Raw genomic sequence first — 72,089 nt, forward strand, 5'->3', positions numbered from 1 at the left:
GTGCTATCTCAATACTCCATGATGATGCATTAATGCCAGCTTTGTTGACCATGAAAACAGGGAAGACAAAGATCGACATCAGAGAAAATTCCATAGGAGAACTAGAGTAAATGTAAGCATGCTGCCAGTGTGCAGTTAACTCACTTGACTGGTATGTACATGGGTGGAGTTTGTCTTGCAGGAGAAAACTGAGGAGGAAACGTTGGGTTAGGATAGACAAAGAGAAGGAAACTGGGGTAAAAGAGCTAAGGAAGCAGTGATATGAGATAGGAACAGATTGGAGAGGTCAGAAAAAAGGCAGAGATTCACAGGAAGCAGGCAAAAGAAATTTCTACAGTGCCCACCACTTCGTGGGCCTCCCATGGAATCGAAGATTCCTCACACGTTACCACTCCTCTGCTTCACGCTTACGTGGCAAAAGTGTCTCCTGCTCACCTGCAGCAGAAAAAGAGCTTACTACTGCCATCAGTTACTGTGTTAACACACACAGCAGAGGCCTGTGTGAGGGATATAAATGTGACAAGTAGATTGCAGATTGACCGTAGGTGAAATAGGCTTAAAGAACTTTGATTTTCTTAGGATGCCTTTAGAAAATAGAAGTAGAAAAAACAGAGATGACATGACATATCTATCAGGAAGACACAACACACAGAAAGAGGAGCTGGTGAAATGTTTCTGGCTTACAAAACAAAGCTTTCTGAGGTTGTAAAGCACTAGGATGAAGACTGCCCATGCAGAACCCATTAATTCCTCTATGCATGTGCATTTGATTTTTTTTTTTTTAACTATATGATCTATATTTCTCTTCCTTAAAAACATTTTTTTTGACAGAATTCTTGTTCACTAGACTAGCTATAGAAGTTACAACTTAATTTCTTGCTGAAGTGGAAACAATATTGAAAACAAGCTATTGGAAAACATTAAGTGAATAATGATTGATTCATGAATCTGAATTTGCTTTGGAAAACTGGATTCTATTCCCAACCACCATGTTCCTTAACAAATAAAATCAGACTTTGCCAAGACCCTTTCTCATCGCACATTCTTCATTTACAAATTCACCATCTGAGACGTCAAAATCTTATTTGTTGAAATCTTCATTTGTGCCCCAAATCAACGGGAGTTGTGTCTGAATACAAACATGATATTTAATGCTAAATAGGATAAAAAATAAGGCCCTTGCATTTTGAATTGTTCATGCAAACTTAAAGATTACTTTTTAACACTCTGTACCTCAACTGGTAATCTCTATAATGGGAATAATCCTATTCATTCACTTCATAAAGGTAAAAGCAGTTTCATTAATGTTTGAAAAGCTGAATAGCCCCCAGGGTGAATTAGTCGTTTGCTCTCCAAAGCAAAGTTTTAAAAGCACGTACTAAATAAATGTGTCATATCTGAATAAGGAAAATAAGCTACTAAAATGTAGGCACTATATATTTTGGGCCAGGATCTTGTGGAAAAATAAATACTATCATAACACTGTCACAAAAATAAAGCTAGTACTAGCTACCATAAAGGCAAGGAAAGTCAGCATTCGGGGTTCGACTTAGCAAACTTGATCATGGGTATTAATGTTGCTTTCTGTAAGCAGATCCAAACAAATCAAAAACCCACACCTTGCTAATCACACCGTTCTACCAACTCTCCTTCTGTATTCTCAGAAGTAGCTTAGAAAAAAGAATAATGGCTTACGAAACAGGAAGAGATCATCTGGTGTGACAAAACCCTTTCTTCCCTGTCTATTTAGTTTAGTCAGCATCCTTTAAACCCCTCCTCTGTGTGTGCGTCCATAAAACGCTCTGGTATCTCAGTTTCATTTAAAACAGTTCCTTATCTGATTTTGGTTCTTTACTCCTCGCTAGCATTTATTACTCTTTGCATTATACAGTTCTTAGTGAATCCTCTGCATACATTTCATGTCTGCTTTTCTAGTACCCGTAACCTTGAGCATCTAGGCAGCAGGAGCACTACCTTCCTCATACTCCATGACTGACAGCTCTAGCCAAAGCCCTACCACTTATCCAAAGGTTACTGAAAAACCTAATCTACAACAAAGGAAAAGAACAGATGACATGATACAGTCAGCAAAACCCTTAGTGGGTACAAAGTTTTGCTTAGGTTTCTCTCTGATACAAAAGAGACATAAATCAGGAAAAAGATAAAATTAGTGAGAGACTAACTCCATTTATTACCTTTTCAAGCTCATTAAATGGGTGAGAGAAAGCTCCCTTGTTTTCTGTCTTCGCTTCCACCTGTCATACCAACAGGCACCCACAATGGCAACAGTCAGGGTACACAGGCTGTCAACGCAGCTCATATTCCATCTCCAGCTGTTCCCTGTAAACAACCAACTTCGCTCCCAAGAACAGTTTCCCCTGCTATTGCCAGCAGGCTGAAATGGGTATCATTGATACAAAATGAGATAGGAACTGGCTAACATGGCATGTAAGAGGTAACAACGACTTCCAAGGTATTTATTTATATGACTACCCCACACGAACTCCCAAGCATGCTAATAAATAGAGTTCTGCAATTCCACTTCATCTCTCTGCAATCTACAGGCAGGACAGAGCGACCCTGGTGCTAGTGGTAAACAACGAGACTGGGAAGGGAATAGCACAACTGCAGCAGGGCTCACTGCTGTCAGACATCTCCCCATTTACGTCTATGAAGATAGGAAGAATGAACTGGATCTAGTGACTGAGTCAACGATGACCTAATGGGTACCAGAAAAATACTAAATTCAGCAACTAATGTTGAGATAAACATCAAAGGTCTTGTTGAAATTGACCACAAATCCTCCTGCAGTTTTCAGCAAGCTTTGGCTAAGGCCTTATTAGAGCAACTCCCAAGCTCTGACCCTGGTGACCAGTTCCAAGGCTCCTGCCTTCATCATTTTATCGCTTGAGTTTTTCTCAGGCTCATGACCTTACCAGCAAAAGCCAAGGTCCCCACCTGAGAAGCTCTGCCTTTGCAGAAACACAAGATGTGACTAATTTAGTACAATATGCAAAATACAAGCCTGAAGTTATAACAGTAGCACTTACTACTGTGTAAGCCGTTTGATTTAAAAATGAGCATAAAACTAAGTGCAGACAAGAATAACTTTTGTATCAGAAGACAAATATTACTGGTATAATAATAATGTAAAATTAAAATATTAGAATCAGCTAAACTTAGAAGATAGATAGCAAAATGAATAATATATGCAAGTACAATCCAGAGTTCTGTTTTATGCATACAAGGGGAATAATTAACTGATCTGGAAACATGTAAATGAGGGCTTAAAAGCATTTTCAAAACAGCACATCCAATTTCAGTTACACACACAGAAGTTGCTACATTATAATAATTACATTTTTTTCACAAAAGATTTATTTATTTTGAATAGGAGTATTAAATATTATACTAATTACTAGTTATTTTACTTTGTACCCAGGGAAAAGGAATGAATATTCATTAATTCCTCAAGCTACCAAACCCCAGCAGACCAGACAGATTCCAGCATAGCTACTGCTAAGTATGGGAAAATGTTTGGTACAAAATCATGCTTCTTGAACAAGTTATAGCTCTTTTTCACATGTTAAATGAAGGACAAGAAGCAACAGAACAACAAATAAAGCCAGAATATATCAGCTTTCTTCCTTTCATATTTTTAAATGTGTTTTTGTATAATGCCTTCAAGAAAGGTTTCTATTAGTGTTATTTTGGGTATATTATATCAATTTTGCTGTAGCAGCAAAGGTAAAACTCAACATATTCTGGAGATAAATAATAATGAAAATATCTTTCACTTATTCTCCAGTTCATTATCTTTTATAACAGAAAAAGCTCTGCTGTCTTCCTAACTTCATCACAGCAACTGCAGGAAAGACACTTGTCTTCTCAGCAGTGTTCAGGTTGACTGTTTACTCTAAAGATGAGAAACCCATTCAGATTGCATGCTCTTTTCTTTTTTTTTTTTTCCAAAAGATTGGACACTTGGTGATTTCTGAAACAAGACCATCTCAGGGATTTCCAAACGGCTGTCCAAGTCAAGCTCAGGAAGTTATTTGAAAAGTAACGGGTTGCCAGCTTGTGAAATGGCTGAGTAAGACAAAGGGAATTTAGCATTCACCAGAACCAGACTAAACATCACCCAAGTTGCTGCAGAGCTTGCCATGTGCTGTCAGCCAGTGCTTGGACTCTCTCCACATATCCATGGATCCAATTCCAGGCTCCTCTGAAGACCAGCCATGCCTGCCTAAAAATCTTTAGGATGGTCAAAGATGGAGACCCCATCTCCAAACCAAAGTTACACACCTTTGCACTTGGCAATTTCAAATTTTGATGCTCTTGAGACATATTAAAATCTCTCATTTGGACACACAGATTGATAAAAATTGCCATTAAAAAAACCTCTCTTGTATATACACACAGGATCTACATTATCTGATCAAGTGATGTAGACACAACATTTACGGCATTTTGAGGAGTTTTTGATAATGTACCTTTTCTGAGCAACACATATCTCCTATTGAACCTCCCATTTTATAATCACCCAAACTCTCTTAAACTCTCTTCTCTCTTAAAGATACCTCAGACTGTTTCCTCTCTTGTAATCACAGTGCAGAACAGCTTTTCACTATTGACTGCTACCACAGTACATTCCTTGTACCTGCATAAAACATAATCCCTCCCAAGTTTAAAGAATTAACTCCATATGATCTGTTGAGGATCATTTTATAGGTTTCACTGAAAAAGTGCATCGAAAAAAAATAATGATCATATTAGAACAAGAATGTATGCATGTATTGCAGCTACAATTACATCTACTCCCTTCAGAACCACTGGCTTTCTGGGAACTGAATATGCCTATTTTGAGCCCAGAACTGGACCAACTCTTACCACCATTAGAAGAATGTGTGTTTTACTAGTGTCTAGAAATAAACTACATTAAATCCCAGGCATTAATCTCACATTTTATGTGCAGTTACCAATATATTTGAACCAATCCTAGTTCAGAGCAAAGCATGAAAGACTACAATATAGTGTCTAAAAACGTACCAGTACCCGCTACCATGTGCATTACAAATAAACTGATGTCAAAATCTTCACAACTTGGCATTATGTCCTCAAAGGCTAACGCTCTAATTCAGGCCATAAGTTCTACTCCTAAACATTTAAATGCATGCTTGAGTTCTTTCCTGAATCAGAAAATACATGAAGAATTGTATCATAGAGTTAACCAACTATTTCAATTATGTTGTAATATTTTTTTTCTTTTTGAACTTTCTTAGTTCTTTCATACTTATAAGGTCGATTTATGGCATGCCATTATGGGTAGGAAACAATACTGTGAAATAAAATGCATCATTAATATTTAAAAAACCTGTGCGATATATCTGTATGGATAAATAACATAAAAGAAACCAATTAAGCCAAAGTCACTGAAGTATAAATAATATAAAAACTTATCATTCAGAAAGCTACTGAAATAAACTAATAATTAAGGTCTTTACTATCAGTCTAAAACAATGCAGTCAGGACTGGGTTAAGTGAGCCATGTGCATATGGTGCATGGGACAGAATTATCCTATACTAATTTGAGATAGTACTATAAAACATGCACCGACATATTTCAAAGAAAATGTTATTATATTAAATGTTACCTTTTTCTGCTACTCAATTAATTATTTAAACTCTTACGAGAAAGAGAGTCTAGATTCACATACTTGCAATGACTAGGAGGATATTTAAAATTCATTACAGTACATTAAACTTGCACTGAATAGTTAATATCACTGCAAAATAAATAAATAGCCAATTTGCTTTGATCAGCAGAAATTCTGATAAAATCAGCAAAACACCAATTAAAATGTGAAAAATGTCACCTACTGTCATTATTCTAATGGAAACAAGACATATAGGAGAAACTGATTCAATGTTTATTTTCATATCAGCTGTGTCTTCAAACTGTAAATCATTACAGCTTTTACTTGTATACCTCTCTCACAACCCCAGAATTAATTCTGTGGATGGATTTACTATGGACTGCATAGTACTAGAATACAATCTCCTATCATGAACAGGATAATAAGGTCTTGCTGCACTTCTATGAACTCCCATGGGGAGGGGCAGTGGGGGGTAGTAATTCAGTCAGAAATATGTGAAGAGAGATGAAACATGACACATGGCATTTTTGCCTGAAACTTTGTTCTTTGGAAACAGGTGGGATAGAAGGAAATGGTTATGTAAAGGTGCTGTATTTACAGTTATTTGCATTTCTTATTTGTCGAGTTCCTCAGCTTTGTGGCCCTGATCCTGCAAGTAACCCCATGCTTACCTGTAAATTGACAAGAATATGTCAAAGACATAGAAGGCAAAATCTTTGTAACTGGCCTGAAATTTTTAGCAACCCTTATTTTTTAACCCTTAATTGTCATACAAATGAAAAATTCTTATACCCACGTAAACTCCTGACAATGCCAGTGCTTTTATTTTACATTTATAATCTTCAGCTGGAGTCATAGGCCAAAGCTTTTAAAGGCCAAAGCTCATCTGGAGCTCAACCTGGCTACTGCCGTTAAAGACAACAAAAAATCCTTTTACAAATATATCAATGCGAAACGGAGGACTAAGGAGAATCTCCATCCTTTACTGGATGCGAGGGGAAACCTAGTTACTAAGGATGAGGAAAAGGCTGAGGTGCTTAATGCCGCCTTTGCCTCAGTCTTTAGCGGCAATACCGGTTGTTCTCTGGATACCCAGTGCCCTGAGCTGGCGGAAGGGGATGGGGAGCAGGATGTGGCCTTTGCTATTCATGAGGAAATGGTTGGCGACCTGCTAAGAAGCTTGGATGTGCGCAAGTCGATGGGGCCGGATGGGATGCACCCGAGGGTACTGAAAGAACTGGCGGAGGAGCTGGCCGAGCCGCTTTCCATCATTTATCGGCAGTCCTGGCTATCGGGGGAGGTCCCAGTTGACTGGCGGCTAGCCAATGTGACGCCCATCTATAAGAAGGGCCGGAGGGCAGACCCGGGGAACTATAGGCCTGTCAGTTTGACCTCAGTGCCAGGAAAGCTCATGGAGCAGATTATCTTGAGGGTCATCACGCGGCACTTGCAGGGCGAGCAGGCGATCAGGCCCAGTCAGCATGGGTTTATGAAAGGCAGGTCCTGCTTGACGAACCTGATCTCCTTCTATGACAAAGTGACGCGCTTGGTGGATGAGGGAAGGGCTGTGGATGTGGTTTACCTTGACCTCAGTAAGGCTTTTGACACCGTTCCCCACAACATTCTCCTCAAGAAACTGGCTGCTCGGGGCTTGGACTGGCGTACGCTTCGCTGGGTTAGAAACTGGCTGGATAGCCGGGCCCAGAGAGTTGTGGTGAATGGAGTCAAATCTGGTTGGAGGCTGGTCACAAGTGGTGTCCCCCAGGGCTCGGTACTGGGGCCGGTCCTCTTTAATATCTTTATCGATGATCTGGATGAGGGCGTCCAGTGCACCCTCAGTAAGTTTGCAGATGACACCAAGCTAAGTGCGTGTGTCGATCTGCTCGAGGGCAGGAAGGCTCTGCAGGAGGATCTGGATAGGCTGGAGCGATGGGCTGAGGTCAACTGTATGAAGTTCAACAAGGCCAAGTGCCGGGTCCTGCACCTGGGGCGCAACAACCCCAAGCAGAGCTACAGGCTGGGAGATGAGTGGTTGGAAAGCTGCCTGGCCGAGAAGGACCTGGGAGTATTGGTTGATAGTCGGCTGAATATGAGCCAGCAGTGTGCTCAGGTGGCCAAGAAGGCCAACAGCATCCTGGCCTGTATAAGAAGCAGTGTGGCCAGCAGGTCTAGGGAGGTGATTGTCCCCCTGTACTCGGCTCTGGTGAGGCCGCACCTCGAGTACTGTGTTCAGTTTTGGGCCCCTCGCTACAGGAAGGACATGGACGTGCTCGAGCGAGTCCAGAGAAGGGCGACCAAGCTGGTGAGGGGTCTGGAGAACAAGTCTTACGAGGAGCGGCTGAGGGAGCTGGGCTTGTTCAGCCTGGAGAAGAGGAGGCTCAGGGGCGACCTTATCGCTCTCTACAGTTACCTTAAAGGAAGCTGTAGTGAGGTGGGGGTTGGTCTGTTCTCCCACGTGCCTGGTGACAGGACGAGGGGGAATGGGCGAAAGTTGCGCCAGGGGAGTTTTAGGTTGGATGTTAGGAAGAACTTCTTTACCGAAAGGGTTATTAAGCATTGGAACGGGCTGCCCAGGGAGGTGGTGGAGTCGCCATCCCTGGAGGTCTTTAAAAGACGTTTAGATGTAGAGCTTAGTGATATGGTTTAGTGGAGTACTTAGTGTTAGGTCGGAGGTTGGACTCGATGATCTTGAGGTCTCTTCCAACCTAGAAATCTGTGTCTGTGTCTGTGTCTGTCATTGCTACGTATCCAGTTAAGACAACCTGGGTAAATCATTTGGGATCCTGACTGTTTCAACTGAACACAAGCTGAACGTTCTGAGCATGACTATGTGCCACTTTGAACCGTTGCATACTTCCTATGAACTTGAAAGTCTTGATGTCTCTCAGAAAGGAGAGCCACACAAAGTATCCTTCTTACCAGTTGCCAGTAAATGGAGCATGGGGAACACAAAATGAAAAACTGAGGCCTACAAGAGATAAAAGGTGATTGGTGAGTACTCTCTCTCTTTGAGAGGTTACTTTGGTAAGATATTCTCTGGGTGAGCCAGTCCCTACTGTGAAGTGCTTCTTATGTACATGTGCCAGTTCCTTAGTGCTTTATTTGCCTTTTAAAATTTTTAATTAGGAATTTTCATAATACATGGAATGGAAACTGAGCAAAGATCTTAGAACTTGATTCACTGTCATCCCTCAGCCCCTTATTGACTATTGTCAGCAAAAGATAGCACTTGTATAGAGGTGAATCATAGAGTTTCAACCTGAGGACAACATAGATGTGAAATAAAATACCAGATAACTGGGAATTAGAGAAAGCTCCATCACAAACAGACACTCTTCTCAGAATACAGTTCTTCTGAGCGATTAGCTCTGAGTATCCATGCAAAAGAGGATTCCTATACTGGAGAGCCTTCAGTGATTTGGTACACAGGATAAAAAAAAAAAATCACAGATATAAATAAGTCAGCACAAAGATGATAAGAGTTGGTGTGGCAGCTTAAGAGACATGAAGAGAGAGAAGTCAGAGTATGTTTACAAATGCAAAAGAAGGCAGAGTGCACAGCACCTTGAAGAAAAAGATGAGAAAACTAACCTTGGAGTCAGTGAAGGAATTCAACAGTGAAGAGCTGTCAGTTATATGGTACAGGCTCTTGAAACTATCTCAAAAGGTAATTTCTCTTTCCCCAACCCTTCCCAAGCTGACCAAATTCACTCAGATGGCACAGAAAGAATTAAAAACACCACATTGCCTCCTCAGGTGAAAGCACAAAGACGTTGGCCCAGAGCTTGCTTACTTTCTCTCACTAACTGCAACTGTGGCAAGCAAAAAATGTGAGCTAACTGAATATGGATACTTACTGCCCTGCCCCAGTCAGTATCAGTTTGTCCTGAACCCGCTAAGTTCATTAATTTTGGTCTTATGAAAGAGAACAGATAGCCCATAATCTTGTTGCAAACTCCGCTACTGACCAGAAACAGTAAGAATCACCTAGGGATTTTATATATATATTTTTTAAAGCAGCAAGGGAAGTTTTGGTTCCTGGCACAAATGCTAATTATCCAAAACACTGTGGTATTTGAACTAATTCTTCATGATGGACCAGGTCTATTTGGGCATAAATACGTGCACATGAATACCAAAAAAAGGAAACTTGATATATTTGTCCTTTTTTTTTTTTTTTTTTTCTTTCTAGTTGTCAATCTTCACACCCAGTTTCAGGTCATCAAAAGGCAGGGAAAGTCCTATCACGGGATACAGATCCTGCACTCTAAAAAACACCACCAGAACAAAATACAGCTTTGGGACATATGCAGCTATTTATTAGTAGGTTAGGGGTACTGCCAGGAAAAGGTGAGAAAGATTACGTTTTCTGCTACATGCTGTTTCTGTGTCCAGCATCTGTAAGACCTATGATTTAAACAGGCATTTGATGTCTGCCACCAGTCCACGCTAATATAAAACTTTGTTAGTGGCTATGTTGAAAACAAGGAAGGAACTCTGTGTTTAGTCTTAGCAATCTGAAAAGAAAAACCCCACAACATTCCATGAGAAGACAATTTCACTTCAGATCCACAAAGCAGGTAACAACAATTCACAGAATGTGAGTACCTTGCCATATAGTTCTTGCTGTGCCTGCATATATGCCGCACAAGGAAGACACTAAAGCCAATGGTTGTGGGTGATGAAGAAATCCCCACAGCCCGTGGACCGCTGCCACTCAGAGAAAGTGCCATTTTAATGCAGTAGAAGGATGCAAGACTCAGCACAGATTCTCAGTTACAATACTTAATGTCTTGGGATTCAGGTAGGCTCTTCCACACAGGACTTGTAATTTCATAATGTGTGTTCTATGGTAACATGGTTTATGAAACCTGCATCTTCCAAAACATTTTTATTGACCATTTCAGTGTTTTCTAACACACAGGAAAAATAGATACTCAGAATGAAATATTACTCTGAAGTTCAGTAATTTGAATGTAAAGTTACAGATTCGCTGGTAATCGTAAATGGTCTGAGATTTGAATGATTTTTCCACTCCAGTTAAATATATTGAGAAGTATATTCAAATAATTAAAAAGTGCTGGAAATAAGCAGTATTTAGAATTAATGGAAGGCATATATTCACCCTGTTGCATTCATTATTTTTAAATTATAGTTCTCACAGATTAAGAAATGCAGCGAAGTTAAAATGAAGCAATTTTGTTGCTAAATATTGTCATTTAGATTAAAATGTATATGTCTGTTGAATCCAAAAGCCAAACACTACTACTGCTGCTGCTTTTATTATTTGTAAAATCTAAAATAAACTGCCAGGAACCAATGAGCAACAACCAGGAAAACATTAAATATGAGAGAGTAAAGCCACAATTTCCCTGTCTCCCAGGGGAACTGTTTTCTTACACGATATAGGTTATCAGACATACGATGAACACATCAAGAAAGTCACGTTATATTAATTGTACATTTCTAAATAGTTCAATAAGGGGTCTATACATTACAGATGCTGCGATAAATGGTTTCAAGTCCGACAGGCTAAAAGGTTTCTTATAACCCTCTTATTCATCAGTTATAGGCTAACATCCCTGATTTCAAATGCACAATCCTTTAACATATTGGTAACATGGTTAATAATTTAAAACCTTTTATAAGCTCCTTTTAAGGGAAAGAAGATGGGTTTCACGGGAGCTGGATCATGCAAATGCACAGCTCTACAGAAACATTGTTCCTTTAGATCCCCAAATCAGTACTGATTTCTGATCACTGAGCATCTCAAATCGGGAAAAGTTTATTTGAAGTGAACTGCTGGGCAATTTTCCATACATCTTTTAAAGGATATTTGGCAACACACTGAATGCTAGCAACCTTTGTTCACTGACTAAGGAATAAAGGGTCTTCAGTACCAGAGTGGAAAATTTCTTCATTTTTAAATACAGAATCAATACCAATCAACATACAAATGAATACTCAAGGCTAAATTTTTAATTACACTTGAAGAAACACTAGTTTCCTTTGAGGCTTACATACAGTTTCCTCCCAACAACTCAAGACAGGTGGTAAAGTTTAATTGTGGCTGATTTTCCATTTCAAAAATTTCAGTGCGTTTTAAAAGCAAACATTTAAAATGCATTTAAAATTTATTTTCCTTCACACATGCATTACTTATACAAATGTCAGCAACTCACCACATTTCTATGGTTCCATATAGACTTTATCAATACTTTTTTAAAAAATTATTATTTTATTGTTCCATTCAATGACAGTTAACATTGTATATCAAAATTAAATCATCCAAGGAAAACACTTGTATTTGTGAGGAGGGAGGAACCCTAAATAACGTCACCAAGTCACTATTATTAGCATTTTCCTATATTCTTTTCATGCTGCCCTACACTGATTAATGATGATCAGCAGCAGAAGGAACGTAACACTTTAGAATAAAACCTCTTCTCCAATGTTCTCGTGCTTGCTTTCTGCATCAAATTACACAAACTCCTTGAGAATGCCTGCCCCAAGGAGCTCACCAATGGCACAACATGAAATGACATCTAAAGAGTTCAACTATGGAGAAATTGAAGCGCTTACCTGGATCAAGACTTCTCAATTGTAACTGCAGCATTTTCCTTTAATTGACATTAGTCATTCTCCTCACAAGAGCTCCGAAACAAATATGATGTTAGCTAAAAAAAAAAAATAAAAATAAAATAAATTTAGAAGAAAGAGAGAAAAAAAAGAAGAATCACCTACATGTTTTACAAGTGCTAAGAATTTGCTAAAGCATTTATTGAGGTCATTTTCAGTAAGTACATACTCAGAATACTATGAAATCTTTAAAGGGTATATAACTAACAAGTCAAGGAAACGAGTTTTCTTTTGATACTTGGTTATCCTGTTTATGTTCTAATAGTCCTACATCCATAAAAGGCCAAAGGACTCTGACCTTGGCAAACTAACTAAGCAAGAAAAGGCAATCATGTGTACAAGGTTGTCACCTACACCACAAATTATGATAAAATATATCTCAGTATTGGAAAAAATAGCTGTATGTCTTCAGTGACATCCACTGTAGTACATTTAAGGATTTGAATAGGACAGCAATTTATTTTGCACTAAAATGTTTTATGGTTATCATAAAGCATTATGTCTTCCGAGACTGAAAGGTGATGTTTTTATGGACTGTTGCTTCTTGTTGCATTATCTTCACAGCTCAGAAATTATCCTGCCTTTTTTTTTTTTTTTTTTAAGTGCCCCCCTATTGCCCAACTAATAAAAGATGTCACACAATGGTTCAGTCTGATCAAAAGGAAGCTGTGTTAAGCAAAGTGTACAAGGAACATATTTCTAACACTGAAGAGTTTCACAATGAATGATTATCCAGCTAATTAGTGAAATAAATAATAATAATTGCCTGTCCCTCCTCATTAGAGTCTTAGAAAATGGAGCCCCAAAGCAGAGTTCTTGCCTTTGATTTAAAAAATTGGACATAGTTAATTTTATTATCACTTTGCCAAAAAGCCAGCTCTCCTGTACAGTGATAGGGTGAAGGAAGGACAGGCAGACAGACCAAATGATGTCTAAGATGTCCCATTTTTAGCTTAAGAATAGTTTTGAAGTACTAAATGGAGTAATCTAATGTGGTTAGTTTGCTCTTGACCTATCCCTTCAGGAGAGTCTGAACAACCAGTTAGGCTTAGGTGGAATAAACGTACAGCACGTTCCTTTGACATGTTAATCTGATGGCTTTCAGGATTATCTATGACTATGTAAATTGCAGATAGTGTAAGAATTGATTATGATGGAATATTATAAATATATCAAAGCTCCTTTCCCTTTATCACATGTTCTTCAAGCCTTTGACCAATACCATGCTTCCACATGGCTGACATTGGTCCATGCTTATGTCACCTTTGGATTGTTTTCTTGTAGGTCACTGTTCGCCAGGCAAGCCTTAAAATGCTACATTTTGCACAGACTTAAGAGAGCCTGCCAAAGCCAGCACACCTAAACACATTACTTGATGCTGAAGAAATTTCACTGGCTTCTAATGAGGCAGTGAATTAGCCTTAAGGGGTCTAGTCTCAGTTTGACACGTGCATTAAATGGAGTTTTGCATGTCACACAACTAATCAGTTCATCTAGGCATTAATAGAGCTCTCACCACTGTGGATTCCAAGCACTCCAAAACAAGCCAGCAGAGGCCTTCAGAGGATCATCAGAGAGACCAGAACCATAAGAACCTTTTATTTGCTGATACTAGATTATGTAGATACTAGGTTATATAGTTGCCCTTCCATCCCCCAAGTACTACCAATATCTTCTTCAAGGTTCTTGAACTTTGTTGTATTACCGGTAAGACAGAGAAATTGAAATACCTTACACAGCTCAAAAGAGATGATACTAAAATATGGATAGGTTTTTAAAAACAAAGAATTTGTTTGCTTCTTTTAACACACTCCTTGCCACAATCCCAGAGTAATCTATACAGAATTTACTATACCTGTCCAAAGTTGCATTCACAGAAGTAAAAATAGAATCTTCTCATTTTCCACTGAGCTGCACTTACATGGAGTCTCAAGCCCCAGAGATTTCATCTATATAGTCCTCAGCCCACGTCTACAGCTCTGCCCTCCTGTCTGCTTCTCTTCTTTCTTCCTCTGGTGCTCATTACTGGCTCTAACTCCTCCCACCACATTCTCCACCCTCAAAAGCCAGAGACAGAGCTTCTCTTTGCCTCCATAAGTATTGCATCAGCCTGGACAAACTTGGAGGGGCTTAATTTGTCACAAACTGCCTTGAAAAGCCACTTTATAGTCTTGTATTAATTACAACTGTTCCCCTTCAACAAATCCTTTACACGAGGATTTGTTAACTGTTTGACATAAATTTTAGAGGAATTTAATTTAAAGGGGTGAGAACATCTGGGTGGATTCATAACAGTAGCTTAATCCAGCTCAGCACACACCCACTCTTCACCTGCAGCAGTGCAGCTGAAATACACCCAGTAATGTGCTTTATAGAAAACTCTGCTCCCAGCCCTTTGCACTAGTTGAGTTACAGAACGTACTTTTAACACAGAGGAACAATCAGGCAATTTCTACACCACATATGTGAAATCAAAGCCATGATTGTGGCTTTCTCTTTACAGAAAAAATAATATGTTGACATTATAATGACTTTGTAATTAATTTCAGATAGGGAAGGCTGTAACAGAAAAATTATAGTTTCATTTTACTTTTACCTACTGCCATAAAATCTGGGGCAAGTGACAAATTAATACAACAGCCTGAATGTTAACACACTTACTTACCAGAAATAAACTAAAGGTCAGTTTAGGAAAGAGACCCTTTGCCATAAACACTGGCATCAGAGTTTTACGGAGTCTGTCCCTTCAGGCAACAGTACGGTGGTGGCACTGCAGCACTTCCCAAACAACGCAATGTTATTTCTTTGTATGGCTTTATTATTTTAGTCTTGTTCAGATACTAAGCTTCAATCTCAAATGTAAAAAGCAAAAACCCCAAAACCAAAAACCCCTAGATTGTCTTCTAAGGTTTCCATCCTTCACTTATTTTTACTTGAAAATACAAGACAATGCTGCCAGCTTTCGGATGCACTAGATAAGGAAACTTACTCCCTGTCTCTTTAGGTGTTGCTAAGTCCTTCCTTTCCTAAGCAGGAAAGCTTGATTCTCACCACATAAATTCCCTAACTTCTGCCTCACTTAGTCACATTAATAAATGCTTTTTCAAGTTCAGCTTTTGTTTAATTCAGGACTAACAAACACCACAGGTAACATGCTACTTGGAACTGAGCAACAGCTTGGGTGAAGGTCCTGTAAACACACCTTCAAGAAACACCAAACTCTCTGGAATTTTTTCTTGAAGAGTGTACAATAAATGGCAGAAAAGAGGCCTGCTCCAACCCGCTGACAGACCTTACTGCCTTACACTCATAGGAGGCAGGGTGCAGCCGTTCAGGCATGGCACGCTGCCCATATCAAAGAGACTTTCTCCAGGGCCCCTCCTCAGGCTGATGCTCCCCAGCTAAAGGCAGGGCAAGCCCTGAGTGAGGGGCTGCTGCTGGAACATGGCCCTGCCAGGACAGAGGGGAGACACCCACACAGCCCCAGCTGGCTATGCTGTAGCTGATGAGTCTGGACAAACATGTAAGGTGTAAGGTGTTCAGAAAAAATTGTAAGGTGTTCAGAAAAACACCCATGTTCTTCCTCCCCAGATGCTGAACCTGGGCTCATTTCTTATCCAAGCTTGTGAGATCAAACTGAACTAATACATCCCTGTTTGCTATTTTAGTAGTCATACTACTTTCATCTTCCTGTTCCAAGATAATTTAGTGCCAGCAGGATCAACCATATCACGACACCATCGTACCACAGAAAGTTAATATATGCTAATCCAATTTTTAGAAATTATGATTTCTTTTCATACAGAGCACAAAATACGGTCTACCATAGGTTATTTATCTGAAGTGAACTGCTTTCGCAAATTATGATGTCTGAGAGCTATTCAGTTTTTGCAGTCCTTCTTTTCCTTGATGTCATGTCATATTCATTCAAAAGCTGATCCTTTGAAATATTCTTATATCCTGACCAAAAGCATATCTAGAGGGTCTTGGTGAATGCGTAAGTATTTAATATGCTTTTATGTTTAATGAAGTTCTGCATATTTCAAAGATCCCATCCCAATTCACCTAGTATATGCTTAAAGTCAGGAAAGTTTTCTCCAATTTATTAACAGTTTCTCACTGATCTAGAAGGTTTAGAAACACTTAGGGGAAAAAAAAAAAACACCCCTCCATACTTACAAAAAAAAAAAAAGAAGAAGAAAAGAAAACAACCCAACCACCAAGAAAAAACAATATAGATGACAAACTGCTGTTTTACATCCTACCATGGAGACATTTCAAGCTGAAATCCTCAATAAATTTAGATGATCGCAAAAAGACAAGAGCAACTGCCAAGCTGCATGTGAGCCACCCCACATATCCTTCACTTGCAGGAAGAGTAGGAGGAAGTATCAGTACGTTACTTTATTCCTACCATCCTGAAATGCCCACCTAAGTCCTCATTAATGTCACCAGCTATTATCATGGCCTTGTGATGAATGAAAAGAAGAGTAAGCTCACAAACAGAGTGCAAAGGAAATGCTGGAACAAGCTGGAATTATAAAACAAAAATAAACAACTCCGTGCTTCTAACTTGGCCCAAATCAAGACACACTTCCATAGTTTAAACGGTTCAGAAATGAGAGCATGTAGCAGCTTCCCATTAGCAAGAAGCGCTTGGTTACCAAGGCAAGCCAGCTCAGTTGCTGAAGTCCTCAGCTCACACTCAGAGTTACGAATGTGAAGAACTGTCCCACATTCCTCAGCTGTCTGACAATCACTACATTCAGATCAGGCAGAGATGGATCTCCATTGCACTGTGAGACCACACTAACTCTTTCTCTGTTGCCATTCAAATACTGTTATTACACAACATAACATGAGGTTGTCACCACTCATCTCTACAAAGACAAGATTGCAAAAAAGGAAAAGGTTTTGCAATGCTGTTTTATTACAGGGCAAGCCAAAGCTCATTTAAATCAGAAGTCTTTCTTTCTCACTGCAACTAGGAAGAGACAATTCCTCTCTAGATGATCTATGAAAAACATACCATGAAAAAGCCATCAATCACAAGTAGAAAACACTGCATCAATGCAACCAACCTATACAAAACCAGACCCAGACAAGCTAGGCTCATTTTTGAGCATAGTTTTGAATGAAAATCCTATTGTGCACAAGCATTTATTTGTTGTATCAGCTGTAGTCACACATCTAAAATAAACAAAACAGTTTTTCAGTCTGTTAAGTTTGGGAGAAAGGGGTCTGCATTTGAAATGGAAGTGAAGCAGCCCCCCGCCAAAACATTAACCATTTCAAAAGATCTCATTAAAGGTTTCTTTGTTTTCACTGACTATTATGTAGCATCGACAAGAACACCTATAAATCTGTTCGAATTAGGTTTTCAGGCCTTTATTCCAGATAATTTCTTTTCCCTATGTGGACTTTCTCAGGAAATGAGGTTTAATGACTCATAGTCCTTACTGATAATCACAAGAGAGCTCATTAGCTTTCTGTCAGATTTGTACCCACTATCTGCCCTCTATGTGCTTATGACTTACTTGAGCTAAATATGACACTACAGAGAAAGCAGACATACTCAGATGGAGCAATACAGTGGATTTCAAATACTGTAGCAATAAATATTTCTCCATAATTTATTTTGAGGACTTAAAGGAGAAAAACCAACACACCTTCTTTCTTAACCTTCTTTCCCTATTATTCTTCTATGGCATCATTAAGAGCAAGACACCCAGTGTCTGAGAAAATTGATCATGATATTTCTTGAAGAGCCCTTACAGACACAGTAGCAGAAAACCAGTCTAAACAGTGCATAATGAAAGGCTCCGGCAACTGGAATACATCTCTGTTCTAGCATACAAAATTGTGGTTTATCACAATCCTGTAAAACCTTCAGGCTACTCATAACTGATTATTGCATGAAGCAGCATAGGTGAACCTGCTTGTAGACCTGCCCCTTCCACAATCAAGGCTCAACATCTCCATTTCAAGTATTTCTAACTGGGTTTTTACCTCTGAGCTCATCACCTCCATAGCCACGTGCCCCCTGGCCCTGCCTGAATGTCATTTCTCTGATCTGTTGTGCAGAGGAACTGTGGGGCCCTATGGCTGTAGCACTAGAAAAGATGCTTCAGCTCTCTACACAACACAAAGTGGAACAGAATCGTTCATCTGATAGACTGCAATATCAATGGCCTTAGCTTTTTTCCTTCTATAGCTCATGTCTCCATAAAGGAAAGGGAAAAATGAATTGTGTTATTCACCTGGACACAATGCTCTTTCTTACTGAGGGCCCACTGCAAGGTGCTGGTCCAAACTTACTCCTCACAACTCATCACTTTCTTCTGTAGCGTTTGCTTTTTCTCTCCCTGCAGCCTTCTTGTAACACTCATTTCTATTTAAAAAAGAAAACCACTTCTACTTCCTAAAAATTGAGGATCACCCCCCATGCTCACAATTTGCTTTCACAAAACATCCCCTTTCCAAAAACATGTTAAGGATGATCCAATAAGCAGGCACCAAACCCAGGAAGGTATTTTACCAGACTGCACTATGATAACTATTCACTTTTTCCAGGAAGTCATCCATACCAGAAAAAAAAAAAGAAAAAAAGAAAAAAAGAAAGACTTTCTCAAGCAATTCACGGTAGTGCCAGTCCCCAGAGTGATAAGAGCTTTGCTCTGCTTAATGGGCAATAATACTTGATTTTAACCCTTTCCCCATCCTTAACACAGCTGCTCTTCAGTCTGTTGTCTCCCTTATCTTGCTCCTTATATTTTTTGTAGATATGAGCGGCTGCAAGGGGTAGGAGCAGGCTGGCAGGAGGAGGAGGTTATGTTGGGGTGACATACAAAAGTTGTCAGAACAAAGGGAGTTTTATATTTCCTGTTTCCATGGCTCAGCAGAACTGCCCCAAGTGCCACTCTAGAATTGTGCCAATCTCTGCATATTACAGCGTTAAAGTTTATACAAATCACAGGAAGATTCTAAAGATGTGTTGTTTTAAAGGTATTGGTAAGTCTGTTGAAGTAAATAACTGATGTCAGCAAAGTAACATCAGTAGCAAATATGACTACCACTAAGAGCATTTATTTTAGCACCATCATTAAAACTCCACATAAAGCCAAATCATATTCCATCAGACTGGATGAAAATGAACCACAGTGGGTCGCAGTATTTTTGGACACTTATTTCCCAATCTATTTTAATGACCTGTTTATAAAGAGGGTTAAAAAGCAGAAACAAACTGTTTCAGTGAATAACTTCTTAAAGAAATATCAGAGGCTAGTTAGAAGATGAAGAAATATGATCAAGTATTTGATCTCACTCTTTTGTTTATTTTATTTATTTCTTTACAACTAGCTGTCCAGACCCATGCTTTAATTTCTCATTTGCACGCTTCAGCACATATTTGCTTTGAACCCACAGCGTTCTCAGGAACACGTTACCTTCATTTTCCATTTGGAAAATAGGTGGGTAAGTGATATTCCTGCTGCACCAGAAAGCAGTGAAATATATAGTATTGATTGCTGGGCCTTACATACATTAGGCTTCCATGGGGCCTCCATCCCAGTAATACCTGAGCACTTCCATTACCATAGTACTTGGTAGCTGACCTCACAACCTTCCCAAAAGGTAGGGAAAATGTTTTTTTTTTCTTGCAGATGAAGAAGCAAGACAGAGCAATCTTCCTATGTTCACCAAGGCGGTTTGTAAAGGAGAAGAAAAGGAGACCTGAGTCTTGTGTCCCATGCTGGCTTGCTTTATCATGGACCAACCCTTCAAAGCAATCAGGTCATTTGAATCTAAATGCAACCAGCCACTTCTCCAACCAGCAACATGAGGAAAAACAAAAACCTGAAATAGTCTAGATCTCTCTGTGCCTTAGACTTCATGGCTCTCTGCACTAAATCTCATCTCTCTCCAGCTTGACAGAACTTTTTATAAAATTTAAATAAAAAAGATATACACCAATTTTTGGCTTTTCAAAGGAAACTACCTTGGACCCCACGTAGACTGATGGGGGAGTTAAAAATCCTGTCACTGCATCGCGTCACAGCTCTGAATTAAGTCAATTCACCTGTTTCATACTTCCCCTTACTAGAAATGCAGGGGGGAATAACTTGTAAGAAACTGAGATCATCCAGTGCAAACTTACCTTTAAAAAAAGCTATGACAGCTCTGCGTTTTGGAGGGCTAACTGAGCTATTTATTATTACCAGTTCAGAAGGTTTCACGTACAAGCACTGGTTTTGCAAGTCCATTCTTTTCTAGACTGGGGACTCCCACCTCCTCAGTGGCTCTACATTGTGCAAGCCTTTCTTCTCATTAAGAGCTTTTCCTGTGGGGCCAGTGGGGGTGATGAATGTGCAAGTCCCCAGGCACGACACTTCCAAGGGACCAGGGAGCAGAGGGCCAGCTGCACAGAGCCACAGGTTCCATAGACGTCAGATTTTCAAGGAAGACCCTCAACTATTTGTCTGATCAGACCACTTGCACATTTTTTATATTGTTTTAACCCATGTTTTCACAGCAACAGATATGAGAGCTTTTTGTGCCACTGTATAATTTCTTTTTTTTCCCCAGGAGGATAATAGTTTTAGTTTGAGACAACGCAAATATGGATTATAGGTGAAATTCCAGCTCCGTATGACTTCAGGGTTCCAATATCAGTCATTAATCACCTGAGTTGTACTTTCTGGGTTTATGTTTTTGACAAAATCCCTTCATTTGAATTATGGCCTTGTATTCAGCACTAGGCCATGTATTATTCTACGTATAATTTTTAACTACAAAGAGAAACAGCATGGAAAAATTAGAATCTATGACTTAAGAGTGTAGTTCTCTTATGGCATAGGCAAACAGAATGCTCTTGACTTTAACCTATGGGTTCCACTTCATATGTAGTGTATTTTTCATACATCATGGATTTTTATAAATTTGCTGTATAAAGCACCAGAGCTACTTTGCCAGCAAAATATAAGGAAAACAAATATGTCAGGGTAATGATGCCAGGACAATTCCTTATTGAAAAAAGCAGTTTATTAATACCTTATTGCTACAAGCTAGATCTTATTATCATCTTGGGTCATTTAGAATCTTATTAGGTATTCTGATGGTGGATGAATAATCCTGTGATAAATTCTTTGCCATGTCCTTCACAGTTGTCATAGCAGGATCATAAACAGCATTTATAACAATCTAGCCTGGAGGAAAAGGCTTACAATGGTCTGTTTAACATGCAGAAAATATTCAGATCGGCTGCGTCTGGTTAGATTTGAGACCCACAGGAGAGATACCCAAGTTAAATGTAGCATGGGTTTCTCTCAAGATTAGCTTTAAAAAAGGCTTTGGGTCAGGGACATGGGGGCTAATGCCAATGATATGTCCACAAGCAGTCTTCTTTCAAAAAAGCCAGCTTGGACAAAAATGGTAGCTGCATGTTACTGTCTTACCAAAAAAACATGTAAGGTCACTTGATCTACTACTTAAGAAGCATGGCTGAAATTATTTGCAATTGACTGGCTTGAAGCTCAGACAACTACTTCAGCGATCACTATATGAAAAAAAAGTGCATACACTCACATAGTGAAATATATGCAGGTCTTTGCAGAGCCATAACTTGCCTACACTATGCAACTTTGTGATCTTTTGCAGGCTCGGAACCTAATTGTTTAGAACTACTACAAAAGTAATATGGGTAAATTACAGAAAAAAAATTACATTGTTTTGAGTGGGTATTAAAGAAAATATAGTCTATATATACAAACAGAAATGGCTCCCTGTCACTGAACACAATGAATTACTTGCACCTGTTGCCATTCAGTGTCCCATTCCAGGGCAGAGTAACAGATTCCCAAGTCTAAGCATAGCAAGTACATCTCAAATCACCAGAACCTTTCAGAACAGAAGCTACTGTTAAATGCTAACAGCAGTATAAAGTAAAGCTTGGACAAAACATTGTGCAGGACTGTCAGACTCATTTTCGGGATGGTGATAATAGAAATGGGTGGCTTACTGGAAGGGATTGTGGTGACAGATGTGAGAACAGCCATGTATATACAACAAACACTTTCTCTACAGTATGTGTTGTTACTTTCTTAATACAAGCAACTGAGATTATGAAAGATGCACAGCAAAATTTGCTTTTCTTTGAAAAAGATAAATCGTGTCTTCTACTTGAATTTTAAATACACAAAATGAATGAGTTCTGCAGCTCTAGTCCCTAAAACAGAGCTTAACTGTTGGAAAGCTAGCATAAACGTTCACAGCTGAAAAATGTAAAAATTCCTTTCCAGGACATTCTCTGCTGCAGTCATTTGGACACCTCCAATTAGGAAAACACCATCATATCCCAGGACTTGCTTGGCAACCGCAACCACCACCCCTGAGAACTGATTTTGCAGACATCTATGCCCAGGTCTGGCTACCAACATAAGCCATGCTGCTTCCAAGGACAGCATGTATGGCAGTGCGGTTAAATGGGTGCAAACTGTGTGGAAATACAGTCACCCTGCAGAGAGCAAACACGCTGTCACAAATGCTCAGAATTTGTCCCTGCAACTTTAAACACAAATTGTCAATCATTCTAAGGGTGAAACACAACTCAAAAAAGAAATCCTAACCAAATCAAGTGTACACTGAAAGAAGAGTGCTAAACTCTTCTAAAGAGAGGTGCTAAACTCACCAAAGAACTTGTTACCTAGAGTAAATAGTTCTTGCTTACATTGTTTTATCCCCTTGTATTCTCTCTTCTCTAAGTTTTTACTTGCTGACTGCAGAGTCTTTGAGAGATTATGTATCTTTAGTAGTTTTTAGCACTTTGGGGATTTACCAGCAGAATTAATACTTAGCATTGTAATTATCGAGATGAAACAAAAGAAAAGAAATAGGAGCTTTGAATTAAGCAGTTAAATGAACAGACAGAAGCCTGCAAGAAAACGTTACATATAAAAGCTGTAGGACTTCGGTTACTATATAATTTTAGCCAAAGATGAGGCACACTTTTTTCCCTGTGAGTAGTATTAGTTTTTCTGGTTTGTTCTTAGCACAAATCTAGGTGGGTTAATGGAAAGCTCACTTGTAGCACTTCAGTTGCCACAATACTGAAACAAGTATGTTTACAGTCTAATATAACAAATATAACATAGATTGAAGCAAACCTTCAGCATTACGCAGTCATTTTTCTCTGCCCTGCTCACGTGCCATCTCTTCTCCTGCTGAAATCAATGGGATTTATGTCACTGATCTGGCCTCATCTAAATCATACCAACTGATTGATTTCCTACCAGTTTAACAGTGCTAGCACTGCTAGTATGAGAGCAAACATGCCCCAGCAAATCTATTTGTGGTTTATCTCATAGAATTTTTACACTGCTATGCAACTTAGGTTTGATGTGCAGTTAAATAGTCTAGTTTCAAGAGATTCCATCTGAACTAGCATTACCTGACAAACTTTATATTGTTAGCTCTTAAATTGACATAAACTAGCTCTATTGGGCTGCTTTAGCACTAACTGTGTGTGAACTAGTTTTTAAAAAAATCACCGTAACTCTACATTCCAATTTTCACCCACTGTTCAGGATTCTCATTCAGCTTGCAAAGCCCACTACCTGAAGCACTCAATGAGCTTTTCAATGGGTACTTGCAACAAAGCACGTAAGAGCAACACTGCTGAAATAAATTAACAACCAACTCAGCACAGAGGATCCTTTTTTTTTTCTTTAAATATATACAGAAGTAGTAAGCATTCATGATTACAATAAAGGAATCAAAATACACTTGCCAAGCATGCTAAGAATCACAGAATCATCTAGGTTGGAAGAGACTTCCAAGATCGTCCAGTCCAACCTCTGACCTAACACTAACAAGTCCTCCACTAAACCATATCACTAAGCTCTACATCTAAACGTCTTTTAAAGACCTCCAGGGGTGGTGACTCAACCACTTCCCTAGGCAGCCTATTCCAATGCCTAACAACCCTTTCAGTAAAGAAGTTCTTCCTAATATCCAACCTAAACCTCCCCTGGCGCAACTTTAGCCCATTCCCCCTCGTCCTGTCACCAGGCACGTGGGAGAATAGACCAACCCCCACCTCTCTACAGCCTCCTTTAAGGTACCTGTAGAGTGCGATGAGGTCGCCCCTGAGCCTCCTCTTCTCCAGGCTGAACAAGACCAGCTCCCTCAGCCGCTCCTCGTAAGACTTGTTCTCCAGACCCCTCACCAGCCTCGTCGCCCTTCTCTGGGCTCTCTTGAGCACCTCCATGTCCTTCTTGTAGCGAGGGGCCCAAAACCGAACACAGTACTCGAGGTGCGGCCTCACCAGAGCCGAGTACAGGGGCACAATCACTTCCCTAGCCCTCCTGGCCACACTGTTTCTTATACAAGCCAGGATGCTGTTGGCCTTCTTGGCCACCTGAGCACACTGCTGGCTCATATTCAGCCGACTATCCACCAATACTCCCAGGTCCTTCTCGGCCAGGCAGCTTTCCAACCACTCATCTCCCAGCCTGTAGTGCTGCTTGGGGTTGTTGTGCCCCAGGTGCAGGACCTGGCACTTGGCCTTGTTGAACTTCATACAGTTGACCTCAGCCCATCGCTCCAGCCTATCCAGATCCTCCTGCAGAGCCTTCCTACCCTCGAGCAGAGCGACACACGCACCTGACTTGGTGTCGTCTGCAAACTTACTGAGGGTGCACTGGACGCCCTCATCCAGGTCATCGATAAAGATATTAAAGAGAACTGGCCCCAGTACTGAGCCCTGGGGGACTCCACTAGTGACCGGCCTCCAACTGGATTTGACTCCATTCACCACAACTCTTTGGGCCCGGCTACCCAGCCAGTTTCTAACCCAACGAAGCGTACGCCAGTCCAAGCCAAGAGCAGCCAGTTTCTCGAGGAGAATGCTGTGGGAAACAGTGTCAAAAGCCTTACTGAAGTCAAGGTAGACCACATCCACAGCCTTTCCCTCAACCCACGCCCCCCGAAGAGACTGGAGAATCCACAGAGCAGCTAAGAGTTTCATTTCCTCCCCAGTTGCTCACGAGGAGGCTGGGTCAGTGGTTCAGGGGAGAGAAGCAGAGCCAGGTTGGTCTACATTCAGGTGCAGGCAGTAGCATCCCCAAGGGCCTGGGCACCCTACTGTAGCTGCAGGCCAGGTGCTGTCTGTGGTTTGTAGAGTGAAGCTCACTGAGCTGCACCTGCCTCACTGCAATGATATTATCAGGTGCATTGAGTAGCCTCATCTTTAGGTATACCAACCCATAGCAACTAGAAATCAAATTATACCTTCAGTGAGCAAAATGCCTTAGAATTATCACTCAGATGAGAAAAACCTGTAGCACACCAACAGGGAAAGTGATGACAGTCAAAACAGCTCAACCATTCCACAACACAGGCACCAAGCACCAACCAGGAAGAATATATGCAACATACCTTCCTACACTTGTGCCTCACTGCCAAGATGCCATTGCACTTCTATTTGACAATGCTATTGACACAGAATGTATATGTAGGAGAAGTCAATAGATTGCAAAATACTCTACAGACATTGTACTAGCTCTCAGGTAATTCACAGTGATGGATAAATGGTATGCAAGCTTAGCTTCCAAACCCCTTAGTGCAAAAGACAGAAATATGGTAAGGACTACTGAAGGAAGAACAGATTCACAGTAATTCTAAAGAGAAAAGATTTGCAGAATTTCCCTCTCGCTATCTTATTTTTCCCAAAATAACCTACTCTAGGTTCCGTCCCCTCTTTTTATCTCTCCATTAAACATTCCCACTCACTCCACTGCAAACAGAGGTATTAGCTAACAGGTTTCCTAGGACTTGGCTTGGCACTCTCAGTGAAACACCTCTTTAATTTTCCTCATGCACAGAGATTAATTTACAAAGCTATTTCCATTGAGAATGCTTGATATACACTATAAATCACATATGCCCATATACGTATTTCCCACTGTAGACCAGCAAGATGCCCAAATAGAAGCCATGCCCTTTTGCACCTTCCCAGCTAACTGTGAATACCTAAACCAGTTGTCCTTTGGTATCAGAGCCACTCAGCTGTAAATAGGTAAATTGCTCCTGGTGTACAAACCATTGATTAGATAGATCAATGGCCTTTGCAATTCCCCATGAGTGAATGCTATATATGCTCACTAACTGATTGTCTTAACTGCTGCCAATTAGAGCTTAAATGTCTAATTAACAAGAAATAGAGTTCTCCACTGTTGACTTTGGAGGACTATGACCATTAACTCTACCTGTACAACACAATTAGATGATGAGAGGGAGAAAGTGAAAATTAGATGAGTGAAGAAATTGTCTGGATACCAATAAAATATATGTACAAATACTGCATGGGTTTAGATACTCCAGGTTTATTTCTCAATATATAGCTTCTCCTAGAATGTGATGTCTCTGGTTTCTACTGATTTCTGTTTATTTCCACTGATTTCTCCTAGAAAATACAGTCACTTCTAGAACCCAAAGTACCTGTGAAGTAAGAACCTGTAACATCTATCCAGTCATTTTTGTTATGAAAATAATCCAACAAAGTCACGACCCTGCTATGCAAGTGCATGGAAGCATCCGTGTAAGAAAACAATGTATGGAGATGACTGCATTTTTTCTTTAATAACATATATTAAACATTATTGATATTCCTCCAACAATAAACAAGCTGGAGAAAAAGCAGAATAATAAAATGTACAACTAAAACTCAATGGATTCACTGCAACTCTGAACAGTTCATCTGTACTACTAGTATGAACTACTAAAATCAGCCTGAGAGCCTGTAACTAAATAGAGCTGGTAAATACCTTGATCATGAATAGCAACTGCATTATTCTTCACTGTTCAAAGCAATTTTTATTTCTTGAGCAGGATTAGACTACACAACTGCCCAGAGCTACACAAATAAATGCAATTTGGTACTACCTGAAAAAGAAATCTGCTGAGAAAGATGTTTGAAACTGGCAATAGATGCAGGCACTGCAAATAATTTTTCTGAATAGAAGGATGATGCACCAGAGACCAGCTCTTATCATGAAAACTACAATAGCAGATGCCAGTGAAATAATACTTAGCAATGACATGGACATTCTACAAAAGTCAGTGATGAAAAAAAAAAAAAAAAAACCTTTTCAGGTACATGTGTATGTTGTTAATCATAATTAAGGCAAGTATGACAGCTTCTTGGCAACAGACACTGAGTTCCCTTCCCTGACAAACAAATCCTGCAGGAATACTCTCTCTTTCATTATATCAAGCCTGCAGCACTTTACACCAAATTTACTTAGAGCACTCCAAGTCATAGGGAAACTTGTTTTCTCAGTTGCTTTTTGGTAGATAATCACATGGTGACCTCCACAAAAGAATGGAGCAAGTTTCCCATTAATAAAGTAAAAAGAGCTTTAAAAGCTAGTACTATAAACAAACACATATACTATTACAGACAGGGGCAGGAGAGCAGAGACAAAAGAAAGATGCACAGCATCCAAGTTAGGGACCTAACACTATCCATATCTTCAAAGAAGATTCAGAGTGCCAACCCTAACAGCAGCAAGTGAATTGTAGTCCTTCTAAATTTGCATTTTTACTTTCATAATACAGTATCTCTAACACCTAACAATGAGCACCTGTAAATATTAAAAAAAAAAAAAAAAAAAAAGCAATACTAGCTATATAGGTATACTTATTATTGCCCTTTCAGTAATCTGGGGATTTCCCATTCTCCAAGAACAGCCAAAAACTGATAATCTGGGGGGAAGCAAGCCATTTTCAGAGCACTTTAAAAATAAAAAAATAAAAAAAAATTTGGAGGCAAGATTTTAGCCAGCTGTAAGCTTTTCATTCAAATCAACTCACTTGTTACCATGATTCATTAATTATTGAATAGTACTGAGCCATTTAAAGAATACACTATCAATGCAGGTAATAGCTGAAAAGGGTTGGAAAGAAACATAGTTAGGCATCTAAAAGAAGGTGTAAATACCACAAAGAAAAGGGAAATTCCTTGCAGTATTTATAATTACATTACTGATAATTACATCTAAGTAATCAGGAAATGGAGGGAGAGTATTAGCAAAGCCTCTCACAATAAATTGCACAAGTTTACGGAACCATCTCTTTAGGGAAGTGCGTGGAAGCTCCCTACCCCATCTGAAATGCATAAAACATGGGAGACGAAACACATTCACAACGTGCTGTGGGGACAATACTGAGCTGGAAGAGAGATGGACTAGTCTTTTCTAAGTGCTACACCACGAACCTAGGAGCGGGTTTTAAAATTACCACCTCTGCTGACTTCTGACTTTGTTGTCTGTTCCCGGCTGTATCTCATGTTAGTGAGATCCCATAGGGTTTAGCAATTAGCATGAGGAAAGCAGTATGATAATCAGAAGAAATTAATGGTTTAAAAACATAATCTTACACTTCCCTTGAGACTTGTTCCATGTAACTCGATTCTCAAAGAAAAGAAAAAAAGAAACAGGTAATTGATTCTTATTAAGAGAATTATCTGCCACAAAATGCTGTTCATAGGAAAAAGATCTTAATTTTAAACTAAAATGCTCTCAGAGTCTGTATGAACCTAATTTCTGCCTAGCTTTCTATGGAAGAGAAGATAGGACTCTCTCTGTGCCATTCTTCTATTTAGCACCTACACAGAAGGGCCAAGCACAATGTGGGTCTTCATGTGCTAACGACATGCATGTGGAAAAGGGAGCAGGATGTGACAGTGAAATAGCAATCCCCAGGCTTCCGCCAGCAATTTCAATGAGAAAGCTGGAGAAATGAGCATGCACTGCATGCTCTTCTCAGTCACTTGTGCAGAGAAGCTAGGTCAGCTCCTGAGTCATGGATATTATCAACCTTCATTCAACAGAAGCTATATATTGTGTTTAAGTATGTCCAATGCTGACTTTTTCTACACCCCTTAGGAAAGACTGAGTTACAGACTTTATGGTTAACTACCCTATTAAACAGGTGCGTGTTACTTATTTTGGCTTAATTTACTCTCTCTTCCAATAAATTGATGAAAAATTAAAAAAAACAGCCACATAAAGCAGAAAAAAAAACCCCACTCTCAATAAATGTCTGGTCTTACTCCTATGAGTGCAGAAACTAAATGGATCTCTTAGGAACTTTTCCAAAAAAATAAATACACAGGAACACTACAACCATTTCAGTCCAAAATAGTGTGACACACACTAAGTCATCTAGCTCTTGGTAAAAACAGAGGAAAATTTTAAGAACCCTATTTCGGGAACAACAACAACAACAAAATCACATGTAGCATTTTGATAAGCTAGGACAGGAGCTGCAACACCCCACGTTTTCTTTATATGGTTTTATCTATACAATACAGGTTGGGTGCATGGATAGATTTTTTTGTGTGTTCATTAGTAGTGCCTGTTCACACTGAGCAGCCCTGCTAAAAAATTAGCTCAACCCCAAGAATAAGGCTCCGTGCAGACTTCTGTTGCTCGGTTTCACAGATTTCATAGCAAAAATTTAAAAACGTGAAGCATCTTCCTGTAACTGAACATCAGCTCGCGCAGTAGAAAAACAATTTGGAAGCCTACGTGTAACAGCACCACCTGGTGATCTTTGACATAATGACAAAATGTCTTCCATCAGGTACTCAAAAAGTTACATTTTGCCCTTTTCTTCCAAAATCATAAATTAAGAAGATTTAAAAAAAAAATAGACAAAATATCTCCAATTAAAAAGTTGTAATGGAAAGTTTAAAATTTATATCAAATATAAAACAAACTAAATGAATCTAAATCTCAAGTCCCCAGAATACCGGGGACAATCTTAAAAGGGTAAACAATCAAGTATAAAAGGAAAGATAAATGAAATTCTGTATGCAACCGAGTTAACACAGCTGGAATTTTTCTGTTTTCCTCTGACTAGAGCTTTGAAGCAGTGAAGTTAGCCGTTTGCATCCACTAATTTTACAAAAGATAGGATTAATTCTATTCAGGTGTTCAAAAATACCTGTTTATTTCCCTTATTATGAACACAGCTGCACCCCTAGGAACCTTGGGAATCAGAGTTTCCATCTCCTTGTAATGTTCTGTACTTTGAACAGTCTTTCCCTGCCCGCCAAAAGTCTTTCTCCAGACAAGATCTCCCTCTAATTTTACATATATTCCTCCACCAAAATACAACCTTCCACTCTTTCTCTCATCAGCGCAATCTTCCCTTCTACATCAAGTCATTGCTTCATAACTGTTTCTCTCTTTCTTGAACCATAATAGATTATGTCCAGAGAAAACAAGGTATCAAGGTATATGGTCTTTGTTTTTGGTTTGTTTGGGAAAAAAAAAAAAGACATGTTAGGATGTCACTTTTTCTTTTTTAAGTCACTTTGGGAAGGCAGATCAGGAAGGCACAAGACAGACCTCTCCAAGAGACAGATCAAACAACACTGAAATCCCCATGGAGACACGAGTTCATTCGTGGCCAAAACCCCACTCTTCACAGCAGAGGGGCAACAGTCAACCATCCCTGCTGAAAAGGTGACTGTCTGGATCTTCCTCAGGAGGCTTACACCACTGTTCCTTCTGCCAGCTGGGACATTAGTGCATGAGCACAGCACTCACACCTGAGCATGTACCCACCTTACTTGGGAAAGCTGAGCTGCAAAATATTAGCCCTTCAAATTAGGCCTCCTTAGGTTATCTCAGACATCAGGAATCTCTACACTTCTAAATAAATAGTAATAATAATAATAATATCTTATTTTTAGAACACACAGCTTATGTTCTTCATGGATCTGGAGCCCCCATACAGTCACCAGCTTGCAGCTTGATGCCCTTAATAGCTCCAAACAAAGCATCTTTACTACCAGACAGTGGAAAATAAGGGGAAATGCTGTATTCAGACAGATGTCAAAACAGTGTTGTTGTGTTTTTTTTTTCTCCAGGGACAGTGTGCCTGACTGCCCTGCTGTTTTTGTCATTCTGAAAGCTTGACACAACTCTATTAGGATAAATTTTGTCATAAGATAAATTGCATACTCAAAATGCCTCCTGAAGTTTCAAAATCCACAATTAACAATTTCATATTCATAATGGTAAACATCAATATATCTTTCTCAGGAAAAAAACTACCATCTGCATAAATTTAATGAGTACTTTATTAATACAGCAGTATTGTGGTCGCACATTCATGCCACTCTCTCTTTTGAAGTCTGACAATATTTGCTGGAAAAACTACTAACAGGGTTGTTTGTTTTTTTTTAATTATTATTTTTTGGGGCTCTACAAGCACAACTGAATACGTTTACGATTACAGGAGAAACATACTTAACTCTCAGAAAGCAGTAACAAAGACATTACCCTTTTACAAAAAATTTATAAGGCTGGACATTCAAGACCAATAGAAACTCACATTCATCTTCCCTCCAGAACCACAAACTGTGTTGATTTTTTGTAATTTATACAAATTTATTCTGCAACAGAATACTAACCTATAGAAAAGCTACTAAAGAAGCCAATGTTTTTTTCCCATAACAAAGCAACACCATCTAAAACTCAAGATATTTAAAAGGAAAGCTATATCTGGGGATGCAAATTGTCAAATACCTTTCCCTGACTGTCTACTGCCATCTTTTGCATTCTGGCAAAAATACAAAACAGAAAAAATATTCTCAGGTTTTATTAAATTTCATTAAGTTCTGAGCACTATATCCTTGTTGTATTTACTTGAACCAAGTTAAGTTCTCAGAAAGTTATCTATAAGCTACATTTCCTTTCCAAGCAGTTGATGTCAATTATCACAGTCAGCACTTTGGCATTCTAGCACATGACTATTTATGTGCTTGGATGGAGCTAAAGGAGAAGGCCATAGAAAAAAGTATGACTGATACCCTCTTTTTCCAGAAAACATAGTGACTCTTCATGAATGATTGCAGAAAGCATTCTGAAAGCAGAAATTAGTAGAAAAATCCCACAGAGCTTTTTTTGGAAACGGAGATAACCACTTTGACCACAGATGGAACAGCCCCATTGGCAGTATGATCCATTTTGAACCATACCCTTAGGATTATCTAATTATGCTCATCACATACATTAAACACTTCTGATCTGTAGAGCATCTTATACACCAGCATCAAAGAAGGAATGGTGAGGAGCTGTTAACATCTTTGATCCTCTGCCACATGACTCACCGCAACACACTTCTCTGATACTATTAAGGAATTCCATTACTGGCAGACTGAAAAGGTATTCAGTACTTTCTGAAATACTAGTCATCAAGAGTAGACAGCTGGCCAAGAAAAAAAAAAAGCCACGTTGAGAAGAGACAATTTCAAAGCTCCTGGTTCACTGGTGGAGCTAGGATTTCTTAACGCTGGAAAAACAGGTGTAAAGGGAATTTTTCCATAACTGTATAAATGAAGAGCATCCATTCTCAAAAAGGCAATATATTTTTAGCTTCTGGCACATTGATATTTTTACCATTATCAAGGATTTTTCTAAGTTGTGGCAAAGTAAGCAGGAATTCTCAGACATAAAAATTAGAGACAGACTTTTAAACACCCACTGTTCTCCAGCATTCTTCTACTTACCAGTCTAGTTTGTATTTTTATTAGGAATACAGTGTTTAACTTGTAATTTTCTAATCAACTGAAACCACAAAATGCTGATTAATCTAAATGATAACATAATTATAGTGAAATCAGTTGCACCACTAATCGAAGGCAGGCGCAATCTGAAGAGAGTGATTGGTGCCTTAAAAATGGAATTCTTGGAGTAACAACAGGGAATCTAAAAGGATTTTTAATGCTAATGTTACAATTAGATCCTATGATATACAATAACTTAGAAAGATACATATAGGCAAGATTGAGGTGGAGTATTTTGGCACAGAATCTCCCAATTCTTTGTCTAACAAATCTCATGAATGAAAGAAAAATAAGACAGTAAAGGATTTTCATAGTTAAAATGTTTTGTCTACCTTTCTTTTCAAATCACTGCAACCATGTGTTTTATCAATATCACATGAAATTCCTGGTAAAGGAAGTTACTCTCAAAGTAGCTTTTGGTTCTCTAGAAACAGAAACACAGACATCCCGGGTAGCTTCTGACTGATAAGACTAAGATTAAGTTGGGCTTTTGCAATGCCCAACATTTCTCCTCATTCCAGGTAATTACTTTTTTTTTTTTTATTATTATTTTAAAATGGGTAGTGATGTACTCAGATGACCTTTCAGAAAGCTGTAGCTTTCTTTAAAAACAAAAACAAACAAGCAAACAAAAAAACTAGACAAGAATTATGTGTTGGTAAGTTCACTAAAAATAGCAACATTGTAGGGCAAACTTTCAAGGAAATCATTTATTCATTTATTATTATTATTTAGTTTGGACCCTTTGTAGGTCTAGATTCCATGTTTAAGCAGATATCAGCAACCAAACTTTAAAACAAGTGTAACTAAGAGACTCTGCTTGCTCCAAACACAAGTCCTCTGTAAACTAACAGGGAAGTAAAACCTTACCCATCTAGTTGTTATTTTGAAAAAGTGGGAGAGAACACCAGTTTTGAAAAAAAATCCTAAGATCACATGCATGTTCTATTGTGCCAATTCCATCCCATGTCCTGTTTCTAAGGGACACTGAACATCTTTCTCCCTCCTTACATCCTAAGCTGGTTTTGATTCAGATCATGGACATGGGAAACGGTCTCACAGAAGCACACATTTTAATTGTTCTACAAAAATGTTTGTAATGCAGGCAGCATATCATATTGTTTCAGGGAACTTTGTGCCTCTTTTATGTATTTATTCTTTCCTATACTGTTCCCGAAATAAGTAATTTAATCCCCACTTGCCTAAATTCCCAACTGCCTAAATTCCCTTCCTGGTAGCTGAATACAGTGTTCATCTCCAAAACCTTAATTCGAAATGCATTGTAATTGTACTGTCACAGAAACAAGCAAAGAACCTCAATTACAGCTGTACGAGTGCTTGAATGTTGCAAAAGGCTTTTGAGCCACCCTTTTATGTCATTAATTACTCAAATTCCTTTACGACTTATTCTGTTCCCCCCCTCAATTCCACCTCCATGAAGTTTTTCGATTGGTGGACATTGCTGAGTTTACATAACATGAGTTCAGCTCTGTTTCAAAGGTGTCTTGACTCCATCAAAAGACTGAAGCAATTTTAAATTTTGCTTTTCTTTATGTCTTACTACAGAGGAGTCTATAAGAAGTGCAGATAAGTCATTTTTCTAATATGACTGTTTCAAGTTAGCAAACTAAGAATGATGATGATGCACTTTGAATTTGCTGCTCAGACACATATTATGGACCCTTTCTGATGCTCAAAGACCAGAAGAATTTTGACCAGTGAAGTAGACCAAAACAACAATTCTCAATCTGCCTTGGTCATTTGCCTCAGTAGCAAATACTTTTTCAAGGTACAGATGGTTTGGAAGCCACTGAATACTTATATGTGAACAGATTTTATTTCAAGAAGGGAATACCTTGGGATTTCCTTTTTCTTCAGGATAATCACTATCTGTAGCATTTTTCATCTGTAGTTGGAGTTTCACACCACCCTTCTAGACTGCTTTTTTTTTTTTTTTCCTAGAGCCCCTGTTACCACTATTAGAGCAACCTGTAATCAAATAGAGGATAAACACTGATACAAATGCATCATACTAAAAACTGCCTTATGTGAAGCCTGATTTTTCTGAACTTACCCTGTGTCTTCCCTAACATGAAACAACTAAAGATGCGCTGCATTAATTTTACTAATCTTTAATAGATTATAATTGGAATTAGGTCTCCAAAGGGATGGCTTGAGTGTGTGTTTACCAACAGAAGAATGACAATGATTGATCAGAAATGAAAACAGAATGTTTAGTCTAATTACTTTATTAGTTATCTGAATGTAACTCACGTTTTATTTAAAATTGTTTATCTAGGAAAACAAGATTGCCACTGGAAACAAGAAATCCCTTAGCTTTCTTCTTTCCACTGGCAATCTGCTAACAGCAGCAAATTACATTCAAATTACACATCAACTGGTATTAGTATTAATTGTAAACTAACCTCAGTTCACTTAATTGTGGGCATAATGAAGTATTACAATTAGCCATAATATATTATTTAAATAAGAAATATCAATATTATTTAGAGCAGGTGCCAATTATGGCAGGCAGTGAAATATGCCACCAAAAAAGGATCTCAATTAGAAATTCAATTTCAGCAAAGACAAAGGTCCCTGTCACTCTGGTAAAATGGCAAGCAGCACTACTGCACATCACCTTCATGGGGGAAGGGAGGCTAATTTGGAGCTCACCTGCATTTTGAAATATGAGTCTTACAGGTGTTCAGGAGAGACATTTCAAAGACTAAACTGCAGAATTTTGCAGAATAGGTTTGTATAGTTCTGTACAGGAGAAAGAAATCCCTACACAAAGCCACTAGTTTCAAGATGCCAGTATACCATTACTTCATTTCAAAATGATTTGGGTAAAGACCTGCATTTCCTATCTGCTCAGTTAATACTGTTTGAAATTCTCTTAAGAATATGGTAAATTTGTAACATAGTTGTGGATGTGAAAACTCTATGGCTGAATATCCACACGCCCTTTTTCAATATTTTGAAACTTTCAAGATTTATTTCTGACTTCTAAGCCCAGTTCTCTGCAGTCTTCAGCAAGGTGGTAAAGGCTGATGCTTACATCACCACTGACATAAATGTGGATTGAAGATGCTTAGCTCTCCTAAAAAGATGATCTGCTTCAGTGTTTCCACCCACAGTTCTCTACCAGGGTGAGGCCATTCACTCTGAATATCCGTGTCAAACTAACTGTCAGACAGAATAAGCAACGCTTTTGCTAGAGTACACTTGTCTTTCCAGTAAACAAAGAAACTGCATCCAGCAGAACAGTATCTGCCAAAGTGGAAACAAGTTGTACGTGTAAAGCAACCTAGACTAATTTATACTAGTTAAACTTCATACTAAAGACAACTTATGCTATAGCTGCCAAAATTTAAATTTCTAAGTTTTCACACATCCTCACTGCTTCACATCTCAGTTTGTAAAATTATAAAGTAAATGTAGCAACTCATAGCTAGCAAAACATGGGAAATCTCAGGGGAAAAAATTAAAATACCAAATGCATTCTATCTTCAGCATTTGCTAGAAATGCTCAGTCCTCAGTTATGTTGCATCCTAAAATTGGGGTTGTCAAATGGATGCTGCCAACAACAAAACTTAGCATCAATGACTCTTAATTTTCCAAGTACTTAAAAGCATTGATCAGTTCCTGTCACGAAGTTGCAATAACACCACGTGAGGAAAAGATTTTGAGTAGAGCTAGGAAAAGTTGAAGAGAAAAATTGCAAGCTGGAATATGGTGCAAGTACGCTCAAGTTTCAGCTACAGGCCCACAGTGACAGAACTTTCCTTGCTGTACATTAAGATAATTTCAGCACACTACAATTATGCGCCTAATTAAAATTAAGAAATTAGAACACAGTTAAAAGGAACGATATTTTGCTCACAGCTAATTTCATTAAAGTATTAATGAACAGGACTCATTTTATGGCTAGAGGGCAACTACTTTCTCCAAAGTACTTCCATGCTAGCTAATTTATTCATGCTTGAAAAACAATCCAATGAGAAATGAGCGAGCCGGGAACTGCTGGTCCTAATTAAAATATTTAAAACACCATGTCTATTCTGTTCCATCTAGTCAAAGACCTAAGCTAGAAGCCAGCACGATACCAATTAACATGGAACAAGCAAACACACAACACCCACAGACTCTGATTAAAGTGCATATTATTGCACCATACAATATATTGTTCTACACATGTATGTAAATGTTTAATTAACCCATGCCTAAATCTCTGTAATGTTCAGGAACTGATACTTTAAATCCTAAGCAAGTGACAATCAGGCTGCATGCCACCTTCACTTTTATTTATGACAATGCTTTATTAGCTAACTCATTGGAGTCATCCTGCAATTCACACATTAAAGTATTTCTTATGAAGGGAGGGGAGACAGAAGGAGAGGAGAAAAAAAGATCAGGAAAAACATTTTTTCTGCATTTCAGACAGCAATGAGATTGCTGGTTGCCAAAGGCTTGGAAATAGAACGCAACGTTGGGTTAGCCTCAGGTAATACAATATTTTTCATTAATAATTGAAGGAAGAGCCTGGGACTAAACCCATTTGTCAGTCTTGGATGGTGGCAACAAAAACAAAATAAAACCACTTCCTTTATCGACCAAAGAGCTGTTTGTGGGAGAGGAACTCAAGGGATGGTTCCCACTAGAGAAGAACACTGCAAAGGCTCAGAGAGAAGTTGGAGACTTGCAAACTTAGTAGAAAGCAGGATCGGAAAAAAAGAAAATGCTCTAAACTTCAGTTCACACAAAGATGAGAAAAAACTGAGTTCAAGGAGACTTGAAAAGCAGAAATTTGCCTCAGTTTGCACCAATGTAGGTCCTCCTTTTTGCAAAGTTTCTACGGTCCCCCCCCCCAAGTTAATCTTCAAGGATTTCATGAGAAATCTAGCTCCCCACAGAGGTTTTCCGCCCCCTTTTCTATTTCATTCCCTTACAACACACACATACCAGTTTCTTCATTAAATGCAGCAAGTGAAAGAAGTTAAATAGCCTTCCCTTGCTTTTTCTGGCTGATTGGGTAGACTTATTTCCTTCTTTCCTTAACTTAAAAGGCTTGCAACCTGTTGATGGAAGTGCCAAATACAAAGAACTCAGAGTTGCCAGAAATCCCTCTAAGAGCAGCTCTTATATTTTCCCATTAACAAACCATGGAAATCTGTTAGTGGAGCCACTACTCATCCAAATTCTTGTGTACATGGTCTTCACGTGCTGGCAGTGAAGTGACCAATTAGTAAGACAACAGTGAGTTCATACACACTCACTCCTATTTTATGCTCTGGGCTTGGTCCTCACCGTGCCCTGATGAAGGGAAGGCACAGAGAGCTCTAATCCTCCACAGAGCCAGGGAAGCAGAGGTATGCAGTCAGAAGAAAGAGACGAAGAGCAAGGGAGCTCAGGGAGACAAAGAGGGGTTGGTAGTCAGATGAAGCTGAATACAGAGGTCAGTGAAAGGTTGCAAAGAGCTGTCCAGGAAGATGCACAGGACAAGAACAATTCAAGTTACTGGCAGAGCGAGTGAAGAGAAATGTCTGGAGGAGAAGAAAACAAACAGATCTGAGAAACAGGAGAACAGAAAGACCACAGAGAAAGCACAGGTGCAAATCCATTGGAAGCAGACATCTGCATGCCCATGCTGAGCAAGAGACACAAGCACATCGTTCCAGTTCAAATGAAAAACAAGAACAGAAATAGTAATGAAAGAGCAGCATAATCACCCAGAAGGAAGTACTGAAATGAACTGTCCTCATGTTACAGCAGTGAGATACACATCAGATACCTCAACTTCAGCTCCTGGCTTTGCCATACAATGTTAAACAGCAAAAATTGCTCTATAAACCACCACCTGAGCTTTGGTAACACTAGTTTGCAGTAAAGGAGGTATAATTTCACATGAAACGGAGTTGTACCAGAAGGAGTAACAGCAGCCACTGCTGCTGTTGCCATTTACTGGAAGTGAACCAGAGATGGTGGTCTCTTCAAGTAGAGGCTCTCTCATACAGTATTTGTCAAGTGTCTAGTTCAGTTACTCTTCATCAATCAAATCAAGTCATCTAGGCTCTGCCATAATACAAATAATTGCAAGTGAGGGGGTCGTAATTGAACGTCATTAATAAACTGCACTGTAATCTCTTGGAAAGATTTCACCGTAGTTCAAAATCAGGCTTCTTCAGGACTGGCAGAAAGCTCCTATTCCTACAGAGAGGAACCTCATGAACAAACTTTAATGAATGAGACATATAGAGGGTTTTTCTTTTCCTCCCAAGCAGGTTTGCTCATGTTTAAATCAGAATGGATTTTCAATTTAAATGCTAAGATTTACTGGTGTTGAATTCCACTTGTTCCTTAAATACCAAAGGGAAGAGTTTCTGGGGAAGGGAGAAAGAAGAAAAGAAAAAAAAAAAAAAAAAAGATAGTAACTCAAAATGGACAAGAAAGTGCCAAGCACTATTCACACTGAAAAAATAGGGATTCCTAGAGATCTTTCTTTAAAATCTTTAAAATAAAAAAGGGAAGATGCACGCCTTGCTTTCTACCTGTTTATTTATGATTTTGACAAAGCAGTGTTAAAGAAATAGCAACTTAAATATTGTATTATAAAACCTTACAGCCATGTCAACTTCACCTACAACATTCTCGTATACGCTGCATAAACAAGGGTTGGAATCAAACAGAACATGGAAGGCCAGAGAGAGAGATCTGAAAAGGAACAAAGAAAAGGTGTTCATACAGGAGGAGTAAGGGGACATAGGTAAAAGAAAAAAAGTAGTCAAGTTTTGAAAGATAAAAAGAACAGTCAATACAAATGAGAAGAGTGTTTAAATAGCCAGAAGAGTAGGTACTGAAGCCAATAAAATTACCCTTGCTTAACTGGAACCTCTAATTTCATCAATAGAACTGTAGGTAGTACTGATAGCAACTGAGAGCTGAACAGAAATTGGCCTTTTATTCGAGAGGTTAGGGATGTTAGAGGAAATTCATTTTAAAATGGTCCTGCTGTCCTGCATCATATCATTGAAAAAACACTATCTTGGGTCTTCATAATGCCATTTTTGAACATCATTACAAAGCAGACGAAATCATACTGTGTGCTGCTTTCTAGTGATTCAAGAACAAAGGTACTCTGGATGATGATACTCACTGTTTTGCAAACCATTCTTCAACCTGTAGTGTCATCTGTGACAAAATACTCCTATAGTCTCCTAAAATGTCTTATTCTCCACATACATATATTCTGGTCTGGTCTTCCAGTTTAAATTGGTTAGTCACTATGCATCCCACTCCAGGCTTTACACACTGCCCTGTTTATCTGCTGCAACGGTAACACAAACAAAAATATATACAGACTCAGGATCTGGCTTAGCATACCAGACAAACAGATGACTTAAGGCTACCTCAGTTCATCCTCACCTCCTGTTCTTGCACGATACCTGGCCCAGTATCTCGCTAAGGACCAATGCAGAATAATTTGCAGACATTGGTTGCTGTTAGAAGTTTATTGCCAGCTAATATTCTTTTTCTTTGTCAGTATTTTTAGTGCTGAACTGGGAAAAACATACAAATAGGTCTGGTAGTTCCACACGCTAAAGCCTGGCAAAACACCTTTGCAGTCCGCAGGAGACTAAGAGGTTTTTGGTTGTTGTTTTTGTTTTGTTTTCTTACCCTGGATTCTTTAAAAACATTAATAGCATATCACTGAGTAGTAATACATTTGGGATCCTTGGAACTCTATACATTCAGGATAAAATCATGCCTAATGCTAAATAATTCTGCTGCCTGTCCTTTTATACTTCACAAGGGATCCACTTAAAAAGATCTTCTGCTCCACAGTAATCACTGAGGGATTTCTGCTGCAAACTGCTCCACATGGAAACAAGATTGTGCTCACTCAGCACAGTTGGCAAGATCAGACCCAAAGAGAGGTTGCTGGGTTTTCCTTTTTTTTTTTTTTTATTTTTATTTTTCTCCTAACTCCTCTGATTGTCCCGTATGAGCAAGAGTGGGTACAAAAACTCACAGTATGTACTTGGCTTCATCAGTGATGGAGAGCCTTTCAGTAATTTAAAGAGCCAATATACCAAGAGTTATACCACTTTGCTTTTAACTCTGGTTGAAGTGAAGAAAGTTTTTCCAAGAAGTTTGTTGACTTTTTGTCAGCAAGGTACATTCCATTTCATAAGACAATCTTTTTCCTTGAGCTTTGCAATGAAATTTGAATTATATCTTTAGGTTGTATGCAGGGATAAATATCTCCTCTCCAAGTTACTGGCAATAGATAAACCTCTAAAGAATATATGCCTGTGGATTTTTTATTTAATTTTTTTTTTTTTTACATTATTGGGATTTTTAAAGACATGACAAATAGTGTTTACCTGACATGCCCAATTTTCTACCTTCTCTAGGAGACAGTGCTTTCATTTGTGTTCTAAATTAAGTAGCATACGTATGTTTCAACATTCTCCAGTACCAAAAGCAAAGAGCAAACTTCAAAGAAGACAACACATTTTTATGCAACTTTAGCCAGATAAACATTAGTCCTTTCCCCTAACCGAAGAAACTAGTCTAAAGAATGTTAACTTACTGTTTCCTAAATATGCAGATGTTCTGTTGTCATAGTTCCACAAAGTAATGAACAGCTTCTTAATATTTAATAAATCTTGCATGCTGTCCCCAGGCAGGGAGCTCAGACTGTTGATAGCCAGCTACTAAATGGCCATTACAACTCAGAATATCTCTTTAAAATCTGCTTAACAAACAAGTTATATCACCTGCAATGAAATGTGAATTATTTCAGGCATAGAACTGCAATACTCTTATCCTACAAGAACCCTAGATAGGTAGCATGGAAAACCAGTACCTCCTGCACTCTGTTCTTACTCAGAAAAATCTTCGCTCTGTGACAAATGCTTGTTCCTAGTGCCATTCAGCTCGGTTTGCTGTATGGCAAAATGCAGACCAAAGGACTTCCTGTAGTCCAAGAATGCTACAGAGAAACTATAAAACTGCTTCTTGGGAATCTTGTTTATTGCCTCTTGTGTGCAATGCAAGTTATAACATATTGTAATAATGATCTTCACTAATTGGATATAGAAGTCATTAATACAGAACAATAGTATTTGTGCACTTTAACATTCACTTTTATATCCTAAAAGCAAAAAACTAATGCTAATGAGATCACATAGAAATAAGGAAAAACGTTCATGCAACTAGAATTAGACAGTGTCCTTCATGGTGCTGCCACAATGGGGCTCCATGTATGCATCGTATTCTGTGCCAGACTTTGCCAGATGGTTTTGCAAAGTTGAAGATGTGTTAAAGTGCTGTGTAAGAAAGTGCTACGCAAAATACTGGAAACTCCTAACTACTCCTGCCCAATCAATGCCGGTGTGCAAAGGCCACATCAACAGAGCTGGCGTGCAGCTGCAGCTATTTGGTAAAATCAGCTTTGTCACCTGACTGCTCACAAATATCCCTACACTGCCAACACACCTTAGTTGTCACCAGATTGCAATAAAAGAGAAAATGCACGTTAATATCAAAAGACAAATATGAAGTCATCAGAAATAAATATGGACGCTAACTGTTCTGCCAAAGCCTAGTGTGGCTAGTAGAGAGTGTGGCTTAGGCTTTGTAAAAAATACAGTAATAGAAAAATGTGATGCTTTTCATTAAAAATGTTTAAGAATCTTTAAAACTGATCTCATCTAGCTCTGTAAGAATTTCATGGACTGAACTCTAGCTTTTTAGACTGTACTTCTCGGTGTCTAATTGGTTTGATACCTGCAGAGAAGGAACAAACATGATTAGAGAAGAGCAAGCCATCCTTTGAAATCAAGAACCTCTTTTAATCTTGAATATCCCATAAAAGTGAGCTGGATCCAGCTAGCTAGTCCAGTGCTTTTGAGCTACAGGAGCCTAACTGGGCTACATTTATTAATTTAAAAGGTTGCAATAATTACAGGATCAGTCTTGCTTAGATAAACTCACATGGAATGCAAAAAACCCACATGCATTACCTGCAAGAATGCAGACACAGAAAAAGGGGAAAGTCTGTACAGGACATTACTGATTGGTTCTTCTACTGCTCAGTATACACTGACGCTTTTCCTGCAGTAGCATGTGATTATATAAACCTGGGGTCATATCAATATGCAAGCCCTAACTGACGAGAAAGCAAATTGGAACTAAAAATGTTCCAGAAGGCTTTTGCTCTGATATATCCATGAAACAAGCAAGTGCCATGCAATGCAGAGAAAGAGCACCTGCTGGAAAACAAAACAAACCAAAAGACAACCATTAATAGAAGTATATATTTTGTATTTCCAGGAAATACCTTCCCATATTTCTCATGGAGAATTTTACATGTCTGTTTATATCACCAAAAATCTAACTATAACTGTATATTTTGAAAACATTCTTACTTTAATAAGCACTATTCAACCTGGGGAGCTTTTAAAGCTTGAAAAGGCATGCAACAGTAGCTTTCCTGAGATAATCTCAGAGATGGTGTTTTTGAAATCAGGATGCCATCTTCGCTCCTAGTCTTAGAAATACAACAATCTGAATTATTCACAGGTTATTCTCATTGCTTGAGAATGGATGAGTAGAGAGTTTGCATACTTCTGGGGAAGGGGGGAAAAGAAGAAAAGGAAAGGTCCCCCCCCCAAGCAAGAATGGTGTTTCTGTATCTTTCAAGTAAGGGATCTAGTTTCCCATTTAAAAGAGTAGTTTGAGTTGGATGAGCTAAGAGCCAGTAAACTTCAGATGCTGCCAGGAATTCATGGAATCAGATATACTAATATTGAAAGCACAAAACTGCATTGCTGTTGATAATCTGTTTTTCAAAAGATTTCAAAACCATTAAAAAGATGCAGAACTATTTTAGGAACTCAATTTTTATCACTCAGACACACTATGTCTGCTGTGACATTAAGGCCCTGAACATCAGCAAGAAACTTCAGCACAGGAACATACCCAGAACACAACCTGGTGGCAAAAACATCTACGTAAATACAGTTTCTTTCAAAGCTTACTAAGGGAAACTTGGAAACTAACAGGGACAACCATCTCTCAGATCAGACCTTTGTCCTTTCCTAGTAGGAGACACAATGACAACAATGAATAACTATCATGCTTTGCTGAGTTTAGGTCTCAGTTCTACCCCCCTGTGACCTTCTAGCTATCAGCTACATTTGGCAGGCTGAGGTATGGTTGTCCATGTGATGAACTGCTACGATCAGTAGCTCTACTCTGTTGCTCTCCTTGCATAAGTCTGCTTATAAGTTAGTAGGCATGAATAGTCCTGCCTCATGACTAAAGCTGAGGTCTAAAACCAGAAGACATGTCCACAACCAGAAAAAAGAATTAGACCACAAGCCAAAGTTTAGGAAAGGAGTGTCATGTCCTGTGGATCAGTGTTCAGCCAAACAGCAACGATAGATTTTGCTGCTATTGGCAACCCACTGCAAAGTGACTGCTCCAGTGCTTATTACAGTTTAATCAGGGAGAATGTAGATACAAACAGCTACCCATTATGATTAAATGAACTGGAGCCACACTGCAGCATTGCTATAAAGTAATAAGGTTTTGTTTCTCAGACAATTCACTGGGGTCCTCAAAAACTACACCTAGATCTTGACAAGATCACTTCCTACAAGACTGCTCGCAGACCCCTGACCAACAGCAGCACTCAGTTTCCAAAGGGAGGTTCTACTGTCCAGATAACTAGACACGCTTTTCTTATACACTAAGGTTGACTGTGGCATATTATGGAGTAGATCAAACCTTTCAGTTTTAGAAGACAAACTCTGACCAGACATCAAAATATTTTCTTTGTAAACTAGAGACCTCGACACCTCCTGTCTTGAGCTTGAAAGATTTCCACTCTGAGCAGATAACGTAATTAATACAAATAATCAAGGATTGTATATGGAGCTGAATGTTGTACCAGCACTGACTTTCTGAATTTCTTCAGTTTAATGGTGGTCTGAAGCAAATTCATCTAAAAGTTCCTGGCACTAGTTGCCTCTCTGTTTTGTGTTTGATATTTTTCTAGCAACATACATCTCAAAAAAACAAAAACAAATCAAACAACAACAACAACAAAAAACAACCAACCAAAAAAAACACCAACTCCTGCCTACACAGAAAAGTCTGGTACAGCTAGCTATGGAACTGTCTATCTTAACAGTGGATTTCCATGAGACTGTACTTACAGCTATCTCAACATGTATGGATATCGTTAGGCAGCATCTGAGAAGAAGGGTCTTTAAGGCAAAGAAAATAAACACTAAACAGCCTGAATTGAATAATGAATGAGAAGTTTTGAAGCTTCCAAGCAAACAGACTGGCTGACTGCCTCTGGAAAGCAGAATCTTGAATTAAAATGCCATTGGTATAGCAGTTGGAATCTATCATTTAAAGACCTTACACAGCATTCATTATACACAAAAAAGGTCTTCTGAAATTATATTGCTCAAGCCATAGAAGTTTTCTGGGGGTAAGGACTGCTATAGAGGGCCCTAGCAAGGCAGCCAGCTGTTATTACGAAACAGCGATACTAATGCTCCTTCATCTTACTCTAGTGGAAAACCAACCAACCGAACAACAACAAAAAAAAAAAGCAGGAAAAGCTTCTACTCTTGCCCTCGTGATATGACTGAGTTTAATTCTAAGTCTACAAGTAGTTTTTACTGATAGCCATAAATTTATTCTTTTAGCTAACAGTCAAAGACACTAGCTCATTAGATTTTAAGAACCATCACCCAGACATCTTTGGAATATTCATTATAAGTGCCTATGATGACACCCGACTAACTTGCAGCGTGGCTGCAATCAGATTTTGAAAGATCAATATTTGTATCCCACATGACCACATGCACCAATAGATGAAATAAGATCACATATCTAAAAGAAAGGATCTAAATTTCTAAAAGCATTTTATCATGGCTGATTGTGATTTGGTAGCTTTCGGAATTTTTTTTAAATGTAAAATCTACTTGGATTTATCCTTGATCTTGAAGTTTCCTAAAGATTAGTATCTGACCCTGGCAATACCCCTAAATGAAGATCATATTTCGTGTTCCTAAGAGAGTCCATACAGAGGTAGTTCTGTTTTCCTACCACGATGCTACAGCTAATAAGCTCTTTCTCCTGAGGAACATTCTGGGGAATATCATCTTCCAAAGTGGATGATGTCTCAGAAATGAAAGAATTGCAAAGTTGATTTTCTGTTGATAAAGTGGTCAAAAATTAATCTAATTTAAGATATGTTGTTTTATTTAAAAAATAACTAATTATTCCTATAAACAATCATTAAAAATATACACATGCTACATAAACTGGAGATGCCCTGAGCAATGATCCAAAGAGTAAGCCTATCAGAGGAACGTGTCAACAAGCCTGTCATCAAAATAACCCTCCACTCCTTCACCAGCCACAGATGCTGTGCTCTTATTATAACTAGGATTAAATTTTAAAAAAATATATATAACTACTTATAGAATTTTAGGTAGAAAACAGATTTTTTTTTTGATATCATAAAAACCATTACATACAGCCTTCTCCCTCTGAACAAAAGGACTTTATGTATGTACTGTAACTCTTTTCTCTGTGGGTTTGAAATTACACACAGTAGTGCCAAAGGTAAGTCATTTCTAGGGGTTTAATACATTTCTGATTTTTTTTCCTTTTTCTCCCTCTTGTGAAATATATTTGTGGCCCACAGCAATCACTTTAGACTTTTTAGACACGTCCAGATAGAGATAGATGACACAAGTAATCTACTTATCTTCCTTTTCCATCACCAATAAAAGTGACAGCCTGCCTAATTAGGCCTAATAAAGCAGCAGCCAAGAGAGGGGCTCAGCAGCGATCTAAAGAGAAATGGCATTGACCCACAGATACAGGTGCCGCCTTGAGGCAGTACTGGTATTGCTTTATCTTCAACACATTACATCTAGCTCATACTATATTCAAATGCAAGTAGCATGTTTTTCTCCTCAATTCTTAGATCAAGAACAAAAAAAAAAATCTCATCTAATCAAAAAAGGCACTGACAATTTTTCAGCCTTACATTAAAAGCAAAGAGTCATTCAGAACAGTGCACTCCATATTCTATTTTATAATATCACTTTAAGCTATTTCTTTGAATCACAGACATTTCTTTGTTAAGAAGGAAAATCAAAAATTCATCAGAAGAAGTTCTCAGGTTTTTTCCCTTTTTTTCCCCACCCCTTCACGCCCTCCCCCCCTTTTTTTTCCTTCCCTCAAACAGGGCTACAGCATGGGGTTTTTAGCTGGAACCAACATTTATGGAAGTTAAGGAACCTTAAGCAATTATTAGTGGTGAGAGTTTGACACGCCTGAGAGTTGTCAACAACTGGCTATTAAAGTCGAAGGAAGGGAAATAAACGGTGCTCTCAGCAAAATTAATACATGGCCTTGCAAATTAAAGATGTGGTGTTTTTTTAAACAAGGAAAAAAATGAACTTTGCATGAAACAACATTTTAAGCACATCTTTGTAAAAATTATCAGATTGTGAAATGGCATGAAAGTAAATCAAGTCTGCAGCTACGCATATTTCTACATTAGCTCAATACATTTTTTTATTATTATTATTATTTTGTTTTTTGGTCTGGAAGTATTCTTCATTCTTATTAGATCAGATTGCTGAAGGCTGTTTTTGTTCAACTATGACTGGAATACCACTTCAAGTGCATTCCTTGCTAGTGGAGGGTTTATATCAGGAGAGATGAACATACAAGGAGCTTTATTTCAAATTACTATTCAAGTTCCTGTCCTTTCTGAATGAGGTGCAAAAGCTACCTACAGTTCTGTCCAGAAAAATGGACAGTGCTTATATAAAAATACCTTGAGTGCACTACTTCAAATGCCAGCTTTTGTGTTAATAGTAACTAACACCAGTGATACCCATCCTGACAATATTTGCATTTGCTGTTCAAAATAGATGCATAGTACTGTGAGTGAAGCAATCTTCTTCCATTAGAGAATTATTGCTTTGAAAATACACACTACTAGTCTGGAACGGTCACAAGCTATCACCAGGACTGCAGCCACTGGAGGGGAAAAAAAAAAAAAGAAAAAAAGAAAGATCTCCTAGTTCAAGGCGTTAACTTGTCTACGAACAACAAAAATTAGTGAAAAGCATCCTTACTTTCTTTTTCTTTCCTTAATAACTGACCAACTGATACACATTTGCTTACTAAGAACATTCAGGTTCAAATTCAAAAGCCTTTAAATTTAATCAAAAGATTTCAGTTTACTTAAATGGCCTTGATTTGGATCCTTGAAGATCACAGGATGAGAATGCTTTAGAAAATTAGAGCACAGAGAAATCTGACTGGTTGAGGATTAGAACAGAAATAAATACAGTGACATTTTCTGTCTTTTTTCCACCAGATGAAAATGACCTTAAGAGCATACGGGGCACTGGATATGACCAACTAGTGGGTGCCAAAGAGGAGTTTTACTTTTAACTAATTAAGCTGAACTTGTTATAACAATGGAATCCTTTCTAAAGAAAGGTTTAGCTAATCACATAATTATTCTTTACATTTATATTCATGAAAATTACAGAAGTTACAGAAAAGCCCAAATTGGATGGAACCTCAGAGGTCATCTAGACCAGCCTATCGTGTATGACAAAAGCAGGGCCTAGACAAGATTGAAATATATTATCCCAATATTCCAATATTTTATTCCAATATTTTTGGGACAAAACTAAATCAAACGATACGTATTTTTCTGTAAAGAGAATGAAGGAAACAGAAAATAGAATATATTAATAAAATATGTATGAAAAGCTGCTTGGGAACATACCTAAATATGCTGTTTGGGGACTGAAATACCAACAGGCACTAATTGCAAAAGGGCATACAGAAGAATTGGGATTCACGATTCTGATTTGACAGATACTGATGAAACCCAATGTTCAGCCTGAAACTGTTAATATTCGACCTATCAGTCATTAGTGTGATACCTTCACAACGGCTGATATCTTGTCATTGCTTGAGACTTATTTTTAAAAGGAAAAAGTCTTTCAACTTTTGCTATATCACTAAGATAAAGCCAAATAATAAGGAGCATTTCATAATTCAGACCTCACCAGAACATTAACTACCATAGGAGGTGCAGAAAACGCAGAACAAACACTGCTGTTTTTATTTTTTTCCCCAGTTCTATTAAAAACAGAATTATATATATATATTATATAATATATATAATATATATATATATATATATATATAATTAGCCAGCTCTAATAAGCCAAATGATGTGCAAGTTATGCCAAGCCATAGTATCGAGATTTGTATTTGGAAACTTTGCAGACACATTCTTCTACAAGCTAAGAACTGTATGCATATTACTACCTATATGTGTTGGGAAAATATTTCTATTACCAAAACCTTAACACCATCAATATGATAAACACAGGAAATGCATAAAACTATGACTGACAGCGCATTCCCCACCATTTAACATCGGGAAACTGCTCCAAGTTACTCAGTATGTTCAGCTTTGAAAATATTCTATTTATTTTGTGGGGAGGATTCCTGTTCTGTTAGTGCCAGCCACCAGAACCACTCAAGCTATTGTTAACATTAACACTATCAGCTCTACCGCAGTAAATACTTGCGAGCCTCAGATGCCAACCTCAAAATGACTAGTTAAATTACCAAAAATTAGTATCTAGGCTGAGAAAAAGCCAAAGGATTTGCTTACAGAAAGCTCCCTGCAAGAACAAGAGCATCTTTCGTCAGATTGTATGTTCATCTTTTGGTTTTAGTAGCCACTGGTATCTCTATTTCCTATTTTAGAGCACTCATTTTGCATAGAAGCTCTGGAGTCAAATGGAGGAGTTACATAGCTCAGCAGCATAAATTCAAATGAACTTATAAGAGAGAAAATAATCCCTCATCTTTAAATTCAAACAACCTCATAAACCAACTACAACCTGTCATTCTGTAGTTAATCCCACTGGTTTAGGATTCTAGACAAAAGAGGACAATCCAGGTAGAAGGAGAATTAGCCCACTTACTGGCATACAGGCAATGGCTCTGCATAATCACAGAGAATACAAATTAATTACAATAATTATTATATCAGCTTATTATATTTATTGTTTTTGTCTTCTCCACATTATGTAGGGAGATTGAATTTGTTACTAAAGGGAGCGAGAACTTCTACCATACAGATGCAGGAATGGCCCAGAGCAGGCAAGTGCAAGGTTTACATGGGCATTTCTACAGGGTATGAAGAGCAGACAAAGGTGAATGATCTCGTACTCATAGGCAGGGTTTCTTTGGATGAGGAGGGCACCACTTAGGTCCCTTCCTCTGAGAACCAGAAACATTTCATACTACCTGCATGCCAAATGAGCTTACTAATGACAGCAGTTTACGATATAAACTAAGCCCTCGTTTGAACAGATCCCACAGTACTGAGGGCAATTGAACTGAGAGCCTACAAGAGATCCACCTCTGTACCAGCCCTTGATACCGTGGCATCTGCTGGCTCAGCAGTGCTAACTCAGTCTGAACTGGTAATAGACTACCATAAAACCCTTAACTCTTAATGAAGTGAAATAATGTGATTTGCTGAAAATGCTTGGCCTTCTTTTTATTATTATTTAAAAAGAAGTAACAGATGTAGGTTAGTCTATGAATATAAGAGATGAACAGCATTTCACTGCCTCGCACGGATCAAAGCTAAAATGCTCTGTTGGGAATCCTCTACCTGCAAGTTTGCAACATGCAACATCTTATTCTGTTAAGACCATGGTTTGCACTTTGGTGCATTTCTGATAGAAGGTTTGTCATTATATAAATTTATGGACCAACATGGCATAAAAAAAACATGTATGCTGTCTTACGTGTTTTAAGACAGGAAAAATGTAGTTATCGCTAACAAGCACAACGTAAATGAATCAGATCTTATTAGCAATTTTTTGATACGGTGATATCCTTTTGTGAATGAAGTCACAGTTCCAGAAGTACAGTGAAGGTCACTTCCAGATCCTGCATTAAGAAACTTGATATTTTCCCGGACTAGTTTTCAAAGGCACTACAAAATCTCCTGATTTGAATAAAACCTGATGAAAATCTGCTCTCCTGAAGACTTGGCCCAAAACACATCACAAATTTTAACACACACCTAATTTTAAGACAGTTACCACATAAAGAGTAAAGTTAATAACAATTTTTTCTCTGATACTTCCCAAGGACACATCACTAATGTTAGTTGGAAAAAAGAATCCTCAGCCTCTCCAAGAAGCTGTTGCTTTCTCATTTTTCAGTCCAAGGTATTATTCACATAAGAAGGAAAATCTTGAAATAGAATCTATGAACTTCTATAACAAGGAAGGAAAAAAAAACTCTTCATCAACTCAAAACATAGAATGATTTTTTTTGGGGGGGAGTCTCAGATTTATACTCCTCGATATCTAGGCTGCAAATGACTTTGGCTTTGATTTCAGTAAATTCTGGTAAGAATCAAAGGTCCATCTCCTACTAAATCCTAAAAGTACACGTTTATGGTTGAACAGATGAGTCACCCCATTGATGGCAAAGACTTGACCACCTAAAGCTAATCAAATGTGCTGTTCAGTTGGATTTCTGGTGCATATATCATTATATTGCACAACTAATGAAGTACGAGGTCTAAATGTAACTGATGAGTAATGCCAAGTAGTTTTTTTTATGTTCCTGTCTCAGTTACATCTTTTCCAGGTCTGCATTGGCATCACCTCACTTCATGCTGAGAAAATAAAGAAATTACCAAAGATCAATTTGTAAGATAAGTTACTGTAAAAAGTATTCTGTAAGAATACAGTAAGAACTGTCCTGTATCAGATTATCAAAATCTCACTTCATGCCCACAGAAATGTACAATCTTCAAACTTCCTGTACGTTTACTTACATTTCCGTGACTTTGTTCCTTAGAGTTCAAGGGCACGAGTATAAGATGCAAGACTATATATTTATGAATCTGTCTTGTGTCATGTGTCAGCTTTTTTTTTTTTTTTTGTGAGGGATTGGGATTGATTGCCTTCTAGAGAGGCAGGTATTTGTAAGAATGCCCTAAGGGTTAAATAATGATGCTGAGGGGCAAAAATTTAGGTCAACCTCCATAGTTTCATATGGTCTTCGTAACCAGTATGGAGCTCATCACCACTGCTGATGATTACACAGAGAAAAAAATTCCCCCAGTGCTCCGTAAGTAAATAGAAAATGCTAACCTTAGCATATTCAAAGGAGCATTTTAGCATGCAGTCATTAAGTTATCTCTTGGTTATTTATTTCTTCTGCTTGTTATTAGCTGTGTGAAGAATATTATTCTAATTATGTCAGCCCAATCAGCAGTATTGCATGTCCAGGCTCATTTCCATTAGTTTGAGCTTTGTCTTTCACACTGTGATACTAATTCAATGAGACATCAAACATTTAAATCGACCCAGGATGCCGAGGTCAGGCAGTTTTGCCCTTCCACTCTATTAGCACTCGAGTGTAATTGTGTTTGTCACTCCCCGCATGACTAATAGTATCAGGGTGACTATCAGAGCACAAATGAGCAATGCACTAATATATTATTTTGTTCTATAATATCAATATGTGTTTATTCAGTGGTTGTGTTAGCCAAGTTGAAATGTTCACTTTAATATAGTAACCATAAACTGTTCACTTAAACAGGGGCACTCACTCATACAATTACTTTACAGCAATGGAATTCTGCTTAAGTGAGAAAAATGAAAAAAAATTCACTTTAAAAATAAGCTTTCAGAGACTCAGCTTTACAACCTAAATTTGGTCTAAAAACATTAGTTCATATGCATAATTCATATACACAGCATATATAACAGTTTTCAGTATATAAATATAAACGTATTATGAACTACATATAATTAGAGAGTGCATAAACCATTGAAGCAATTTAAAAGCAGTTTGCATTTTTCAGAACAATTGCTAGAAATTTTCAAGTACCAGGCCTTGAACTAGAATATTTGCATACCTGAAGAAAAGGCAGACAAGGAATTTCCTCTACGTTGGTGCAATGGTGCAATCCACTATGGAATTTCAGCAAGTGGCTGACTTGAAAGATGCAGGTAATCACCAGCTGATACTTGTCATGTATATAAAACTACATATTTGCCCTAATACATTCCTGAAAAGGAGACATGATTAAATAGCTCAAAACTTAGATGAAAATGGAAAAAGGCCAAAAAATAAATAAAAAATCAATTCAGCACGCATGAGAATTATCAAATCTAATAATTTCAGAAAAATTGAAATTCTCTCTCTTCAGAACAATAAAGTTTTTGAGTACTTTAAATGCCATATAATTTTCTCTAAAACAGGTGGTTTTAGAATAACTAACACCATCAAGTGCATATGCATTTCCTCTTCAAGTTTATGTTCCAAACCAAGGTAAAATTTTTCTTTGTTTTCTAGGGGAGATCATGCACCAGCTTTCATCTACAACATTAGTATTTTTGTACTTTTATTCTATAGCACTGTATAAAGAACATATAATTCATTTTTGCGCCACTTTCTGAAATGTCAACCGTTAAGAATATTATTTCACACCAGCATTACATAACTAGCCGATTCCAGGTTTGGGAAATGGGGGATGCCTATTTATTTGTTTATCTTTTAAATTGAATAAATACTACTTCTCAATAGCATACAATAGTTGCTTGCAATAGTTGCATACAATAACACTTTCAATGCACTACATAAACTTCACAGAAAATAATTCAAACTTTTGTCATCTTGTATCACATCTACTATAAACAAACAAACAAAAAACAGTTAGTCAAATCTGGGAACCATTTGACAAAATTTTGGGATGCTTTAGTGACTGTTATTGTGTATACGCACCCCTGTCTTTAGGCAGGGTTTCAACAGAAGACTTGAATGTATGCTAAATTTAGACTTATGTTTTGAGTTTCGCTGACTCCAAACAAGCATGTGAGGCTTTTGGTGACTCACAATCAAAAATTTGTTCTTTCAATTGACTGGAGATAACATGCTAAAACGCACCCAGAGTTGAAGTCATATTCTGAATATTAAGAGAGAAGTGATATACCTCACCACCAATATGTTTGCTTCCTCCAGAAAAAGTACACTGTGTTAGCATGTACAATTCCATGCTTCACACATACAGCTTTAAGTGCAAATAGTGTTCTTCAAGTGAAAAAATATTACAGATCTTGTCAGAAATTGTTTTAGAAGCAAATATTTGTCTTGTCATGTTAAGCAGAGTGACTTCTGAAGTTTTACAGAATAAAATCCACTCAGTAAAATTCACATCAGAATGACAAATCAGAGCAAACAAAAGCAATAAACAAACCCACCTGACTCAATCCTTTTTCTTACTAATTGTTTTCTTCATTTATGATCTTCAGCAGGAAGAAAAAAAAAACACACAATTAAAAGCTCCAAACAACAACAAAACCTAAACTAAACTAAACTAAACTAAACAAACAAAAAAACACCATATCACAAGATCGTCTGACTAGAGAGTCAGAGATTTAAAAATGGCTTCAAGCTACAGGAACCCACACCTGAGATGAACTTCTCGGTGTCTGCACATCACTGAGCATTAGCAATCTGTATCTTCTTTACATTCTCAGCTTGTGATGAATCTGCAGCAGACCAAGTTTGGCATCACGCCCAGTCTAACTTATATGTCTTCTCCAAATCATAAACTTCCTAAACTAATGCTTCCCTGTGCAAAGATATTGGGAAGAGGATAAATCTTCTGCCTTAGCAGGCTGTTTTAATGCAATGAACCTGTGTGTGTTAACTGAAAAAAATGGTTCTTATAAGTACAGATCAAAGAGACACAAGTATATTTTAAAAGTTTTTTATTGACCTTTTGCTATCTGAACGTCCTCTCAAGAGAATGAATGCATCTAACATCCACATCACATTTTTGTTCCCATTTCTAAGGGAATTGCAAACTAGGTTTGTTAACTTCCTTGAATGTGCAGCATCATTCCTGTTCATTTATATCTAAGACAAAAATTATGTTTTTATTTAATCTTCGTGAGTTGCTCAAATAAACAAAAAGCACCTTTTATGGGACACATTACAGATGGAAATACCATTTTCTAGCTTCTATAAGAGAAGAAGCCTAAAATTATTGTCCACTGTGTCCTTGATTCATCCACAGTCTTGGATGAATCAATGGAAAGTATCTTTGTATCACACTGATCCTTGTGTGTGTTGAAGATGTGCTATAAACCACCAAGCAGAACTCAAGAGATATATTTGTCTAAAGTACATTTATTTCTCTACCATATGGATGAGGCAAATGTTTGCATTCCTTTCTTTGCTCTTCCCAATTAAGGTATCATGTATTTCTAATGAGTAAAATTAGGCTGCTTTGCTCTGAGTTCAAAGATTTTTTTACCCTCATCTGTGACAAGAAATACCTATATATGGTAGAGTTTGTGCATGCTTTCCTATCAAAATATTTATTTTGATAGAAAAAGGCAAAGTGTGGGTGGCAGGAAAAACTGTATTTTGTGCACAGCTCTAATTACATATATATACAGACACATATGTGAAGAGTAGATGTGCTGTTTTGCATACTTTGTTTTTGCCTACCCATTCATGGTAATTAAACCCGTGTGTATTATATTTATTCCCATGAGTTCAACCCTCCCTTTTGACAAATCCAACAATTAAACACATACTTTACTTCTAACAAGACTATGCAACACAGAACTGCTGCCTTTTATTTGCAAGAACTTTGCTTTCTATTATATTATAAACACACAGCTCTTTTTCTAAAACAAATGAATGTCCATTTCCCTTTCCCCCTTTCACTTATGCTCTGATAAGCAGCTCTAAACAGACAACATTTGTCTTCCTAAGGGGAGAGCATTACCTTTCATTCAGCAATGTAACTTCTGCGTGGCAGCAGATAGACTGTTTGTAAGGAAGTTATACCCAGTGCATTAAGGGTTATGAAGGCTTCCCTAACTACACGCAGGGAAAGCAAAGAAATTATCATATTTGTATTAAAACCGTAACACAAAAGAAAGCATTGCCTTTGAAAGGCCTTACCTTACCTAGCCATCTCTGCAGATTCCATGCCACAGATAGCAGGTAGTAAAGGCAGCCTCAGAGGTTCATGCCTAAGAAATACAATGAAAGGTTCAGGGCAGAACTTCTTACTCACTTCCCTGTATGCTTTTGTTGATTTCAGTTCAAGTTTCCGTAAGATTAGTTACTAATTCTTCAACTTCTTGCAGCAAAGATGATGATCAGTTCAAACAGCCATTTGACTGGTAGGTCAGCGGCATCTGGATAAATAACTATATAGTGCAAATGAGCTGTGCAAACATTCCATGTTTGGAAATAATGGCTTTTCAAGAAATCTCAGCATCATTTTAGCCATAATCAAAAGAATCTTGATAGCAAATTAAATTCTGTTTCAAAGTAAAACAGTATGGCCCACTGTGATCAAGCTCATGGGCTGGTACTTGAGCTAACAATGCAGATACCGTGAGCAATAAATACTAAGAAGAGTGCTATGGTAAAACTCTTTTGACCTCCAAATTAAAGAAGGGAATGTCTGTTCCCATCACAGATAATCAAAGATAGCACTGTAACACAGGTTTCAGTTTCTTTGAAAATCACGGCCATTATAGGACTACATGGCTACTACTTAAAGTAACAACAAAAAAGCAAAAACACACAAAAAAAACACCACCGTGTATTCTTCCTATTGATTTGTACTATGGACTGTGTGGAAGTGCCACATTGTAAACCTTGCGAATTGGTGGGCTATTTTGCTAGCAAAAGAATGAAAATATAGGTTCGGCATTCATCCTATAAGGCCTTTCCTTTCAGGGTGAACACAGACAATTTAGGCATTCAAATCCAATGTATCAACTACTTTTACTGGGAAGGAAAGGGTTCACATTCTCCTTTTTATACTTTCAGTTCCACACAAGGTCCAGGCCAGCAAAACTTTCATAACATATTTATGAAAAGTAAAACATTTGCAATTCAGTTGACCACATAGTTCACAAAAGTAGAGCAGCAATGCTACATATGCAGCTGTCCAAGCCCAAGCAGCACTACTGCATTTGCATCCCATCAAGATCAAATCAGTAGCATACATGAGCAATCTCCAGTCCCACATGTTTTAGAAGAGGGCATCTTTTAGATTTGGGAGAGATTATAATTCATTTGAAAGATAAACATAGGTGTCAGAGAAAAAAACAATGTAACATAGACAAATGGTGGGTGTTTTTTATTTTAAATAGCACACAGAAACACAGGAATTTAGATCCAGCATTCTCAAATCATTTCCTTATTACAAGCTGCTGAGAAAATCCATGTTTCAAATCCTAAACTAACAGTTTTCTGCTTAATTTCTAATGCAGATTAGAATGCGTTCATATACAATGTGATCTACAAGAGCATTGCATCTCAATATCCATACATTTACATACATGTGTGTGTGTGTGTGTATACACCTCTGAGATGGGATAATTTTACATCCTTGAAGTGAAACACACAGGTGTGACTTCAAAAGGATTTGCCAGACAAAATTACAGACACATCACATTTGCAGTAGTGGCCCTGATTCCACTTTATGTGAGATATGTTGTCCCTTTGTTTGCTGCTGACAAGCGTAAAGAGCCACTTTCACTGCAGATAATAATGGTTAATTTATCACACAGAGCAGTGGCTGACCTCTGTGCGTCCCTGGCCCTCCATCACCTTCACACCTGCTCAAGCTAATTGTTAGAGCCAAGTGTAAATGAAAATCAACTGGGCTAATAATGAATGGAGGCCATTACTCTCAACAGCACGTTGCTTTACAAAGGTTTATCAAGCTACGATATAACTAGTCCCTTAGTCACAGCTCCCTGTTTTATAAAGGAGGATAAGACAAACACTTCAAGCCAGGAAAGAAAACCTGACAGTAGGGCAAAATGCCTATGTTTGGAACTGTTTTTATAGAATCTTAGCACGGTGAATAGTATATTGACGTTAGAAAATGCAAGCTGGAAATCACAGCTCATAAAGCAAGAAGAATATTTTTAAAAGTCTTGAAGGAAGGGATTTCCCTCTTATCCATTTAACAATATACTAGCCTAAGAAACACAGGTGCAAATATACTAATTAACGAACAAACAGCTGTGAAAATCCAATCCATAAGTCCCTCATAAATCATACCAGAGACTTTCCCTGTGAAGAGCCCAAGACAACCTAGTACTTCAAATGCTACAATTTCAAGGAATCTTATCTTGCAGGTACCCTTGCTCCAGATAAAACAGAACCTAAAACTCCAAAATGATTTGTTACAGTTTAGCAAACCCAACCTCCTACATTTACATTCATTTATCTTCATCCGATAGGAAAAGAAAATTATGAAATTATTCAACCCATCTCATAAATGAAAAATAACTGTAAAATTCAGTGGGGTGCTTGTCTGTAACTTTAAAATTGAGGATACAGAGGATAGAAATATTTATGCAAGAGGTACTACAGTCTCTAAGATCCCTCTTCTAAAACTGTTCGCTCACACAAAATGAATTGCCAGGCCAGTAGTGGGCTTATGTCTCTCCAGCTGCACCAAGAGAAAAAAGACGATAGTCATATTCAGGACCACTCATCAGATAACCAGATAAAATGCTACTTCAAGCTCGTGATCCATGTTTGGACTGTTTTCAAGCAAAAACTCAGGAACTAAAGAAAGGTAAAACCGTGTAGCAAGCTTTAAACACACCTGTGTCCTGGGGCCTTCAGTGATTTACTTGAAGAAAAGCAAATATGTAGCTTTTTGCAAATATCCCATTATTCCTCTGCATGTACCACCACAATTTTGATTTTTACCCACTTAAAAGAAAAAAAAAGGTATTAAAGTTATCCTTAATCTGGTAAAATAATTGTATTTACGTGATTCATTTATATTAAAAGCAAATGCATACTAGCTCTTCCCTGAAAGTATTATTAAAGCAGAGCTACTGATCAATTCAAGAGCACTATTCTATTATTAAAAAAAAAAAAAAAAAAGAGAATGAAAACATCTAATATTTTCCACCAGCTATATTTCTTTTAGAATATACTAGATGCCTCAAATTAGTTTTTTAAAAAAATCCTTCTTGCAGGAATCTGCAGGACAGAATCCAACATCAATAAAAATAAATAAAAGAGCAGTGCAGTTACTGAAGATCAGATTGCTTGTGGCAGGGCAAAGGCTAAAGAAAAATGAAAATGAAGAACTTGGAAGTGTGATGTTTGAATTTTGGACAGTATTTCAAAAACCAGCAGTAATTACCAGTCAGTAATACTGCTGAAATTGCACGCACACCATTCTGGGAGAAAATCTATATATGTATACATATTTTACAGGTTTACACAGATAGCCAGATTGCCCAGATTTATTTAGTAAATTTGCTTGACTTACAGTTTTGCTTCATATTATGTTTTCTCTTGTTTTCACATTTTCATCAACAAAAAGCCAGTGCTGAATGTTGTAAAGCAAAATTTTGCAAAACAAAAGCCCAAACTGATGTTCCGTTTTCCTTAATGGGAAAACACTTTCTAGTATGTGCCAAAAATCTTATGAAAGAAAGCTAAGTGATTTTGCTCTTACTGCGGTCAAACTTGTTTAAGGACACTTAGAACACTGTAACGTATGTCAATTAGTGACAGTTGCAGTGCTTAGGGTCCCAAGCTACATTTGACAAGAATCAACGTGGTGCAATACTTCACTGGAGCTGTACCCATTTACACGAAAATATGAGTGTTGGTTTACAAATGAGAGGCAACCTCTCAGTCATATGCAAAAGTACAGTTGAAGATTAAAGAAATGTAAGCACATTTATTGCTAATTTCCAATGAAGGTGCTCTGCCATTTCATCTTTCTTTGGGATGGGAGAGGTTTGCAGAGACACCTTATCTGTTCCTTGGGTCACAGAAAGAGGTAATTACATATTACAATAATCTAACTAATGATAACAAATTCCTATCCATTCGACTCTAAATATTTTCCAGCCTACATATACACCCCATTCTTTTGCCACACATTATCAGTGTTACATAAGCTCTTGCTGTGATATCTAACATACACTTTCTATAATATGCCTTAAGCTCGATATTGTGTCCAGTTTTATCTGCCAGTTGAACAAAATTGTTATAGAAAGGTTGAAGGAAAAAAAAAAAAAGAATTCTGCAGGAAGGTACCAGCAAAAATTGTCCCAAGCAGTGCACAGCACCCCATCACCACCACGACAAGGCCCAAGGTTTCTCCCCTTATGTAGAAATCACTGAATCAGGAAGTAAAGCAAAGTCACTTGAATTAAAATAGAAGGCACACACAAGTCCACGTCTCATTCTTTTCTAATATACAGATCCCCAAACTTTTTTCATAGTAAGAAATTATAAACATAATTGAATATGTAAATATATACCAATATAAACAGAATTCATGTTTTCTCATTATAGACTTGATTCTCTGGGTTACCTTCGGAGCCTATTTAGAGGCAAATCCATGGACTCAAGTGTAAAAACCACACGTTGCAAACTATGAACAGTTCTTCACCATTTTCTCTGTAATTGTCCAACTGAAAACATATTTGGGAAGGAGGCAGCGTACTTACTTTCCCTCTGCAACCTAACCCCCAAGACACTCATATTCCAATCTGGAAGAGTGTTCTGATAAAGAAAAAAAAAAAAAAAAAAGCAAGCTTGAGGCTATCTCAGCATCTCTTCTCACCTCTTCCTCAGCTCTGTTGAAAAAACACAGTGTCTTCTTGGCATTCTCTCATCATCTCCTCTGCTTATGCTCTGGCAGCAACACTGAGCATTGAAGAAAAGTCTTAGTTCATCTACAGAAATAATTTTTTAGACATTTTACCAGGAAGACACCAGGCCAGAGGAAGATCTGAGTAGAGTAGGAAAAAAACCTCTTCTGCACAAGTGCCCAGGCCACTGCAGATACCACAGCAAGCATTCCAACTGTCAGTGATTTAAGAAGGAAAAACATAAGTGCCAGAACTAAGGAACCTGTAAAAGCAATTATCATGCTCATACTAGCAAACATTTTGTATTCTATTCCAAAAGCAAGGTCATTCTGAATATATAATTTGATTTTATTTAAAACTTTAATATCTTTTAAAACTTCAAAGTATTTTATGAATAGAAAATTTACACTACATGTCCCATGAAACAGTGCTAACCCTTTAGAGAACTAATCATCCCACTAAATAGAATCCTTTCCCTCTAAGTAATATTTTATGCAGTAGAGAGCTTGATTGTGACAGCAAAAATATATTTTAGTTTTCTAAAAGAGGAATCAAAGAAGTCCAGGCTTGAGCAACTATTTTCCTATACAACTAAATTAGAAAGATAGAGGAAAAAGCTTAGAGCAAGGTTCTATTTAAATAAACAGTGTTGCATACTTCTGTATTAGTCAAAAATGTAAACTTGCAGGAAGGGAGCAAAACAATCATTTAGATTACAGGGAGAGAGAGAGAGAGAGACAGAGATTCATTAATGTTTGGGACATTCAGTAAATTCAGTTAAGGAAGGCAACAAAAAAACAGTTGATGCAATCAGAAAACTCTACCCATCTATTAGGCATACAGCATTTAAGAAAATTTACAAGCACTAAAATTAACTGGTGTTTTCAGCTTTTACAGTGCGTACAATGAGCTCAGCCTTCAACAGACAGAATAATTATGCTAATAGAAGAAAAAACTTTCTGAAAAAAGGCAGCCAAATCTAAGAGACCTGTCAATGCCAGTGTCATCAATGGAGTGATAACTAGTAGAGAGCAGATATCAAAGGCTGTCTTTTTCTTCCACTCCATGCTCTGTTCTGTTTGAGCCCGTGGTGGTCACAGCTCCTTTAACAATATTTATAATGAAGGAACAACGTTGGAGATGTCAACCCTGATTATTCATAAAGGCTCCTCCTGCCCAGCTCTCCCCTTAGGCTAACTGTAAAAGTACCTGATTCCCAATTCTCAAACACAAAAACGCACAGAGCTTGAAAGCTGAGCTGACTAATAAAGTTTGCATATCCCTAAGAACAAGAGCACACAATGAAGAAGAAAAGGAATGGCAAGATTAAACAAAAACAGTAAGCTTGGATGGGAAATAATAAAAATTTAAAGAGGCAAGAACTTAGATCCCCCCCACATTCCTGTTCATTTACATTTCAGCATGGCCTAGGAAGCATCTGTTTTATCTCTTGACTGCTGCATCAAGGTGTAAGATACACCACAAAACTTAAATCACATTTTGGAGCTGGAATGATAAGCAGTCATGAGCAATATAACTACTAATTCATTGAACTTCAACTCAGGAGGAATCTAGAACAAGGAATAAGATTGACCCAGCAAACGATGCTGGCTTACAGTTTCACTTTGGGGTCTTTATTGGTATTCAAAATGTACATAAATATGGGAAATGCCTTCAAACAAACAGGAAACTGGGCTTACAATAGGATCACAAGCTGGATTTGCCTGCTGGAGAGCTTCTATGCATCTCTGAGTACTCAACGAACAATAGGGGCTTGTGGCTAGACTGTCACATATTTTTCTTAATCACACAGGGGAGTAAAAGAGAACAAGGTCTTCTTTGTCCCTCTGCTCTGCCCTGCTTACATTATGACTCATTGCTGAAAAGGACAGGGGTCCACCTGCCCCATACAAGCACATGGGTAGGAAAGAAAACAAGAGGATGGAGTCCACACTAGTACAAGCAGCTAGCTAGATGGAAAAAGATAAGCCTCCTCATAGTTTCTCTGTTCTGGTCCTTTCTTGAGGCTGACAGTCTTGCCCCCCATTTTGAAAGCCCTGTCCTGTCAAAAGAGCTACAGGAATCTAAGCTACCACATTTCAACAAGAATCATGAAGCTGTTTGACTGCACACTGCAAGCTTCTTAAGGCAGGAAGCAATCATGAAAAATACTGTCTCTCTCAAAAGCTACAGGGGCATTTTGAGACAGTAATACCAAAGCACAGAATCTTCCAGTGTAGAGTTTGATCAAGATGGACTTTCTAGATCGGAGGAATTGCTATGGGATCCTGTCTGTGAAGTTCACTGACATTTATTTCCATGATAGAATCCTTTCAGGGCTCAGAGGTCACAAGCTGCGAACATAGAAACATCAGAGCTACTGACAGACACACCTTGGCACCAGGGCCACAAGTCATCAACGTCTGAGAAAATGCATCCCTTGAAAGTGAAGCCAGTGGACTACACTTCTCCCATCTCTCTTATTGCAGCTGCTAAGAAAAACAGACCTATAAATAATGAGAGGGAATGACATATATTTGATTCCATCTTTAAGAAAAATGGACTTATTTTTGCCTCACTTTCATAAACTAGAATAGCCATGGATGTTGAGAACAAACTATTTTTTAACATCAGCAGGATAACATTTTCAAGAGGCTTTCAAAACTCTATCTGTAATGTGAGCAAAATGGAAACAAGGAAGTAGAATAATATACTGATAAAATTTTAAAACAACTGTTAAGAGTAGCAAATCCACTACCTTTATAAGCATTTCTTTTTAAATCACACATGCACAAGACAGCTGTTTAAAAAAGCAGTGAGACAAATTAGCATAGCTAGTTCAGCATACAAGGCAACCAAAATCTTACACAAGAAGGACCCACCTTCTTAGTGGGACTGCAGTCACTTTTCCCCTATGCTATTAAAGGATAGGCCAGGCCTGTTGCAACTGATTTTACCAATAAGCATATATACCCTTATGTGTCTTTTGTTGGAAGGAGAAAATATGGGTAAAATTTCACATTACCTTAGCCTAGACTAAGTATTCTGTTATTCTTATAGCTCAGGTTATCCCATCCCAGATGACAGGAGGTCATAGTACTGTCTCTGAGACTCATCAGTTTTGTCTTAACACCTGTGTTGTGCTGCTTTGATTTATTTTAAATCATACAAGAAGGATACTGCTGTGGTTGTTTTAGCCACAGAGGGCATATACTCTTATCTAGATACGTGTCAGCCTTGCAGTAAAGTCAAACAGATACTTCCTTTTACATTTGGCTCATTCAATTCATTGTTTGAAAGTGGGTCAGAAACAAATTGGTTTCATCTCTAACATATGTGAAAACTTTATGCCTCTGAAATGTTATAGCTGTCTAATTTCAGCCTTTCAAATTCTCCCTGCTGACTCCACCTGCACACAGTGGAAGATGAAAACTAGCAGTTAATTTTCAATGAGATCCTTGTTCTATCACATCTGTACTAACCTGATCTAAACAACAGGTGGCTGCAGAAGTAGCTTAAGCATTGAGAAGTTGACAGAGCTTAGAAACTGGTTAAACATCTCAACTGTACATATTCCAAATGAAAATATTTCTGTTTAAGGACCAAAATGTCCCTATTTCAAAAGTTCCCAGTTGTGCTATCTTTTCAACATCTTTCTTGAATTACAAGGGTATGCCACATCTAGTTTCTGCAGGAGGTATGGACCTTCATCTAGCTAGCTAAACAGCTGTGTCATTACTCCACGATGTGCATGTGTTTACACTATTACCGCCCTCCAGAAGAGTTACCTCTACCCAGATTTATCCATACACTGTGGTCATTTGGCAACATAAAGGGACATATTCATCTCTACTGCTGTTCCAGCAATTGTGATGTGCTTCTACCAGGGATGCCTTTAGTTCAGAATTCATGATACGTTTCTCCCAGTTTATGCAAGAGAGCAGTGCCTCTTGGAGTGGCAAAAGAGATGGAGAATAATACCTGATTCAGATCACTAACCATGGGGGCATGGCCTTTTTACTAATTAGTATGACTTCAAAAATAATTGGCCTTCTTCACTAAGCCTCAGTGCATCAAATGAAGTTGAGTGCAAAGAAAGAAGCACAGTAAACTCATTACTGTTTACTCATTCACTGCCAAATTATTAAAAGAGGTTATTTAAAAGGTCAAGAATGATCCTACACTACATGAGAGCTTTAATCTGAACATATAAGAATAGGTGATGACCTAATTATGAAACCAGAATTAATAGGGAGATAGTACAGAACAAGAAGATAAGCACAATACAGAAAGAAGTAATTAACCAAAAAAGTCATATATCTCAGGACAGGTCAACCTTACCTCTCTAGCCATTGTACTATACTGCACACTGATTAAACAGCTATATCTGCAAATTTAATAGTACATCCCACTAGTCACTTGCTGGCTGCTCTGTGAGTCTACTCACTATCTTCCGTCTCTGCAGCCGAGACCAAGAAAAAGGCACTAAAGCTCTTTTCAGGTTCTGGGCCCCCCTGCTGTAGTGCAGATCTCCTGTCTTCTGCAGCACTGTATGAACTCGCAGCCCAGATCCCATGACTTGAGTCTTTGGGCTCTTTCCATAGCTCACAAAACTTCAACCATGAGTTTTCGGTTTACAAATGAGCTTTTTAGGAGACTCATAGTTGATGTAGGCACCACATCCTTGCCCTAGTTTTTAGCTGTAAGAAATAAACCTTTACAAAAACTGATTTCCTGGAAGTGACCCTTCACTCTAGGTTGCTTCTCCCTAGAAGAATTCACAACCCCAACTTCTGTTTACTAAATGAAGTTAGAGATCTCTTGCCTTTTTACAACTTTCTACTGTCTTTATTCAGGCACTTCTTAATAAGACACTACCCAATGAAAGCAGGAACTACCTTTGCTGAATATTTGTCAGCTGCTTTCCCAGATGGTTTGTATTTGAATAGATAGTCATTCCTATTCAAAAACAGCTTTTCAGTAGTAGCTTTGTATCTATCCCCAGCTGTTTGGATTCAACCCTATCTAAAGCTTGAATACAGACAGGATAATGTCCATACGCCAGTCTATACATACATACTCACATTGGTGAGTTTGCAGCTCACTGAGGACACACAGAGGAAGTTCACCTGTTCTATGAAATCTTCATGGGATCTTCAGTCTGTCTTTTCCGGGTAGTTCTAGAACTTGTGAAACAAACTCATTTGTGGCTTATGGCCTTATTCACTATGTTCAATGATGCATCTCATAGGACAAGAGACTTAAAATAAGTAACACTATTATAATGACTTGGCACTGAATTATTTCCATAAACCAATCCTGTTCAATCTCTCTCTTTAGTACATAGTCTCCCTTGTAAAAACACTATGCCCTAAAGAAACAGGGAAGAGAGGGAAGGAAGGAAGAATCTTACTATCAAACTTCCCCCACAAAAAAAGTATACAACTTTTCTGCTTGTAAGCAGTTTGTCCCAGCTGTCAGGAGCAACTACCTACCTTCAACTTTCCAGCAAAGCAGACACTTTTGCAAGAGCACTCATTAACCATCACAAGCTTGAATTTCATACTCTACCAAGACAAAAGCACTTCTTTGCAGCTGACTACATAGAAAACTTAATCAAACCCTCACTAGTAGCTAAGGACAGAGCAATAAACTCACAACTAGCTTCAGCAGGGAAATGAGGCAGCTTTTTAAAAATCTTGAATTTCATGTCAAGTCACTGTTGATAAAATCAGGTTTATAGTATCTGCAGCAAAGCAGGCAGACGTGACTGCTGGAGCCACAGCTCTCTGTTTTCTAAACCACACATTCAATTTAGATTTAATAAGACAGTAATTGCACATTAAGTTCTCATTGATTATCTAAAATATATTTATTAAGAAATAAAAGAAATGTAACATCTCTGCTATATATTCACGTCTATTACAAAGTTGTTAAACAGCAATAAATGTTTATCTAAAAATTAGCGTTCAGCTAACATAAAATACACATCCTATTAAATCTAACTGAAATACATGTTGAAGACAATTACAGCTCCTACTTGCCTCAATTTTTCTGACCAGTGCTGTTTTCCCTATTCCTGAAGTCACAGCACCAAACCTTTGAATAGCAAATGTTTCTTGAAAAGATTCAAGAATCTTTCAAGGAATTTTGAGCCTTTCAAGAAATCCTTCCTAAAGGCTCGTTTGCTTGATAACAGCACAACACCCTTCACAGATGTGTTGCTCCTGACTCTGGAGCACAGAGGAGGGCTCGTTTTACCATATTCCATCCTCCAGAGCAGGCAGACTTCTGGGCAACTGCTTTCCATGTGTAGCAGGGCTGTGCTCCTGTTGCTGTTCCTGGTCTTGTCTGATTCTATTTAATATAAAGATTGCCTTAAAAAAAAGGGGGGGGTGGAGGGGTAGGGAGTCAGACTCCTTCTCCCAAAGAACTGCCCTAGTACAGTCCTACCCTATGGACAGCCTGAAACTATGAAGGCAGCAGCAAGGAAAAACTGGCTGTGCAGTTGATAGCAGCTGAGTTGAGGCTTTCAGAAAAAGTAACTCTGGATGGAAACAGGAATTTGTGTATACATCCTTATATACGCATCAACAAGGAACTTTCAAGCCTTGAAAAGGTACACACCAGTGAGTTAAGGAGAAAAGGAAACAATGTTCAGTGAAGTAAAGAAAATTGCAGTCTCTAGGGATACGTTTTACAGACATAAAAATAACACTCAAGCCACATCTGACCGGGATCAAAGACTTCTGACAAATTGTTGACAGGAGTCTAGCAAAGAACACCAAAACAAGCACAAAAAGAGTCTGAAAATGGAGTGGAAGGACCCTGGTGAAGATGCCTCTACACAGATAAGAAATAACAAACTAACGCACAAACAAAACAAAAACTTCACTCTGAACATTTTCTTTAAGCTCAGAGAACTGCTTTTTAGATACAAAAGAGCAACTGGAATGAAATGAGGTACATTTTGTCCAGTGGACGCTCCCTGGAATCACATCTGAAGCACCTATGTAGGGCAGCATAATGAAACTTCTATTTCTGCTGCTCACAAATCATCAATTTTCTGGGTAAGTCTAAAACTCCTACAGACTCACTGGCCTCCTGCTGCAGCAATTAATTCATTTTTCATACTAAGCTATTAATTAATTTTAAAAAGCCCTTGTTGTTGAGCAATGCATATACATCATTAACATCAGAGAAACCTTTTATTGCATTATTGTTTATTAAAACACAAACTCAGAAAAAGGAAATTGGAAAGAATGAAGGTTATAAAGCAAAAAACAGAGATGGCTCTGGAACGTAGGCATACTCAGTCATGGAAATTCTGTTTGAAGCCTCACTGTCTGTTTTATTATGGATTCCATAGGCAGCTTCTAATTTAGTGCAGTTGTTAACACTCCTGCCACATCAAAAATTCTCTCTGCTGAACTTTTGTAGAGGTTTTTGCGTTACAAAAGCAACAGTCCTTTCCAGTTTCAGTTTCCTAATTATGGTATTGCAGTTCTCATTTATACTATAAAATGGATCAGTTAAAGAAATAGTAGTAATTTACAGCTGTTGGTAGTACTGTTTTTACTAGCTACTGCATTTACCCAGGGATACATAAAAGGTGTGGAATAGCTGGTCAGTAACTAGCTTAGAAATTTTTACTAGGTGCATTGCTGTGAAACATGTATTATAGCACCTTTTCTGGCAATTCACTATGAAAATCTTTGATCTTTTATTACTATTCAAAAAATTAATACCCATTTCTTTTAACCACATACTTTAAGAAAATCAAGATAAACAAATACGTCAATTGCCAGCTAATGAAGGGTAAAAACCTACAAGAAGGATTAACCCACTAATTGAACATTTAAAGCTTTAAATAGCAAACTAATTGACTAAGAAAAGGCTGCCATCGATTAAACATATCTGCTAATCAAGATAGGTTTGTTTTTCTTCTATATGTCTACAATAGCCTCCTTTTCTTCCAGATACATCCACAATAGTGTTTCCCTTTTCTCTAGCATATTAGCATATTGGAGATAACACACTTCATACCTTTTTCAGTAAAAGTTGTTCAGGATCCTTCTGAAACATTTGTTCTGCAGTGACATATTGTGACAAATCCAATGACAATGGGGAAACGTGGAGAATCTGACAAATACTTTACTCCTCACTTTCACTAATGAGAGTAAAACAGTAAGAGAAACATATCAAAAAATTGCAGTAAGCAATTTATATGGTCGAGACACAAGCAGTGCTTTTTCTATCCCTACTCCCCTTTCTCTTGCTTTTGCTTAGAGCAGGCTTTTTGTTTTTCTCTTCGTTTTGCTTTATATTGTCAACCAAGAACAGAGTTCCTGAGGAGACAAACAGGGGGTAAAGAAGACAAATCTGTCTCCTTTGTGTGAGAGCTGTAGGCCAGAGTTATCAACTCCTCTGCTATTCAAGACAGATTTGCATATCCAAGGCCACCCGAGGCAGAGAAGGCATTTGGAGTCTGATTTTTCCACAAGAACACATCAGGGAGCAAAGCAAAATAAGGAAACTCCGAAAAAGATCCAAGTAACTACTAAAAAATATCACAAAAGTTTGTGGAGGGGTAAGAACTCCCATTCAAGAATTTCTTCCTTGAAAAAAGACATTTTATACAGAGTGGAATTTCCAAATATCTTTATTAAAGAAACTTCATGGACAGCAACTTGGCACAAGAACTTCAGATTAGCATCCATGCTGTTTCTGTCTATATCTTAATACAACAGTACTTCTCTGCACACAGGAATCAAGAATGCTGGGGTAGTCAGTCTGCAAAACAGGGTGGGTTACTTTCCTGGCAGTCTTGTACCTTAACTACAGTTCAGTTATTGAAAAATAAATAAATAAATAAAATCCAAATGCACAGATGTAAAGCCACTATGAGAGGTAAAAAATACATCAACTCTACCATCAATATCTACTATTTGGAAATACTGGAGAAACATCACTGGTGGGAGATGAGATTCCAGTGCAGTCAATCCCTAACCACAATACTTGCCTTCCTACAAATATCATACTGGAATTAACTGAACATATAATGTCAACATAGTGATTAGAGAAATTACTTGCAGAAGTGCTTTGAGGAAAATTACAAATAATACAACTATATTTAAGTTAAAGTTAACCTTTTACTGGGAGTATGTATATCACCTGCACTATGTTACGGAGGAGATGATGTATACATCAAGAACTTTCGCTTACTACTAAGGATTAGCAACTAATTAACTGCTAATCTTTTCTCCTACAGTATAACCTACTCTCCCACCATCATTCCCCTCTTAACCTAATAGAGAGCTACTTTTGGACTTGTTCTGAAGTAGTTCGGAGTTCTGAAGGAGGGCATTAAAAATAATTACAAACAATAAAAGACAAAATAAAACAAAACCCCATGAGCCTCACAAAATTTCCCATCTGCATGGGAAAGAAGTTGGAGAAAAGCACAAGCAAATACTTGGAGATCCATGCAAACAAAAGTTCTAAGCATTCACAGTCTGGCACACTGTTCCGATGGTTTCCTATATTCAGAGATAAAGTACTGTAACAAATATTCATGTCAACATTAGATGAGAGTTTTGCCATGTGAGACACTGGCTAGTAGTAAGTGAAGGCCACAGAGCTACCACCTCTGACTTTTCCTCTGCCTGTTGCCACAAAGAGTTAAAGGCTGACAGATGAATGTGTGTGAGACAACGAGAAAGAGCAGCAGAACAACACAGAAACTTAGACCAGCTCAAGCTTTTCCTCACCTGTCTATATAATAACACATTTCTTCCCATAATAACATTTCCCATGTGGCACACCAACAATTAATACAGTACCAAAATCAGCCTGTTCTGTCTTAGAAGCTCCACACAGCTGGTGTGACTGAAGTGAGATTTCTCCCTGGGTACCCGGACTGGATTCCCCTAATCTATTTCCTGTCTTCAGGGCAGTAGTTGCTAGAAATGCAGTACATAGCTGGCAGCTCCTGCAGCTAGCTGGAAGTCAGGGTAGAAATTAAAACCTAATGAGGGCACTACTTTGCAATCCTACAATGCATTCAAGAGCAGCAAAGCTAAGACTCATATCATTATCATAACTGTTTTTTAAAACCTATGAAATAACTCCAAACTATCTTCTAGGTCAAGAGGGAACTGTCTAAGCTCTATTCTCACTGCATCCATTTCATAAGTATGATGACTTTCTAGCTTTTAAGCAGCACAGAAAATAAACTCAACAGTGAGTCTTTGACAAGACCTCTCAAGACTCAAATCAGGCTATTCTACAGAAATAAATAGAAGCAAAGAGCATGTATTTGTGTTTATAACACCTGCTCCACAAATATTTAGCATTTATTTAGGATAAAGAATAGATCACAGCGCCAGACGGTAAAATTACGCACCACAGGCCACAGTCACGGAAGTACACTGTCACAAAACAGTATTTAGAGACAATTTGGCTCAGTTGTAGGTAGCACAGACCTTGCTGTGAATTAAAATAAACTAGAGTTTGTAGGTGTAATAGTTGGATGCCGCTGTTTTTGTCTTCATTCACCATGGTTAACTTTCCATGCAGTTGATTATACAGCCCAGACCTTTATCAGTGGATTGCTTCCTTTCCAGGACATCATCTGTGCTGGACCTGGAGGAAAAGCTGCAGGAGAACACAGATCCTGAAAGACTACATACAGGCAATACTAGACACGGTTTGCTATGGTGTCATTCTTGCAGCTTTTCCTGACACTCCTTCAAGGAACTTATTCACCTTCCAGGACAGGGCCAATCTGCAGCAATTAAGGGAAACAGTGGCTTAGCAGCTACAAGAAAATAATGCACTGTTAAGTTTAAGTCTTATGTTATGTCCAGCTATGTCACAGGGCATACCTTCATAAATACTAATTCTTCTTCTTCACAGCCACTGTAAAAATGGAAATACAGCTGCTAAACAATTAAAGAACCTTTTGAAAAAGTTGCTAGAGAGCTACACTCACATATGCATTAGACAGGGTAAAGTCTTATGACAACTCTCAGGCCAGCATCACTTAATTATTTTCCCTGTGATTTCATTATGAAATAGATTCCTTTCTGTACAGCTTGTAATTGCTAGGACTGTTCAATTCTGTGATACTTTTTAAAACTACTGAGCTCCCAAACTAAGTACTACCATTCTGAATGAATGGAGGTGAAATAACTGGTCCATGTTGTTATACCATAAGGATATTTGTTCAGCTAATGTAAATGGTCTGTAGTCGCACAGATTTACACCCATCCTGGATTTAGTATAATCATTTGCTTGTTAGAATATTTCCTTTCTTGTCAAGTACTCTTAAAAACATAGTCTCACCT

The 72,089-nt window shown here is 38.1% G+C and overlaps 1 long non-coding RNA gene across 1 annotated transcript; it reads right to left on the reverse strand.

Annotated features, from left to right (window-relative positions):
* Positions 1–9,968: 9,968 nt before the first annotated feature.
* On the reverse strand, positions 9,969–56,114 carry LOC126913438 (uncharacterized). Its single transcript, XR_007708736.1, has 4 exons — positions 56,047–56,114; positions 54,322–54,366; positions 52,977–53,129; positions 9,969–12,334 (listed from the first exon to the last, which is right to left on the reverse strand). It is a non-coding gene; the product is annotated as an uncharacterized LOC126913438 (long non-coding RNA).
* Positions 56,115–72,089: the final 15,975 nt, after the last annotated feature.

The sequence above is a fragment of the Cygnus atratus genome, chromosome 11 (assembly GCF_013377495.2).
Source record: "Cygnus atratus isolate AKBS03 ecotype Queensland, Australia chromosome 11, CAtr_DNAZoo_HiC_assembly, whole genome shotgun sequence".
In the NCBI taxonomy this organism is placed as follows: Eukaryota; Metazoa; Chordata; class Aves; order Anseriformes; family Anatidae; genus Cygnus; species Cygnus atratus.